The sequence below is a fragment of the Balaenoptera physalus genome (genome assembly GCF_965194825.1).
Source record: "Balaenoptera physalus genome assembly, chromosome: 15".
NCBI classification, from domain to species: domain Eukaryota; kingdom Metazoa; phylum Chordata; class Mammalia; order Artiodactyla; family Balaenopteridae; genus Balaenoptera; species Balaenoptera physalus.
Window position 1 is genome coordinate 12,531,740 of NC_138894.1, and position 68,711 is coordinate 12,600,450.

The following is a 68,711-nucleotide window of genomic DNA, read 5'->3' on the forward strand; positions in this document are numbered from 1 at the left end:
AACAAACGGCTTTATAAAAATGGGGAAAGATTTTATCAGACACTTTATCAGAGAAAATATACAGAAGGTAGGCACATGAAATAATGTTCAACATCATCGGTTATTAAGAACATGCAAATTAACACTATGATGAGATACCACTACACACCTATTAGAAGAGCTCAAACATTTTTCAAATAACAATACCAAGTATGTTGGCAAGGATTCTGAGAAACTAGAACTCTCATACATCTCTAGTTGCAGGTGCAAAATGGTGTCATCACTCTGAAAACAGTTGATCAATCTCTTATGAAGTTAAGCACACACTGACTAGTTGATTCAGCAATTCCATTCCTAGGTATTTGTCCTAGAGAAATGAAACTTCATGTTTACCTTCAAATTTGTACATGAATTTTTTTAGCAGCTTTATTCATAATAGCCAAAAATTGGAGAAGACCTACATGTCCTTTCATGGGTGAATGAATGAATAAACTATGTTATATCTATACAGTGCAACAGCACTCAGCACTAAAAAGGGATTATTCTTGATGAACATGGCAACAGGGAAGAATCTCTAAAGCATTTTGCTACATGAAAGAAACTAGACTTCAAACTATATGATTCTATTTATATGACATTCTGGAAAAGGCAAAACTATAGGTTAGACAACAGATCAGTGGTAGTCAAGGGTTAGGGCAGGGGAGGGATTTGACTACAAAGGGGTAGCACAAAGGAATTTTTTAGGGTGATGGAACTGTTCTGTATCCCAATTGTGGTGGTGGTTACACAAATATATGTGTGTTAAAATTTATAGAATTGTACATTTTTAAAAAGTTAACCTTACATATTAATTTAAAAGATAATAAAAGGTAAACCCAACTGATTTGGAACTATGTCCACATAAAACTTGCACATGAATGTTTATAGCCTCTTTCTTCATAATGGCCAAGAGTTGGGAGCAACCAAGGTGTTCTTCAATAGGTAAAGGGGTAAACAAACAGTGTTACATCCATACAATGGAATATTATTTACAAATAAGAAATGAGCCATCAAGCCATGAAAAGACATGGATTAATCTTAAATGCATATTGCTAAATGAAAGAAGCTAGTCTGAAAGGCTACTTACTGCATGATTCCAATTACATAGCATTCTGGAAAAGGCAAGACTATAGACATAGTAAAATATCAGTGGTTACCATGGGTTTGGGGGAGGGAGAAGGGTTGTACCGTGTAAAAATGCACCGTGGAGTTTTTAGGGTGATGAAACTACTCTGTATGATATGGTAATGGTGGATACATGACATTATGTATTTGCCAAAAACCCATATAACTTTACCACACAAAGATTAAACTGTAATGGATGCAATCTGGGGAGAAGTTCTTTATTGTAGTAAAAATACATAATGTTATATTTACCATTTTAACCATTTTTAAGTGCAGCTATCACAACTATCCATTTCCAGAACTTTTTCATCATCCCAAACAGAAACTCTGTCCCCACTAAATAGTAACTTACCCTACCTCCTTCTCTCCAGCCTCCTAGTAATCTCTATTCTACTTTCTGTCTCTATGAATTTACTTTTTTTAGGTACCTCATATAAGTGAAATCATACAATATTTGTCCTTTTGTGTCTGCCTTATTTCATTTAACATAACGTTTTCAAGGTTCATCCTTGTTGTAGCGTGTATCAGAATTTTATTTCTTTTTATGACTGAATAATATTCCATTTATATGAAAAGACCACATTTTGTTTGCTCATTCATCTGTTGATGGACACAAGTTGTTTCCACCTTTTGGATATTGTGAATAATATTGCTATGAACATTGTTACCCAAGTATCTGCTTTCCATTCTTTTGGGTATATACCTAGAAGTGGATTTGCTGGATCATATGATAATTCTATGTTTAACTTTTTATGGAACCTGCATTGTGTTTTCCATAGAGGTTGCCCCATTTTACATTCCCATTAGCAATGCACCAGGGTTCTAATTTCTTCCCATTCTTACCTTTTAAAAAAAATAACAGCGATCCTAATGGTTGAGGTGGTATTTCTTTGTGGTTTTGATTTGCATTTCCCTAATGGTTAGTGATGTTGAGGTTCTTTTCATGTGCTATCTGTATATCTTCTTTGGAGAAATGCCTGTTTAAGTTCTTTGCCCGTTTTTGTTTTAGATTGTTTTTGTTGTTGTTGTTGATTTTAGTAGCTTTTTATTTATTTTGTATATTAATCCCTTTTTAGATGTATGCTTTGCAAATATGTTCTCCCATTCTGTGGGTTGTCTTTTTACTATCTTGATAATGTCCTTTGAAGCACAGAAGTTTTACATTTTGATCAAGTCCAATTAATGACTTTTTCTTGTTGCCTGTGCTTTTGGTGTCATACCCAAGAAATCATTGCAAATCCTATGTCATGAAGATGTTCTCCTGTGTTTTCCTCTAAGAATTTTATAGTTTTAGCTCTTAAATTTAGGTCTTTGATTTATTTTGAGTTAATTTTTGTATATAGTATAAGGTAAGGGTCCAACCTCATTCTTTTGCATGTGCATATCCAATTGTCCCAACATCATCTGTTGAAGAGACTGTCCTTTCCCCATTGAATGGTCTTGGCATCCTGGCTGAAAATCAGTTGACCATGTATGTGAGGGTTTATTTCTAGACTCTATTCTATTCCATTGGTCTATGTGTCTGTCCTTATGCCAGTACCACACTGTTTGATTACTGTAGCTTTGTAGTAAGTTTAGTAATCAGGAAGTGTGAGTCCTCCAACTTTGTTTTTTCAATTTTTTTTTTATCATGAACATTCTCCTGGATGTGAAGTGGTATGTCATTATGATTTTGACTTGCATTTTCCTAATGACAAGTGATGTTCAGTATCTTTTCATGTGATTATTGGCCATTTGTGTATCTTCTTTAGAGAAATGTCTTTCCCCCACTTTAAAAAACTGGGTTGTTTTGTGCCCTTGTTGTTATTTAAATTCTGTATATATATTTTAACACCACAGACCATTATTATTATTGTTTTACAACCAATATTCATTAGGATTCACCCACATATTTAACCTTTTCATTGCTCTTCATACCTCCTTGTATCTCTGTGCTTCCATTAGAATTATTTTCCTTCTGCCTAAAAACTCCAGTTAGTATATTCTGTGGTGCAAATCAGCTGCTAAAGAAATCTCTCAACTGTGATTTGCTTAATTATCTTTATTTCACTTTTATTTTGAAAGGATAATTTTCAGGGCATAGAATTCTAGGATGGCAGTTATTTTCCTTTAGTGTTTTGAAGATATCATTACCTTTTCTTCAGGCTTCTATTGCTTCTGTTGAGAAGCCAGCCATCAGTTCTATTTTTGTGTCTTTCATGGTAACAAAGTTTTACCTTTCTTCTGGCTAATTTTAGGATTTTCTCCTTTACTTTAATTTTTAGTAATTTTATATGCTATTCTTAAGTGAGTTTTTATCTGTATTGATCCATCTTGGGCTCATAGAGTTTCTTGGATCTGTGACTTGATATGTTTTTATCAGTTTTGGAAAATTCTTGGCTACTACATTTTAAAATATTGCTTTTGCCCATTATTTTTTTCTTCTACTTTTGAGATCACTATGTGTTAAACATTTTCACTCTGTTTTATATGTACTTTATGCTAATTTCAGACTTTTCTACCTTTTTGTTTCTTTGTGTTTTAGTCTCAATATTTTATTCTGATCTATCTTCTTTCACTGATTCCCTCTGTAGCTGTGTCCACTCTGTTGTAAAATCCATCCATTGACTTTTTTTCTTTATAATTTATTTATTTTGGTGGGTTTCTCATTGCGGTGGCTTCTCTTGTCGTGGAGCATGGGCTCTAGAGCGCAGGCTCAGTAGTTGTGGTGCACGGGCTTAGTTGCTCTGCGGCATGTAGGATCTTCCTGGACCAGGGCTTGAACCTGTGTCCCCTGAATTGACAGGCAGATTCTTAACCACTGTGCCACCAAGGAAGTCCCCATCCACTGACCTTTTAAACTCAGTTCTTTTATTTTAAATTTCTAGAATTTCTGTGTGATTCTTTTCTATGATTTTTGGTTCTCCGTCAGGAGTCTCCATCTTGTCATTTAATTTATTATGCATATTAATCATAATTATCTTAAGGTTTCTGTTTAATAACTCCAAATGTCTGTATTTCCTATGGGTCTCTTTTTATTATCTATTTCAGTCTTTGTCTTTCTAAGAAAAATTCTTTTTTGGCTATGCGGCTTGCAGGATCTTAGCTCCCCAACCAGGGACTGAACCCAGGCCCTCGGCAGTGAAAGCATGGAGTCCTAACCACTGGACCGCCAGGGAATTCCCCCAAAAAATTCTTCATAATTTGAATCTGTGGACAATATCTTAATCCAGAGAGGATTTATCTTGCTTCTGAGGTGGAACTTATTATTCTCTTTTCCCTCTCTATTAGTTTATTAATTATACATTCTTTTACTTTTGATATTTTCCCTAGAGGTTACAACATTCATCTTTGACTTATTAAAGACTAACATAAATGTGTCCTGTTAGGGACTGAGTGAAAAAGGTAGGCTTCAGTCCTTGTAAAGGTGGATCTATTTCTACTTCATCCTTCCTTATAGACTATAGCCCTTTAGGGTCTCTCCTGAAAGTCTGAGGTATTTAACAGGGCTCTATCTCTGGCAGGTCCTGAACGCGAGTGTTTGTCCTCCCAGCACTGACACATCACCAGCTCTACGTCCAGCATCTCAGCATCTCACCTGCTGCGCTTGGCTCAGCCTCTCAGTCCCCACCTGCCTATTGGCAAATGCCTTGAAGAGAGAAGCCGAGTCAAGTGTGAGGTCACTCTCTGGGTTCCCTCTTTCCAGGATGTTGGCTCCCTGCAGCTCCTTGCTGCCTTAGATTTTTTTAAAAAAATGTTTTGTCAGGATTTTCTAGTTATTCTCACTGGGAAGTTTGCCTGAAACAAGCCACTGCCAGAAGCAAAGTGACATTAAAATTTGACATATTAAAATCAAATTGTCTTCCTCAGGGAAAATGGACTAACGATATCTCCTCATTACAGAAACACATTTAGGATAATTCATGTTATATATTGGATCTTCCACTTTATTTTCTGTTATTATTATTATTATTATTAAGTATGCATTAAAACAAAGAGTATGATTGCCTCCAAATCTGTACATTTTAATAAAAACCTAGCCTTCCTGAGTAATCAATGCCACTTTTTGGAAATCTAACAGTTAGAATTCATTCATTAATATTATTGTTCCCTATAGAGGTTCCTTTTCAAAAGACTTAATCTCAACTAATCTGGATTTAATCTGGGTAATTATTAGTTTGAATAATGACATATGAAACAACTGTTATTTATAAATAAAATTTAAGAAATATAAAAAAAATCAAATTGTCATACCAGTCTTTAAGAGGGATTCATTGGAATTCAAATACTACCCTCTATCATCCATTTAAAAGCTACATGAACAAGCCCTTTGTTAAGAGTGTCTTTCCAAATTTTATCCTATTTCAATATGTATTTTTATGCTTGTGAGTAATTTGTTCCTATGTACCCCATATGTAGGGGGAAAGAATGTATATGTATACATATGTATGTTTATATTTAAAACTTTTTCTTGTGACAAATTGTCTTCTGGATTAATTTATTATTGTAAGTATCAGTAGAATACAATTAATCTAAACATAAATATTACAACTTCGATAAATATTAAACATAAAAAATAAACTATTATTGGAAGTGCATGACCCATTGACGTGGACCAGGCTGATTTTTTTTTCCTATTCATGTATCCATGAATGAATATTACTTATTGCTAGCATTCAGCAATAATTTTATTCCTTTTTATAAAATAAGGTAGTCCTGAAGCTTTTTTGCATACATAAATATATAAAAATGAAAGAAGTTTTGTTAAAGAAATGTCATTAAGTTCTTTGAACTCCTTCTGATTTATTTTCCTAAATAATTCCATGGTATTCTGTTATCAAAAATTATTTCTAGTGAGTCATCATCTGACATCTCTTTTGGTTTTCTTTTAATTTTGTGGAATTCAAAGAATTGGAAACCATTTGACTTGCAAAACAGTTTTTTACCCGATCGCTGAAGTTTCATTTCACTTTCTCAATACTTATACCAATATTCCAAACTATTCTTTTGTTTAGAACAAGGAGAGATTGCACATTATGGTAGGATTAGAAGAGGTACATTTCTTATACTATTTTTTTTTTTTTTTTGGGTAAAGTCATTGTATATGAGAACAATTTCAGAGAAAGTTTATTTGAATTAGTGCAAATTAGTTCTCTTCAAATGATTCCCCTATGAAAGTCCTAATGTAGATACATTACTGTACAGATGTACAGATACTGGCAGCCCAGGCTGAAGACTTTAGAGAGAGAAGAGCCCTCCCACAGCAGCAGGTGGCAATAAAAATAGAAGCTAATGAGATGCTCTGTCTCTCTCTCCGCTTGGCTTGTGGAAGCCATCTGAATCCCTTTGGACCACACAGGCACTGCTACTCTTGGAAGAATTATGGAAACAAAAAGTCTTCGAGAGGAAGCTGATTGATTTCCTGCTAATAAGACAGTGGGATCAGAGACTGAATAAAAATTGAAAGAAAAGTGACCACATGTGTGTCACCTGGGCACGTGGAAAGTGTACATCAGTTACACACACCCACGTGGGTGCAGTGCATACACAGACACACACCCCTTCATTTTATCCTGCTCAACCCCACTCTGCAAGCTACTGTCCAGTGTCTTTCCATCATTACCAAAAATGTTCAAAGAGTATTTTACATTGGTTTTCTGCGTGTTCTTGCTTCTTATTCCCTTCTCAACCCACTGTTGTCCCCTTCACTCCACTGCAACGACTCTTGCTAAGGTCACGGCTGACTTTCTTGTTAAGAACTTGAGTGACCAATTTCGATCTTCTTTCTGCTCAAACTCATGATGGTACTTGATCCTCCATCTTGGAAACTGTCCTCTGTAGCAAAGGAAATATTCTCACATTAAGAAATGAATCAGCCACAGGTATTTATTATAGTGGAGCCTGAAGGGAGAAAGCCAGACAATGAATCTTAATGTTTTCTGTTTAAGAAGTGAATTTCAGATGCTTATATTCCTGTGGCATCACAGAACACAGAGGGTGAATTAATGGATTGAGAGACAGATGCCCTAGTATCAATAGGTACATTACTTCCTTCTGACTCAAAGACTGGGCAAGGACCAGTAGCACCAGCTTGCTGGAAATACAGAATCTTGCTCCCTCTCCCCACTATCCCAGACCTACTGTCTTATCATGTGCATTTTAACAAGACCCCAGTGATTCATGGGTACATTAGCATTTAGGAAGTACTCTGCTACATGATGGGTGAATACATTTAATTTCCTATAAGAAACATATTCTAACAAATATAATTTCCAAAACAAATATAGAATGAGTAAATAAAACTCCCCGTAACAAACAAGGTTAAAGATTATTTTCCAAAGGCAAGCTCAGTAAGCTAAAGTCAAGATGTCTCGAGGAACTTCTAGCTAACAAACAAGATAAGACTAAAAATAAGTATTTATTTGTCAGGAAGGAAACTTAACCTCAATCTGGGTTAAAGCTCATATTTTTAGTACGCTCAAGGTAAATGTTTTTTAGCGTAGCTACCAAAATAATGGTATTTTATTTAATAGTGCCGAGGATCAGTCATCATTAAGTACATAGTGCTTTAGAAAAATTTTAATTGCACTGGATTATTAATGAAAAGCTATGAGAAAAAAATAGACTTAAAATTTGCAGAGCTGAATTTCACCATGATACTAGAGAAACAGAATTATAAGAGAAACACATTTCTTCGTTTATTATTTTTTAACCGAACTGTGTTACAACTAGGAAACAACTAGGGCTGTAGTAATAAATTACTATGAAGTTGGTGACCTAAAACAACAGAAATTTATTCTCTCCCAGTTCTGGAGGCTAGAAGTCTGAAGTCAAGGTCTTACAGGCTCACGCTCTCTCAGAAGGCCCTAGGGAAGAACCCTCCCTGCCTCTTCCAAGGTGCCGGTGGCTCCAGATGCTCCTGGGCTTGTGGTCACATCACTCTAGTTGCTGCCTTTTCTTCACATGGGCTTCTCCTCTGTGTGTGTGTGTTTTCTCCTCTTCTGTCTCTGATAAGACACTTGTCATTGGATTTAGGGACTGCCCAGATAATCCAGGATGACCTAATCACAAGATCCTTAATTTAATTACATCTACGGAGACCCTTTTCCCAAATAAGGTCACGTTCAGAGTTTTGACGTGGCTATTTTTGGGGGGGGACCATTTTTTGCCTACCACACAAACTAAAAAAGTTTCTCCTTTTACAGCACCTTTTACCATCGAAGATGAATGTTTTACCATCATTTTCTAGCTTTTACTTTCGTCTACATGGCCAGCTCACGGTCTTGGTTTTTCAAAGTTCCTGTGTCAAGAATCTCCTATTTTGTCTCCTAATTTTTTTTTTGCAAACTGCTAGACTTTTCATTTCTGCATGCAGTTTGATTTTTTTGTCAGGGCTGAATTAAAGAACAGAAGGCCCAAACTTTTCAGTTTCCATATTTGGTTTCCCAGACATATCTTTACCCAATCTTCTACCTCTCACCAACTCCTATTTTGCCCATCCCTATGTTTTGGTGTTTTTCCAGGTGCCTATTTCTTCTTACTTTACGTATTCCATCTAGAATATTCTATTCTATTTATCCAAATCTATATTTCCCCAACTTCTCTTTTAAGTACTATGTCCAAATTTCCAGCCAACTACTAGACATTTGTTTGTGAATATCCCACAGGCACTTCAAGTTCAATATGTCCAAAACTTACCCCTAATGTTCTCCAACCTCTATCCATTCCATTTCTGCCTCAGGAGGCTGACGTACTTGACCATATCAGTGGGCTCCCTTGCCCTCTGGCTTCTGGTTGGTTTTTTTTTTTTTTTTAATTTTTATTTGATTTACTTATTTATTTTTGGCTGTGTTGGATCTTTGTTGCTGCGCGTGGGCTTTCTTTGATTGCGGTGAGCGGGGCTACTCTTTGTTGCAGTACACGGGCTTCTCCTTGCTGTGGCTTCTCTTGTTGTGGAGCATGGGCTCTAGGTGCGTGGGCTTCAGTAGTTGTGGCTCACGGGCTCTAGAGCACAGGCTCAGTAGTTGTGGCGCACAGGCTTAGTTGCTCTGCAGCATGTGGGATCTTCCCGGACCGGGGCTCGAACCTATGTCCCTTACACTGGCAGACGGATTCTCAACCACTGCGCCACCAGGGAAGCCTCTTCTGGTTGGTTTTATATGAGGGGAGCTCCTGAAGGCTATTAGGAGAAAGAAGAGTGAATTTAAAATATCCCTCCCCGCCCACAGTGTAGGTCATTCCCTTCAGGGGTGCTTGCTCTTGGCTATGCCCTTTGACTGACAGTTGCTACTCTTTTAAGGCAACCTTCTCTACATGACTCTCTCCTTCTGGGTTCTAGTAATTGCTCCCCCGTCCCCACCATTCCTTTGGGCCTGGGAGTGTAACAGTTCCACTGTTTCTAGGATGCTCAGTGGATTTGTATTTCCTGATCTCAAAGGGAATAATTGGACCCTGGCATGATAGAGGCCAAGGGGTTATGCTTAGCTGAAATCACAATAACAAACGGGAGGTTATCAGAGTGTTTTGATTAGCAAGCATCTGTGGCAATGGTTCAATCAATCATGAAGTCCCTAGAAGTGAACTAGTTGTGAAATCTTCTAAGTTGCTTAACATATAGGCAGAAAAATTCTAGTCTGTTAAGCAGAAATCTAACTCCATTTGCCACAGTGGAGATTCACGGCCTGTGATCCAGCCCCAGACTAAGCCAGGTTTTAGATCCAGAGGCTCTTTTTAAATTTTTTTTTTTTTTTCTTTCTGCTCTGCATCTTGCAGGATCTTAGTTCCCTGACCAGGGATCGAACCCATGCCCCTGCATTGGAAGCACAGAGTCTTAACCACTGGACCACCAGGGAGGTCCCAATCCAGAGGCTCTTAATTGGGGTACAGGCTGGATCCCTTTGAGTAAAGGTCTGGCTATGGAGCCACAGAGGTACACTGAATCTTCCTCCACGCCTTTCCCAGGGAGGCCTGCAGCCATCTGCCAAGATGACTGTGCACTGGAGAATGGGAAATACCCAGACCTCCCAAAGGTTGTAGGAGACTAGCTCTGAACTTAGGGAGTCCTTTGCAGCCACAAGTGCCACAATGGTCCACTAGTCAGAGTACAAGCTTCTGGAGGTCAGGTTATGGTTGAAGGTTATGGTCTGAATCCAAGAATCAAAGACCCTTCTCATGGGGTTTTTACCCCATTCCCAGAATAGACACTGGAAATAGATTTAGTTGGAAACTAGCAGAATCTGCACATTGGCTCCATGACAATTAATGTTGACTATTATGGTAACAAAGGCCAAGTGGAAGCCCCTGGAACTTCCCCTCCATTCCTCACTGCTAAGTTAGTAAACTAAAAGCAGTGCTATCTCTCTCTCAGGAATTCAAAGATTAGTATTGTCATCAATCACTCACAAGATGTAGGATGTGGGTCCTGGAACATCCTGATTTAATTTGCCTGTTTAAGTGGGAGGGGAGGGGAGACCTACCTGAGGAAGAAAAGAAAAAGTTTATATTTCAGTACCTTTAATGTCATTTTTCTCCGCCTTTTGAGCAAAGGTGCTCACATTTTCATTTTGCACTGGCCGCCTCTGAAGGCAGCCCTGTCTCTGTACTCTCTCCTCTGCCCTCCAGAAAGAGTCCCTTCCCCTCATCTCTTTGGCCTGGGTGGGCGCTGGTTGCCAGCTCTGCCTTACTAAGCCTAGGGACTGCACATCCCTTACATCCCACCCACACCTTTGTAAGTAGTCCTTTTATTAAACCCTCCTCAAATTTTCCAAATCTGAGTGCCTCATCTCTTTCCCGCTGGGACTCAGAGTGATACATCTCCCACCTCCGCCCCCAAAGGCCTGCTCTTTCTCCTGTATTTCATACCAAATCAGCTGTACAATTTAGAGCTATGTGTCTGTTCATCTGACATGCTTTTCCTGAGCACCTGGGACATACCCAAGAGACTGACTTGAAAATAAATCGTTGGCAAAGAGTAAGACTGTGAGGTGTGGCTTGTGCTGGGTGCTGCGTATGAAGTGTGTAAGAGATAAAACAACAGTAAACCCTACAGGGCAACAAAGTAATCAGGATGGATGTTCCCCAACTCCCATGCACTGACTGGGGTGGGAAACAAAACACACTGTGGTGAAAAAGACTCCTGGGTAAGCAGAGGAATTTATGTAAATTCTCACTGTTGCATAAAAGTCCAAAATGGGATGTCCTTGTCTTTGGCCATCACATTGAAATGACCACAGCTCTTTCAGAAGTGGCCTGCTTGGGACAAGTCCACCCACCTAGTTACCATAGGAACAAATCTGGGTCTGTAAAACACCATCCATTCTCATTTGTGGATTCCATGTTTACAAATTCACCTATTCCTTAAAATCTATTTGTAATATACAAGTCAACACTTGTGACGGTTTGCAGTCTTTCATGGACATGCGCAAAGCAGTGACAGTTTTGAGTTGTCTGATGTGCACATTCCCAGCTGAGGTCGAAAAAGGTTCTGCCTTTTTTTCCAGCTCTTGTACTGTAAACGTGTCCTTTCCCATTTGTTTAGTGCCATATGTTTTTGGCATTTTTCTGTTTTCTGTTGGTGATTTTGCAGTTCAATATATAGCTCCCAAATATACTGTCAATGTGCTGTGTAGTATCCTGAGCTCAAGAAATCTGTGCTGTGCCTTATGGAGAAAAGAAGTGTGTTAGATACAATTTGATCAGGCACGAGCCCCAGTGTATTGGCAATGGGTTCAATGTTAATGAATCAACAGTATGTATCAAATAAGGTGTCATTTAGACAGAAACACACATAAACAAGGTTATGTTGACTGGTTAAGGAAACATTGTGATCACAGGCTCCCGGGAACCTAACCTTGTATTTCCCCTAGAAGCAATGGTTCAGTTTTCACTAATTCAGTGTTCATGGTGACTTTATGATGAGAACAATGAGAATCAACTTTTTGAGTTTCAGCACTTCTAAAAATCTAAATTCCATGCCAAGAGGCTTTTTTTTCCCTCTTCCTTCCTCCCTTCCTTCTTCCCTCCCTCTTTGTTTTCTTCATTCCTTTCTTCCTATCTTTCTCTCTAATACCAGGAGTTTGAAAACTCCAACTATTAGTTCCCAGAAACACTGGTGAATTGTTCGTAATTGGCAGTGTAGCTCAGTGGTTCCCCAACCCCATCAGGCATCGAAATCACCTGTGGACTTGTTACAAAATACAGTGCAGAGGGCCCAACGCCAGACCTACTAAGGCAGCATTGCTAGGGACAGCCCTTGGGCATCTATATATATATATATATTTTTAATTAATTAATTTTATTTTGGCTGTGTTGGGTCTTCGTTTCTGTGCGAGGGCTTTCTCTAGTTGCAGCAAGCGGGGTCCACTCTTCATCGCGGTGCGCGGGCCTCTCACTATCGTGGCCTCTCTTGTTGCGGAGCACAGGCTCCAGACGCGCAGGCTCAGTAGTTGTGGCGCACAGGCTTAGTTGCTCCGCAGCATGTGGGATCTTCCCGGACCAGGGCTTGAACCCGTGTCCCCTGCATTGGCAGGCAGATTCTCAACCACTGAGCCACCAGGGAAGCCCGGGCATCTATATTTTTAACAAGTGCCGCAAATGATTCTGTTGAGCAGCAGGATTTGGGAAGCACTGATGTAGCTGGATGTGGAAAACATATTATGTATCCACATGTTGTGGATTTCTTTTGCTCTTCTTTTCTGTGTTGGCCTGGCAGCTCTATTGTGTAACTGGCTCACTGTATGTTTCCTATTATTTTACCCTGTCTCCAATTCCTAGATTATTTCTCCACAAGCCCTGATGACTCAGGGTGAACCAAGGAGGTCGCGACTATATACAGATTTGCCTCCAAATAGGTGGGTGATTAGTGATGCAGGTTAGACTTTCTTCACCATATTTTAGGAACAGGAGCATGTCTGTCTTGGATACCTGGTGTGCACCAACGGAAATTCCAAGTGACAGAAAGAGGACATTTTAAGGAGATATCATAAAGTAACTCTCAACATTAAGGCTCCTAAGTTTGAGCAGTCAAATCAGAAAGAGTTGTAATTTCAAATGTATACAAAAGTAAAAAGGATAATATAATGAACTCCCCTGTCCACATTACGTGGGGACTTCCACATTTATCAACCCGTGGACAGCGTTGTTCTAGCTGTAGGCCTACTCACCTCTCCTCATTAGTTTAACACAAATCTCAGACCTCTTGTTATTTTACCCATCAACATTTTTGATATTTATCTTTAAAAGATAAGGACTCAAAAACATAATCACAACACCATTATTACATCTAAAAATTTAATAATGCCTTAATATTATTAAATATCCAGTCAGTTCAAATTTCTCTGATTGTCTCATCATTTTCTTTTTCAATTTGTTGGTTGAAGAAATCAGGTGATTTGTCTTATAGAAATTTCCACAATCAGAATTTTATTAATTGCATCCCTTTGGTATCATTTAACACATTCATTGGTTCGTTGTACAGACATACCTTGTTTTATTGCACTTCACTTTATTGTGCTTTGCAGAAATTGCATTTTTTTTACAAGTTGAAGGTTTGTGGCAACCCTGCATTGTCAGATGATGGTTAGCATTTTTTAGCAATATCATATTTTAAAATTAAGGTATGTACGTTTTTTTGAAGAAGTAATGCTATTGCACACTTAATAGATTACAGTATAAACATAACTTTTATATGCACTGAGAAACCAAAAAATTCATGTGACTACTTTATTGTGATACTCACTTTATTGAGGGGTCTGGAACCAAACCTGCAATGTCTCTGAGCTATGCCTGTATTCCTCAAAACTGATAGTTTGATTTAGAGATGATCATATTCAGGTTCTAGTTTGGGGCAAGACTATGCTGTAGGCAGTGGTATGTTCTCCTGTAAGGAGGCAAAAGACATTCTCTCTCTCTCTGTTAGCAGTCATGGATAATCATTGCCCATATCCATGAACTCATCAGGGATTGCAAGTGGTCATATTTTAATTCTACAGTTCTTCAATTCTCAGCTAGAATACTTCAGTAAGAGAAACTTCCCATCATCCACTCTTAGTTACCTTGAGTATCATTTGACTAAGAAAGGTGGGACAGGCGCTTGAACCTTCCCCTCTGTTTACCAGTTTTCTAAATAACGATTTGGTTTCCTAGCATCCTCTAGCTGTATTTTTAAAGTATCATTAGAAACTCACAGTTTTTTGTTTTTTGTTTTTTTAACACACATAGTATGTTTCCATTTATTCCCATTGTATTCCTTATTGGTGTTGAAATCATTCCATCGTTGGCCAGTGGAAACTCTGCAGGTTGCTTCCAAAGTCCTTTTGACTTTGTCTTAGTAGACCCAGATAGCCTCCTTCTTTCTGGTGTGACAAGATGTTCCAGGATCATTTGTATATTTCCTTCCCTGGTCCTGGAATCAGCCACTTCCCCAAGGAGCTCTGATTCCTTTGAGTGGAATAGGCTATCTAGAGACCACACTCTGAGTGTTGAGGTGTCCCTATTCCCTCATTCCCCCAAAGATAGTCTTTAAAAAGGGTTCTAGTATACCCTTCCTTTGGTTTTTAATATGAGCAAACACGTTTATATATTCATAACCCCCTCTTAGATAAATGGCAGTATTTCCTACCCACTTTTCTCCACCTTACTTTTTTCACTTAGCATATCCCGGCCATCACTTCGTGTTATGTAGAGAGATCCTCTTTCCTTTTAACCATGCAACAGTACTCCATGGTGTGAAGGTACCACAGTTTATTCCAGCAGTCCCCTCTTAGTGGACATTTGGGTCATTTGCATTCTTTTCTGTGCAAATAATAAAAGCAGTGAATTTTCAAGAAGAAAAGAAATGTATGTACAAGTATGTAATGAAGAGTTTATCTTATCCAAAGAGAGGTCTAGGCTTTGCCCTCAGCTCCTGGGAGGTGATTTCTAGGTCCCTGGAATGTCCTGCCTGATAGGAGTGTCTTTGTTTGCCTGGGGACGCTGAGCACATTGTTAGTTCTGACTCCTGGAGGGATTGAAGACCAAAAGTATTAGCTAAACATCTAGGAGAGGCTAGAGATGAAAGGCCAGCTACGTGGGCAGTAGGTAACTGAGCCCCAATAAAAACTCTGGACGCCAAAGCTTCCTTGGTTGGCGGTCATCTGTGCTCGTTGCCACACATCATGGCCAGGAGGAGGTACCACTGTCCAGGACTCCACCCGATCAGATGACTGGAAGCTCTGAGTTTGGACCCCTCTTGCACTCTGTGGACCTTGTCTTATGCACTTCTGCCCTTGGCTGATTTTCACCTGTATCCTTCTTTGTAATAAACTATAACCATGAGCATAACAGCTTTCAATGAGTTCTATGAGTCTTTATAGCAAATTATTGAACCTGACGGTGGTCTTGGGAACTTCCCAAATTTGTGAGCAGTGTTGGAAGTGAGGGAAGTCTTGTGGGGACTGTTTACTCAGACTTTGCAATTTGGCTAATTTCTCATAACAAAAAACTAAGGTATTTTGAGAGAACTGCTTTTTTCAAAAGCGCAGACTTCACAAAAGAAAGAAATGACTCAAACAAAATAGAACTATAAACAGCTTGTTATGTGGAATAATCCACGATCATTTTTTATTTTATCTATTGTTTTAATAATGGGGCTCAATTTTGTTTATAAAATTCTCAACTTGTAACAGATCAGCATTTTAGGCTGAAAACTTTGTTTTTGGTATCTTACATGGCTTCAAAGGATATGTAACTAGGTCAAACTGGAATTCTGGCAATAGCCCTTCTGCCTGCAGGGGTGGGGTGGGGTGGGGTGGGGACAAGTGATCATCTCCCCATGAGGGCACAGGGGAGGGGACCAGGGAGCCCTGAGAAAACTGTGTCCTCTGGGAACCGAAAGCACAGAACAGCCTCCTACATCCTCTTTTCTGTGGTTAATTACAAGGTATTGATGGAAACCATTCCACACCACTTCCAGAAATTTCCATTCAACAAATATTTATTGAAACCTTTTATTTTCCAGACACTGTATCAGATGCTTGGGAAATATCTGTGGACAAGATAAAGATGTCTACCCTTGTGGAGATTACCTTCTATACAGCATAGATAGAAAATAAATAATAAACATGAGAGATTAAAAATTACGTAGTATGGTGGAAGGTGATAAGGGCAATGCAAGAAAGTAAAAGATCAGAAAGAGGGGTCAGAAGGACAGGAGTGGATAGAAGAATTAAGTGGGATGGTCAGGGTCTGTCTCCCTGAGAAGGTGGGATCTGAGCAAACACTTGAAGGGGTGGGGAGCCGGGCAGGTGGGTGCTGGGGAATGAGCCAACTGGGCTGAGGGAATGGTTGGAGCAAAGACCCTGAGGAATGTTTGAGAAAAAGTGTGGAAGCCAGTGAGGCTGGAGCAGAGCATGCGAGGCGAAGGAGAAGGAGATGGGGCAAAGACTGAGCAGGGATGGCAGTTGGGCTGCCAGAGAAATACATTTGAGAAGGTTTGCCCCCTACTGTCAACCATGACTGTTGTCTTTACCCACACATCCTGATTTGCTGCCTTGCAATGTTCAAAACACTCCCACAAAAGCTCATGGGATTCTAGGGGATAACTGGCTGATTCTTTGGTTAGGCAGAATTAGGCAGATTTCTTTGGTGAAATATGAACTTTCTTCATGTTATCAATTGAAACTCCCCAGTAGCTATTTCTGGACAGAGCATAGTGGAGTGGATATTCCATTGTGCCAATAGGTCTGGATTTGTGATCCCACTGCCACACTTTCAAGCTGTGTGACCTAGGACAGGTTGATTCTCCTCTCTGAGCTTCTGTTTCCTTAACTCTAAAGTGGGGATGGTAACCGATACCTGTTATGGGCCTAATCGTGTCCCCCCCCAATCCCAAATTCATGTGCTGAAGTCCTAACACCCCAGCACCTCAAAATGTGGCCCTATGTGGAGTTACGGTTTTTACAAAGGTAATTAAGTTAAAATGAGGTCATTAGGGTGGATATTTGCCAAGCATCTGATACAGTGTCTGGAAAATAAAAGGTTTTCAATAAGTATTTGTTGAATGGAAATTTCTGGAAGTGGTGTGGAAAGGTTTCCATCAATATCTTGCAAGTAAGCACTGGTGTCCTTATAAGAAAGGGAAGCTTGGACATGGACATGCACAGAGAGAAACGTATGTGAAGACACACGGAGGAGAAGACATCCATCTACAAGCCAAAGGGAGAGGCCTCCGAAGAAACCAACACGCCAACACCTTGATCTTGAACTTCTAGCCTCCAGGACTGTGAGAAAACAGATTTCTGTTGTTTAAGTCCCTCAGTCTGTGGCACTTTGTTACGGCCACCCTAGCAAACCAATACAGTACCTCAAAGGGTTGTAATAGGTGTGCTTTGTGTTAACTGGCCTCTAAAGGTTGTGCTTTTTCTAAATTGGATTCCTTCTCACCCTGCGGAGGTGTGCTGTCCCCACCAGCAGAGGTGCTGCCAGGAACAGGCGTTTTCAGACATAAGGACCAGAGTTGTAATTTTTTCCATTACAGAAAATATTTTTTTCATGAAACAGACAAAATTGCTGATTAGATTCCATCCCACCTCCCTGTTGTTCTTACCATGTGTGAACACATAAAAGTAATACAGAAATACAGTGAAAAATGAAACCTTATAGAAAAGTATAAAATAAGAGGAAAAAGTCCCTCTCCCTTCATGTTTCTGCCCCTTGTTGTTTCAGCTGTGTGCTCGAAGGTAAACACTGATTAGTTTCCTGATGTATCCTTCCAGGAAAATATTTTATTCATTTATCAGAAAATATAGGTATGTGCATCCTTTAAAAAATGTATACAAAAGATATCAAACTCCATGCAGGGTACTACCACCATGTACTATGTTGCAGATTTTTTCCTGTCAGCCATACAGATCTACCACATTCTGTCTCCTGAGTCCTATGATATAGCCCACATAATTCTCAGTGCAAAGGTTAGACAGTTCTAAGGATGGAAGTACCAAAAAGCAGCCTCTTGCCAAGGCCCTCAGAGACCTGGATGCTTGCATCTCTCTGCTCTGACGTCCACAGAATCATCCTTACCCAAGGCTGGCTGCAAGATCGTTGCCAGTGGCCATTAGGAATCCGTGTTTTTTGGGTTTTAAAAAATTTACATTTATAGGAGAAGGGGAGGGGAGAGAGAAAAAGAAACCTTTCTTCTTAAGCCCATCGCTTCTTTTTAGTCAGGTTGAGCTACCTTAAGTCGCATACTCTCCTTGGTAACTGTTGCCAGGAAAACACCCCGTTTGGATTCGCCTAAACCAGGCAGAATTATCCTCTAGTGAGAGATGGGTGGAGGCCTGGCCTGATTCTGGGTTCCTGGGTAGGAAGGATGTAGATAGAAGGTCAAGGTCAGCAGCGTCTGCAGGGTGGGATGCAATCTCATTTTCACAGAGCTGCATACATGCGTGTTAAAGTGTGTGCAGGTAGAGAGATGTGGAGAAGGATGCTCGCCTAAACTCACTGACCGCGGTTATCTTTGATTAGTTGTTTCTACTCTTTACAATGCACACATTTACACTGTATCAAAGAAAAGCCATTTTAAAAGACCCCACTGTAAAACAACCATTCCATAAGTCACGACTTTGGATAGAAATAGAATCATTGTCTTTTCTCAAGAGCATGCAGAGAGCTTTAGAGTAATCCACACAATAAACAGTTATAAGAAGTAATTATTTCAGACACCCTGTAGACGTGGGTCATCGGCTACAAGCTGGTATGAATTCTGCTTTTGTATTTCACTTACCTACCACGTGCCTGCTCCGGGCTAGGAGCTGGGGATACAAAGATGAAGGTTTCCTGCCCCATCTCTGCCAGGTGCTTGTGGCCTAGTGGGGCAGGACAACATATATAAATAGAGGAACTGAGGTACCATGTGGTTGTTTTCATGAAGAGCATGGGAACACAGAGAGGAAGTGATCTACTGGCTGGGAGAAGTTGAGGAAGGGCCTCCCAGAGGGTGTGATGTTGGAATTGAGAGGGAACAACCAGAGGAGGTGGATGGTGGCAAATGCAATGCCTGGCATGCCTACTGAGGAACTGGGGCCACCTGACCTTCTCATTGTAGGCCAGCCTCACTGCAAGAACTTGAATCTGGCATTGAAAGGCCAGTGTCCTGTATTCATTTTCTCTTGCCGTGTAACCAAGTGCCACAGACTTAGGGGCTTAAACGAACATCCATTTAGCTCCCAGTCTGTGGTCAAAAGTCCAGCAAGGCATGGCTGGATTCTATGCTCTGAGTCTCAAACCACTGAAATAAAGGCACTGTGCTCTCTTCTGGAGGCTCTGGGAAGAATTCCCTTCCAGGCTCATTCAAATTGATGGCAGATTCAGTTTCTTGTAGTTCCCCTCATCTTCAAGGCAGTAGCATTCTGAGTCCTTCCTGGAGTTTCATCTCTCACCACCCCTTCTGCCTTCCTCTTCTGCTTTTAAGGGCTCATGTGATTTCACTGGGTCAATTTAGATCATCCAGGATAATCACTCTTTTAAGGTCAACTGATTAGTAACCCGAATTACAACTGTAAAGTCTCTGTAGAGGAATAAAGTAGCAGATTCACAATCGTGGGGATTAGGATGTGGAATTTGGGCGGGGGGCAGGGGAGATAATTCTGTCTGCCACAGTACTGGACCTGGACCTTGGCATCCAATAGTACAAAGCACAGGGTTCTAATGAACCCAGAGGGACACCATGCCTCCTGTTCGGTGACCAGGGCCAGTCCCCTACCTGCCTGGCCTCTTCGTCCTCTGGGAGGTGTCAGTGAAGTTCGTTGGTACAGGAGCTGAGGACCACCTGCCCTACAGGCCAAAGCCCATCTAATATTTGGCTTGCAAGTATTTATTATCATTATTTAAAATTCATGACTAACATTAATAAAAATCAGGAACATCCTCATGAAAATCCAGATTTCTGCTTTCTTTCAAAAATTCAGTAGCTCTGTAACCCCAAGTTCCTGCTGGGACTGGAGGAAGGGAGGAGGGTTCGCAACCCCCTCCCCGGAGGCATCTGCCCTGGGGGTCTTCTCTCTGGGTCCACACCCAGCTCTCCAGGGGGTTCTACTAGGACGGGGAGGAAACCATCATTTACTGGGCACCTGCCAGTGGCAGCCACTAAATATATTAACTCCTTTAATTCTCGAAGACAACCCTGGGAGGAAGGTCTTGTTCCTATTTTATTGATACAGAAACCCGGGCTCAGTGACACGCCCGGGGCACACGGCTGGGACCCTTTGCCAGCTTGGCCTCTAATCCCCTGCGCCTCGGGCCCCCCGGATCCGCGTCCCGCCCCCGCCCCCGGCTGGACCACGTCCCCGCCCCCGGCTCCAGCAAGAGCCCGGAGGCCGGACGGGAAGGGGCCAGAGCCGGGGACCCGCCGCGCCCGCCCCCAGTCCTCCGCCCGCGGGGCCCCGCCGCGGTCACGTGAAGGGCCGAGCGGAGCGCGCCGAGCCCGGGCCTGCTGCCGCCCGAGGGCAGAGTCCGCTGCCCGCGGCCCCGACGCTCCCCCATCCCCGCCCCGCGCGCCGCCGCCGCGATGCCCGGGGCCCACCGAGCCGCTGGGCTGCATCGCCCACGCCCGTCGTCCCCCGAGGAGCCGCCCGCCCTGGAGGTAAGGGCGCCCCGAGGGCTGGTGGCCGCGCGCCGACGGCAGAGTCTCCCGGCTCCGCGCGCCCGCCGTCCCCGGGACTCCCGGGTGGAGAGCGACCCCGGGCCCAGCCAGCGCCGTCTGGGGGGAACGAGGGCCCCGGGGCGGGGATGCGGGTGCGGAGCCCCTCCGCCCCCGGGCTTCCTCAGTCCTCTGGGTCCTCCGCGTCCTCTGGGCGCTCCGTGTGCGGGAAGCGCACCGCCGCTGGAGCGCAGAGGCGCCCTGCCTCAGGCCGCAACCCCGCACGTTAGGGTCTTTACGGGAGCTGTCAAGCCTGCACCCAGAGGCCCGCCCGGAGCCGCCTCCCCCGGATGGGGGCCAAGCTGGAATCGGGGCCCGGGCTGCGTGTTGGGGGTCCTGTCCCCGTGTGGCGCGCCCCCGGGTCTGGGTGGCCCGCGCCCGCCGCACGGCGCTCCATGGCGGCGGGAAAACAAGCGAGGGTCCCGCTGCAGGGAAACGCCCGGGAAGAAGGCTGCAGGATGTGGCGCTGGGAGTGCTGATGCAGCCCTGGCTCTTCCGATCCCTGCGGGCCAAGCAGACGCGCTGCACAAGTCGCCCAGCTCTGCTTTCCCTCCGACAGCCTGAGCTTTGGAAGACTTGGGGCTTTCAAGAGTCCTTCTTGGGTTGTTCCCTTTCGCTGGATAAGAACTCAGAGAGTGGAGAGAGAGGCAAGGCTCCAATGGAAAGAGCCTCGGCTCTGATTCAGGAAATTTTAGCTGTGAATTGCAAGACGCTGAAAGCCTCTGGTTTCCCCCTCTGTAAAGTGGCGATGATAAATCACTCCCATCTCGGAGGAGTCTCGAAGACCGTGTCCCTCAGGCCCAGGACACGGTGCCTGGCACACGTAGGCTTTTCATGTGTGCTGCATTTCCTTTGGTTGTGCCAGTGTGTGGGAGCTGGAGGGTGTTGTAGCTCTGTCTTCCTCTCCTTGAGTGGCCCCTTCAGGTCTGGGCTGCTGTGCCAGTATGGCCCCTGCGGCCTGCTCAAGACGGTCCACAGGGCAGGCTTATGTGTGGGGTGAAAAAGCCGTGCCCCGGTCATTGCTCCCTGGCCTGCGGGCCTCCCGAAGGGGCTTGGCCACTTCCAACAGGTGGATTCTACCATGTCCCTGTCCCTTAAGGGAACAAGCAGGGCAGAGCAGTTCAAGGAGAGGAGGGAAAGGATTCTCGGTCCCCAGCTCTGACCCAATCCAGGTCTTGCTCCCCTCATTCTGCAAAAATGATGGAACTGACAGTGATCACCCACCTTCTATGGCAAGAAAATCTTTTTAGCTTGAGACTGTCCATGTCTCTCTCTGTGTGTACTTAATGCTTCTTTGTCAAGATAAGAGAAGACTGTAAAAAACTAATAATTTGAGACCTCAAGAAATGCGAGGTCTGAAAACAGCCCAGGGTCCTGGCTGAGTCCTGTGTGAAGCGTTGGCTTAATGCATGCCTGCAAGGGCCAGCTATTTATGTCTTAGTATCTTTCAAAGACCTCCCCCAGGGGAGCAGGCATAACAGGTGAGGAGCCTGGTACCAACAGGTAGTTCTCAGCAGAACAGTGACAATTGAGTCATTAAACTGAAGCTCTGACCTCGGACACTGGGTAGCCAGTATGACCTGGTTAACCTTTTTAAAAGTTAGTTTGGGGTCACTTCATAAGAAACTGCCTAGTCACCTGAAATGCATTTCCACCCTCTCCTTTCAAGGAGTTTTTTAAAACCCTTTTCTGCCTGGAGTTTCTTTTGGCTGCTACTAAGATGGCCACCCATTCTGGTACTTTGACCAACACTTTCAGCTTTGAAAAAGAAATAATCCAATGCTAGTGATTCTCAGCCTTACTGTTGGTCAGAATTACCTGCTTTTAGAAATGTAGCTACCCTGAGATTCTGATTTAATTGCTGTTGTGTGGTCTGGACCAGGCAACAGCAATTTTAAAGCTACCAAGGATTGAAAGTGCAGCCAAGGCTGAGAGCCAGTGTCCTGTGCTGTTCCTTTGTGACTGTATGTGATCACCTCTTGATACTTCCTGTGCTTCTTTTTGAACGTTCTTATTCTCAAACCTGTTCATCCAACTCTTAGATCACTTGATACTTCCTGTGCTTCTTTTTGAATGTTCCTGTGCTTCTTTTTGAATGTTCTTTTTCTTAAACCTGTTCATCCAACTCTTAGATCACCGTGTTTTGGGGCTCTTGGGACTGTGTGATGCACATGGCCAAGATGTGTGAGTGCAGCTGTTCCAGACCATCTAGCCCCAGATGACCATAGAGACCAGCTAAGTTGGCCCGGACCAGAACGACTTCCCGGCCGACCCACAGAATTGGGGAAAATAATAAGCGTTTGCTCAGGAGACTGAATATCAGGGTGCGTTACAAAAACTTACTGCAATACAACCCAACGTGGCCAGATGTTATGATCTTTTGAAGAGAAACCAGAAGTTCACATTTTTGTGTCTGCTCCAGTTTTTAAAAAAATTGACTCAGTAGCCAGCATCCAGAAAGCGCTCTCTGGGCCAAAGAAAACACATGTTCAGGCTGCCCTTGGCCGGGAGGTTGTCGCTTTCTGCACAGAGGGACATGAGGTGTTTATACCCACACCGAGCGGCGCCCTATTTTCTCACCCTTCCTGCCTCGGCTGCCATGCCCAGCTTACCCCCAGCAGCCATTTCTTTGTATGGAATGCTCACCGTATACTTCACAAGCTTCCCTTGGCCGTCTTCCCATATGGAAATGGAAGCTGCTGGTATGGGCAGCCCTTGTGGAGAGAGTGAAATTTGAGATGGGTCCCCGTGAAGGGAAATGGAAAGGATGTTCCTGGTTTTAGGCGAGCAAGGGATCAGGCGTGGGAGTGGGACAGTCAGTCCACGAATTTGGGCCAGAGAAGGGGGTTCCTGCAGGGAAAGTGAGGGATCCAAGACAGAGGGGAGATTGTGAGGCCCCTAAGCGCTAAGCCAGGGGGTTGACATCTGATTCCGTGGGCACTCCAGGCAAAGAGAAGTCGCCTGAAGCTTTTGAATGGGGGTGCATGGGAAAGCAATGACCTACTGTATTCTGGACATCAGAGTGCCCATAACCTATGGGAGGAAAGAAGGGAGGCAGAGACAGACAGACAGACAGAAGGTATAGTGCTTGTAATGACACAGGGAAAAACTGAGACAGGGAAGAATTTTTTTACTTGAAATTTATGGTAACTTCTCTTTACCTTAAGTTATGTTAATTTTCTTCTATATCTAAGCAAGTCATATTGGCTTTTTTCAAAGCACTTCTATCAACAACTTCAGTTTTGTCAAGGTTCCTGTTGCCTGATTTAAAGGTATCTGGAGCTTACAGCTGTTTATTCCCACACTTCCTTGCTGTCCGCCAGAGCTTCTGGAATCCATTTTTCCCTCCCTCTTGTACGATCTCCTCCCTCTCACCCGGAGGGATTTAAGTTATTCACCTTCTTCAGACTGAAGGCATGCAAAGTGGGGAGCGTGGGAGGAGAAAACACAAACATCTTAAATACGTTTTTAAGTCTTGGGGAGCGGAAAGGAAATGTCACGGCTCTGAGAAAAGGAGAAAAAGAAAATCAGGAGAAGTCAGTTATTGTCAGGGTGCCAAGAAAATACAAAACCTATGAGAAGCAGTAGTAAAATGGCCATATTTAGACCAGTGATGTTTCAATCTTGACTGCACGTTGGAATCACCCAGGAACTTTAAAAATTCAATCCTGGGTCCCACCTCCCAGAGATTCTGATGCAACTGGTCTGGGCAACAGAATCTTTACAAGCAAAACCTCTGAAGGTGATTGTATTGTGCCTCGGAGGTGAGATCTACTGTCCAGGGGGTCAGCAGGGCCTCCCCTAGGGTGGGGCTGCTGTTTTGATGTACAAAGCCACTTATCAGCTGCATCTGGGGAAACGCCTGATAATCGGTCTTTGCCATTTTCATGGTAGACATGGGCAGTGATTCTCGTGTAAACTTGAAAAGTATGTGCAGTTTTGGAACGGCATGTCTAACATAAGCCACATTCTTGGGGTGGATGAAAAAAAATTCATTTTATGGGAAGATACAAATGGCCTTAATACAAGTGAGAATGCTCATTTACCATAAGTTTGCCTGTTGAGAGTACTTCTTCCCAAGCAAAATTGGGTAGGAGACTTGGAAGGTGTACACAAACGGGATGGAGGGAGGGAAGACAAGAAGAACCAGAAGATAGAGCAGATGAGATCTTAAAAGGAGACAGACTGTCAGAAACGTAATAGCTGTTAAGAATGGGAACACTTTGAAACGTTACTGTAAAGGTAAATTAGCTATTATGAAAGTGTCAGCGTATTTAAACGTGACAGGCATAAGTTCAGCTGGCAAGGGGGCAATTGGATGGGGTGCCGTGGTGCTTGTAGATTCAATGCCGGGAGTCTGGGTGGGGTCTGAGGGAGGTAACCCCCAGGGCCCGGCTGGCTGAGGAATTGCTTGTGAGCATGTTTTTCCTGTTCGTGTTTGTGGACAAACTGTTTTGCTGGGTCTGTTACACCCATCTTTTGGGGTAGATATTAGTACCATCATATTTTTTTGCTTGTTTTTTGTCTTTTTTGTTTTTTGGCTGCACCGTGCGGCTTATGGGATCTTAGTTCCCCGACCAGTGATCGAACCCCTGTGCCCTTGGCAGTGAAAGCAGGAGTCCTAACCACTGGACCGCCAGGGAATTCCCTCGTCATCTTTTAAAGTTGGGAACAGTAGTGCCTTTGAGACATTTTGCTTTAAATATTCTTTTTAAAAAACCTTGATATTAGAATTCTTTGCTGTCCCAGTATGATCTTTTTGAGGCTTAATGAAACTTTCTTAAAATTAACATGTGTTCATTTAAAAAAAAAAATCAACTCTTGCTGATGCTAGGCATTTTATACCTAAAATAGATTTCTGAGCATATCCTGGGGAACTCTGGTGTTCCTCAATGTTCAAGATGTTCCAGGGAAAAATAATTGATATTAGATTTTCTACTATACTTCTAAAATATTTTTTTAAGTATGTAAAAGTAAATGTGTGATAAGTGTTTAACACATTTACATGATGCTTCTTCGGTTTTAATAAACTGCCCTTAAGAATTGCCATACCAGCCCTGAGAATGCACATGAATCAGTAGGTGATGGGTTCTTACAGCAGTTAATTCACCTGTGGGATTATTGTTCCACATCAGTTTTGAATCCAAACCGTTATCTTTTTTGGAGGGCAATTTTTAAAGCTTTATTAAGCTATTATTGATATGCACTAAGCCACACATTTAAAGTCTATAGTTTGATGAGCCTTGGTATATGAATACACTTGTGATATTAACACAACATTCAAGGTGATGAATGTATCCATCACCCCCAAAAGTTTCTTCATGCCTCATCTCTCTATCCCCTTCCTCCTCCTCCCAAGTGCCCCGTCCCCAGGCAACTGATCTGGTTTCTGGAACTATGGATTGGTTTGCATTTTCTAGAATTTTATATAGATAGACTCATATAGTAGGTACTCTTTTTGAGGGGGGAGGGGTTGGCCTCTTTCACTCAGCACAATTATTTTGAGATTCATCCATTTTGTTATGTTTATCAGTGATTCATTCCTTTTAATTCCTGAGTAGTATTCCCTGGTACAGATATATCACATTTTGTTTATCCATTCACTTGTTTGTAGAGCCTTATGGTTGTTTCCAGCATTTGGCTATTAAGCTGCTGTGAACATTTATATACCAGTGCAACTTTGGAATGACATGTCTAACATAAGCCACATTCTTGGGCTGGATGTACAAGTCTTTGTGTGGACGTATGCTTTCTTTCTCTTTGGTAACTACTTAGGAGTGGAATGGCCAAGAAAGCACCAAACTGTTTTCCACAGTAAATGCACTGTTTTCCATCCCTACCAACAAGAGTTTTAGTTGCTCCACATCCTTGTCAACACTTGGTGTGGTCAGTCTTTATTTTTAGCCATTCCAGTGAACATGTAGTAGTATCTCATTGTGGCTTAAATTTGCTTTTTCCTAATGACTAAAGATGTTGAGCATCTTTTCATGTGCTTATTTACTATCCTTATATCTTCTTTGGTGAAATGTCTATTACAAGACATAATAACTAATGTTTGTGTTTTTAATGCAATAGAACTTATTTTTTAAAGTGTTGCAATATGAAATAAATTTAGGAAACACAGTTCTACTATGTGTACAAATATCTACTATGGGTGTTTGATATGAAAATTAAATATAAAATTTAGAATCTTTTGACCTCTCCGAATACTTCATGCATTTTCAAAATTAACGTTCTTGACCAGTAAGAGATTTCCATACCAGTCCAGGCAGGAAGATGTCCTCTATTTTGAGGAGGTAACTCCGGTAATCAGTTGGATAATCAGGTTGTGTTTCCTTCTGAAGTACATAAGGAGGTCTAAATAGCCAGTCTGTTTGTATGTATTCTTTATCTAATTTATACAGAATCAGAAGTGTGAGCCATCACCAATGGGGCTCAGCTGTACAGGTCATGGACAAATTAAACTAAATCTCAAGATGCCCCTTTGGTTGATTGGATGTTATCAACCATTTAAAATCATATTAATGTTGGTGAGAAGCAGGAAAACATGTATATTCATGTACTATTTTGAGGCATATAAAATGCGTAACTTTGGGGTAGACAATTTGGTCGTACCTATCAAAATAGAAAATGACATACCTTCCATCCACAAGTTATACTCTATCCTACAGAGACACTCCTATGGTACAAAAGTACGTGTGTGTAATAAATATATATTAAAATATTCAATATAATTGTGTTCAAAATATATTGCAAAAGGGAAACTACCTAAAGGAAGAGGCATTTGTTAAAAAGAATGGGTTAGATCTATAAGTATTGTCATGAAAAAAAAGTCCAGAATATATTGAGTGAAAAAATAAGCTTTGTGTCGTATGAAAACAATTTTATTCTTTTAAAATTATGTGTATGTATAGAATGAGGTCATACCTTGAGAAGGAGTTAAGTTCAAAAATTGTCAAGAAAGGCAATAATTGACTTGTCAAAATTAAATTTGAAAATCCCTCTAACCAACTATCAAGTAGCCTAAATATAATTTTATGTTTATATATATGTGTGTGTGTATATATATGTTTGTGTACATAATCCTATATATGTATGTATAAATACACCATTTAAGTACATCTGTATATACTGTTCAGTGCTTTCTTGTTTTCGTTTCCTCCTCTGAGAACCTACATTTAAATTCAGAAAAGTTAAGCATGCCTGTGCCTCAGCCCCACTGCAGGATTCTCATTGCTCAGGAAAACATCTGGAGGTGAACATACAGTACCATTAATGCTGGTTCTGTCTGGCGAGAGTGGGGCCCAGGGGAGAGGTGAAGAGGAGTTTCCTTTTATACTCAATAAGTACTTATAAACGAAAAAGTAAAGTATCCTTTCCGACTCTGACTGTTGTTCTCCCCTTACTTTCTCCCAATGAGGATCAGGACCTTCTCCTGGCAGCTGCCTATGTTTCTGACGCTCAGTACAACAGAAACGTTCCATTTGAAACATCCCCTCAGGCTGTCAGGTAATTAAAGTGTTAAACTATCACCTAGAATCACCTCTCCTTTAGCACTTCATATTCTTGAAGTTGAACCCAAACTGAAGGCACTGTTTCCACAAATATTTTGAGAAGTATATATGGTATGGCACACAGAGTTGGGTAAATCCTATCCCTTTTTTTTTTTTTAGTTCTAATGGCATGGTACCTCACAGGTAGGGACGCATTCAACAGATATACTAAGAACAGATAAATGAGTAAATAACACCCAGGACAGGAGATAAAGCATCCAAATTAAAAACATGTCATCATCTTTCCCTCCTAGATATAGTTGTCCTCTTAGAGGCGCCTAAATGAAAAGAAAACTTGTCCTTTTCCTTTCTGTTGCCTTTTGATGCGACTTACACGTTTGTTCTTTTCATGGGAATTCAGCTTTTTCTCCCTAACCCCCTAGGGGTTGAACTAAAACCAAAGATATGGCTCAGGATAAGAAAAAAAAAAATTCTTTCATCAGCACTGAGTGTCAGTGCCTGAAAGGCAGCAGTGAATACCTCATGCCTGGATGCTGGGGGACTGTCCCCCTGATGGGAAGAGACCCGTGTGACCACGAGATCTCTCTGAGTCCACCATGCCCTGATGGGCTGATGCACATTAGAAATCGGTTAGGCTCCTGTGCCACGTAGTAACAGGTCACTCTAATGAGGGTTTGTTCTGCATCAGTCCTCTAAAAGTACATCCTAGGGTCACCACCACCCCATGGGGAGGGTGCTAATCCTAGCTTGAGACTGTTAAGAGAATGTGCTTTGAGATATGATAATATCCCTGATTTTTTCTGTTAGCGTTTTATAGTGTGCGCTCAATGAAATGCTACCCCTCACTCTCTAGAATTGAAAGGAAAGGTGGCCAGAGAGGGGACTTTGTATTTTACATTCCACTACTCTTCTTCTGATGGGATTTGGGGGTGCTGTTTAACTCCTGCTCATTGTTTATAAACTTCTTTATTCTTCTCTGCTCCAGACTTTACCATTTCTATAACCACTGGACAATGCGGGCAGCCACTTACTTCTTCATTTGGGTGGACCTCGCTCTTGCCCTCTTTGAGGAACCGGCCTTGTTCCCGCTCCCTTTCTTGGTAAGCATTCAACACAGAATGGCTAACCAGACTTTGTCAGAGATGAGTTGGGTCCCATGCCTCTTCCTTTTTTTTCCCCTCAGATTTCAATAAGTATGGATTTGGTTTTATTTTTCTTGCTGGAGGGGTTGGAGGAATTCTGCCTACTCGCTGAGCTGATGCTTTCATCAGTAGGCATTGGAAAGGGAGTGGCAGTTTTTGGTCTCCTGTGCCTACAGGGACGAACTGGACAGACAAATGATGTTTTAAAAGCGTATTTATTTAATGCCGAGTAGACAATGTCATAATATAGTGTAATATATGACTTGTACTTGCCACATTTCCAGCTTTTTTCATAGTCATAAATCATTATTGATAGGTGCTTTTAAGTAATACATCAAATTACCCAGCTACTCCAGATGAGTCTAAGTAATAAATTGATGACCTGCTCACATTAATTCTTGACTCGACACGGCTCTTGCCTCTCAGAGTAGGCAAGAGACTGTATAACTTGCAGAGCCTAAAATATTACTGTCTGGTCCTTTGACAGAGAGAGTTCCTTGACCCTTTGCGTTAAAGAACAGCCTTTTATTATCTCCCATGATTCTGCAGGTGGCTGGGCTCAGGCGGGCAGATTTTCATGTTGGCTAGGGTGCTAGATCTCTGGCTGGCAGCTGGGAGCTCACCTGGCTGGAGCTGTGGACCAGAGTGCCCCTGCTCCCCTCCACACGGCCACTCCACATGCTCTGGGCTTCTCCCAATGGGTGGGTGGGGTCCAAGAAGGAACATCCCAGGGAGCAAGCACCACCCACCTCCTCACACACCACACTTGCTGATGTCCCAAAGCCAAAGCCCATCACATGCCCGAGCCCTGAGTCAACAGGGGAGGACACTGCACAAGGGGGTGAAAACCAGAAGCGTGGTTCTTTGGGGGCTCAAAGTTGGCGGTCTTCCACACATCCGTTTGATGAGGATGTCCCGATTAATGAAGCCTCTGGGTAGAAAACTTTTAGCCCAGTGACTTTCGAAACAAACACCAAGTTGATGAAGCAGCGCTGTGCATTCACAAGCCTGGACAGGGTCGGTCCCCCTACCGCCCCCCCTGCCCTCCCCACGGCACTGGCCGAGGCGAGAGGCCCACAGGGTCTCTTCTCAGCCCATGGCCTCCCTGTGGGTCCTCGCCTTTCTGTTTGTTATCGGTCACATGCAGCGTGGGCTTGGCTGCCTGAGTTCCAGAGTGTCCCTTCAGCCAGTGTTTGTACTTCAAGCCTCTAAAATCCAATGCATTATGGGGGGGAGCTTTGGCCAGATTCAGCATTACCAAGAACATCTTATCTTGAGCAAGGGTGTCCTGGGATTGCTCCAGGCCCTTTTGCAAGCCTGGCCTTGACAGTGAGTCTTTATAGCCCCTGAAAGGTGAACAGGCTGAGAGCTAGAAAGTTTGAAGGGGCTGCAGCCCATATCGGAGCCCAGGCCTCATGAGGGCCGGGGTGGGGATGGGGGAATTGTGCCACCTGCTGCTTTCAGGGCCCAGACCCAGCCCCGTCTTCCTGTCCCTTAGGAAGTTCATTCCCTCCACCCTCACCCCAGACCTTTCCATCTTCCTAGCCTGAGCCAAACCGTCCCTTTCCCCATCTTGTCCTACTTTGCCATCCTCCTCTCCCCATGAATGGAGGAAAGTGCCCTTGTTCAGGAGGATTTACTGTCTCCTGGCAATGGCAGGCAAAGCATGGGCCGCACGCACAGCCTGCAAATCTAGCTGCCTGCGGGGGGTTTGGAATTGATGTCCTGGAGCCCACGGAGGAGATGGTCAGGACTTTGCAGTGGGCCCAGGGGTCTCCGTTCTCTCCTCTAACCAACCAAATACAGGCAGTGGCACAGCAGTGGCGGCGATGTCTAAGGAACGACCTGGCATTTCGAAACACATCTTCGGAGCGTTATTATTAGAGAAACTGAACTTCTAGGTGTCTATTCTGAGTATGAATGTGGGGAATTTGAGAGCATAGTGGTTGCCCCTGCTTCTGCCATCCCTGACCCCCCCCCCCATTTTCTGAGGAAATGCCTGCCGGGGGTCCTCTGCTTGCTGATTCAGCCCCCGCCCCAAGGAAGCCCTGCCAGCTGGGTCATGGGATTTGTGGTTCAGGGGCAGGTTTCCCCTTAAGAAAAAGAAACCATTCCAACCAGCAAGGAATTTTGCTGCAACTTTCAGTAAAATTAAGGGACATTGCTAATGCTCACAGGGTGGTGTCAGGGGGGGGTCGGAGGTCAGGGTGGTAAGAGAGAATTAAGCCATGCCTCTGAGCGGCAGGGCGCTGGCTCCCTCTCTCTCTTCTATCACAGGCTACCTCGATAGCAGAAGTACTCTGTCTGACTGCATTCTTTGGGAGACTTGTACACTTTGCGAAAGTCACTCCTCAGATGGTTTTCTGGAAGGATACGAAAAACATCTGCATCATGGTAACCATAGTGGTGAGTGTTCATGACGGTGCCTTTGAGAGTTTGTGGTCAAAGGTAGAAACTATGAAGAGAAAACTATGAAGAGAAACTCAGTAGGTTTGGGTTGGTTCAAGAAATAATGACAGGGCTTCCCTGGAGGCCCAGTGGTTAAGAATCCGCCTGCCAATGCAGGGGACACGGGTTCGAGCCCTTGCTTGGGAAGATCCCACACGCCACGGAGCAACTAAGCCCGTGCACCACAACTACTGAAGCCCGGGCGCCTAGAGCCCATGCTCTGCAACAAGAGAAGCCACCGCAGTGAGAAGCCCATGCACCACAATTAAGAGTAGCCCCCACTCACCGCAACTAGAGAAAGCCCGCGCACAGCAGCAAAGACTCAATGCAGCCAAAAATAAATAAATAAATTAAAAAAGAAAAAGAAATAATGACAATGTTTGTACAGCAAACACCATCAGCACAACTGCCAGCAGATCACAATGACTGAAGCACAAATTGGGCAAAATATGACAGTGTGACTATTTAACATATCAAGAGCACTTCCAAATTAAAGAAAAAAGAGACAGAAGCTGCAATAAAAAATGTGCTCAAAATCGGTGAAGGCATCTCATAAATGAAGAAGTAAATAATAGCAGATATGAAAAAATGTTTAACTTTAAGAACTACATATGAAAGCAGCAATAAAATACCGTGTGTTTGCCTATAAAACAATGTTAGCAAGATTGAAAACAGAACCCGTCACACTCTACTTGAGGGAGGAATAAGCTGTCTTTCTGGAAGGCTGGTTGGCAGTTCTTTTCGTAAAGCCTTAGGTATGCATGTGCTTGCTCCCAGATTTCCAATCCTGGGACTTGATCTTTAGGAAAAAAGGATGTGTTCAAAGATTTAGCCACAAGATTGGTCATGGCTGAGTTGTTCATAGTACTGAAAAATTGGAAACAACTGGATTTCCTGACAATAGGAAATAAATAAAACATGGTACACCCACATCCGTTAAAATGGCCTTAAATGCACTTACGTGTCTATTCTCAAGGAGAGATTCTTATGGTCCATTAAGCCAAAAGAGCAGGTTACAATACAGTTGGAGCACATTGTTGTTAAAAGAAAAGAGGAAGGAGTGTTAGAGATCCATAGAAAAATCTGGAAGGACATATGCTAAGAGGTTATGCCAAGTGAGGCAGGGTAATGTGCTCTGAAATGCTGTGATGAGAGAGGGGTCCGGGCAGTGATGAGCTGAGGGTACTTTATAATTAGCATCTCAGCACAGCAGGCAGCCTGCCCGAACCACAGTTCTTCCCAGTTAACCCCCCTCAGAGTCCTCGTCTCTGCTCTTTCTACTTGATGTTCTTTCCCTGGAGGGCCATCCATTCTCAGAGCTTCCACGAACAGCTGGTGGGTAGGGGCCCCCCAGGCTGTAGCTGATACTGGTTTCCCCTCTGAGTTTCTTCACTCTGTGGCCACCTACTTGTTGTTTCTCCATCAGTGTTTCAACTCAAACTCAAAGGGACCAAACCCACCCTTTTCATCCCACGACTCCCATAGCTGTTTTTCATTGGTCTGTGGTGCTTTATCTCCCATCACTCACTCCAAGTCCTCCTTGTCAGGATTCCCTCCGTTCTCTCTCCTCCTCGTCCTCCCCAAACCCCCTCAGGATGCCTCTTGCACCGTTTCCCCCTCTCCCCACTGGGACCACTGCCGTGGTCTGATGTGGCCACGCGTTATCTCTCTGCTGCACGCCATTCTGTTCCCACGGTGTGGTCCAGAGCCCTGTCTCCCCTTTCAGGAACTGCCATACTCACCTCAACCTCAGATCCTTGATACATGCATTTGAGATGCCACTGCTGGGTTAATTCTCCGAAGCACACCTCAGATCACGACCCTCCCTTGCTCAGAACAACTCTGTGAGCCCCACAGACTGTTGAGCCCTCCAACCCACCCATCCTGCAAACGTGCCTCACGTGGTCCCCCCACTCCAGCCGCCCGAGCTGCCTACTGCCCCGCATGCTCTTCCTCCGCGTGCAGTGTCTCTTGGGCCTAGAATGTCCACTGTCTTTTCTCGCCCTTTCTCTATTTTTTTCGACTTCCCTTCACACGTCTGCTGAACGCTCAGAATACACAGAGTATCTGTCTGGTCTTATTTTTTAGAAGTATCTTCACTTTCTATTATTAAAAAACGAATGCAAGAACACTCAATCTGGGATAAGACCTGTGACCACAGCTTGGGTTCAGTCCAGAAAACAGTGTTACCGTCAGGAAGGTGGAGAATGAGATGGGTGGGAAAACTGTAAAAAAAAAAAAAAAGTGTGGGGAGAGGTTATTTTTGGAAGAAAGAGAAATCCAAACAATAGAGTATATAAAATAGAAAAAGGCACCCCTGCTCTTCTTCCGGGAGAGCAGGCACCTCTTTTGTGGCCCTTTTTGCTACGTGGCCCCCTCCTAGGACAGGGTCGGAGGTCCCTCCTCATCTCCTAAGACGCCCAGCGTGCAGCCTAGAATATGATGGGCTCACACGCGCTTTTCAAGCCCAAGTCCTAAGTCCGGTCAGCGTGCTCCCTGCTTCAGATCGTTCAGCGGCTTCCCATATCCCATCAGAAAAAAGCCAAAGTCCTCGTCGTGGCTGAAGCTCTGTGTCCCTCCCCACGCCCATGTCTCCCTCCTCGCAGTGCTGTTTGGTTGCCCCTCCCTGCACGCCCTCAGCCCCTCGCCTCACCTAGGTTTTCTCCGGAGCAGGTCCCGCCACCTGCCAAAGAGCATACTTGACATCAGTGCTGCTATTTCCTGCCGGAGGATGCACCCCTGAGGGCAGGCACTCTCTAGCTAGCTCTCTGCTCTCTCTCTGGAGCTAGAACAATACCCTGCACGTAAGAGGCGCTCCGTAAAGGTGTATGGAGTGAACTGGATGAGGAGACACGGTTGCCCCGTCCAGATCTGTCCTGCATCTGTTACCGGGGGGCGGGGGGTGTCTCACTCCTTTGCCTCCATCACCCTTATTTGAAAGACTTTCTGGATTCCCCAGGCCCTGGGAATAAGACTTAGCTTTTTTAGCCTGGCCCTCAAAGCCACCTGCCCTCGGTCTGGGGTCTGGTCACTTCCTGCTCTCCTCTGCCCCCACCCCCAGGACCCTCTGCTTCCCGAGAGTCCCTTTACTGTGTCTGCCTGCCATGGCTCTTGACCTCTCTGAGTTTTAGCCTTTTAAAGTTTTTTTTTTTTTTAATTAATTTATTTATTTATTTATTTTTGGCTGTGTTGGGTCTTCGTTTCTGTGCGAGGGCTTTCTCCAGTTGCGGCGAGCGGGGACCACTCTTCATCGCGGTGCGCGGGCCTCTCACTATCGCGGCCTCTCTTATTGCGGAGCAGAGGCTCCAGACGCTCAGGCTCAGTAGTTGTGGCTCACGGGCCCAGTTGCTCCGTGGCATGTGGGATCTTCCCAGACCAGGGCTCGAACCCGTGTCCCCTGCATTGGCAGGCAGATTCTCAACCACTGCACCACCAGGGAAGCCCCCTTTTAAAGTTTTGTCTTTGCTTTAAGATTACGTCAGGGACTGCCTTCTCCGGGAAGCCTCCTCAGATACCATAAGCCTTGGTGATCTGTCCATCCATGCTGCCCGGGGACAGTCACCCTGGTTCCCTCCAGTGGGCACCCAGTGCAGCAGCGTCTTTCTGTGTCTCTCCATCCTCTCTCTCCCCCGCGTTGGCTCTCTCTCGATCCTCTATGCCTTGCCACCAAAGGGACTGAGCTAACACTTTTGATGACGGTAGATTATTCTTTTCTAACTTGTATTTTTCTAAACTGCACTGGGTCCTCCTTCTTTTGCCTGTCCTCAGGATCACAAACTGACCTTAATAAGGAATGATAAAAATTTTCTGTAGTCTAGATATTTCTACCCCGTTGCTGGGCTAGAAAACCTATCTCATATGCAGAATTGAAGAAAAGTTAAAGTCAAGTACGATGTAGTGTGGGTGTGTGTAGCAGTGTGGGTATCCGCTGGGGCTCTGACGCCAGACTACCTGCGTTCCAGTCCCAGGTCTGCCCCCCGTATTGGCTGTGCGACCGGGGCCACGTGATCTCCCTCACTGTGCCTCAAGCATTTCCATCCAGGAATGGTGCCCACTTTAGGGGTGTGGTGAGATAAACGGAATAATCTATGGAAAGCTTATTAGAGGACATGGCACATAGTAAAGTCTCAAACGACAGCTGCTATTAATGTTCTATTATGAAACCAGATTATGCTGTTTATGAAACGTGCCTTTTTCCATGACGTATTGTGACCCTCCTTCTGGGTCAGTGAACATGCATCCACATGGTCACTTCCTCTGTCCTCTGGCCATACCAACACCGCTGTCCCGTGTCTCTCACAGCTGACCTTGATTGATCTGATCACCTATGGGTCCCTGGAGGCTATTAACATCCACGGAGTTCGATGGTCAAGGGCCTTGAGGCCAGTCTTCCTAATTAATTTCCCTGAAAGTCGTCAGGTAAGGATATGATTTAGGATACAAAAGGGCGTGTTTTTTTAAACTTATTTTTTACTGAAGTATAGTTGAATTACAATGTTGTGTTAATTACTGCTGTACAGCAAAGCGACTCAGTTATACACATATATATATATATATACATTCTTTTTCATATTCTTTTCCATTATGGTTTATCCCAGGATATTGAATATAGTTCCCTGTGCTCTACAGTAGGACCCTGTGGTTTATCCATTCTCGATATACCAGTTTGCATCTGCTAAGGGGGGTGTGGTTTTGTTTTTGCAGAAAATTAGCTGATTGCCCGTAAATGAAATGAAATGTTGTCTTCACAGATCCGAAGGGCTTTTCGAAGCATCCGGAACACTCTGCCCGATATCCTCTACGTCTTCCTCTTGTTCATCTTCAGCGTGTTGATATTCTCCCTCATGGCCTTGAAGCTTTTCGGGGATAGGTGAGCAGGCTGCCCTGGAAGTTTCTGCCTGAGAATTCTCCCACGTTTGAGTTCAGCCCGTTCGTGGCAGAATCGGTCACTAGATGCTATCTTCCTGGTTCAGGCACTCCAGGAGGGTTCTCGAAAGGGGAAAAGTGTGTCCAGAACCGCAGCTTCATTTATGTCCATGGGTTTTTTTCACTCTGTGTTGCTGGTTCCTTTTTAGGGGTCTCAAAACAGTGCAAGGATCGCCCTACTTCACCAACATCCTGGACATAGCATTTGAGCTCTACGTGCTGGTCACCACCGCAAACAGCCCCGATGTCATGTACGTGAGTCCCCAATTCGTGTTCACGGACATCTGTTACCGTAACAGAATTCACTTTCTTAAAAGCAGCTGTAAGAAAAAAAAAAGTGATTTTCTGTTTATTCATATTCATTGTAAAATGTTTGTATACTATTTTTTTTTCTTTTTTTTTGGCCACACGGTGTGGCATGCATTATCTTAGTTCCCTGACCAGGGATCGAACCCATGCCCCCTGCAGTGGAAGCATGGAGTCTTAACCACTGGACCACCAGGGAAGTCCCTTGTAAAATTTTTGAAGAGTGCAAAGTGTTGGCACTAACGACAGCCTACCCGCTCTACTGAAAACTAAATTTAGATGAATGTTTTAAAAAATGAAAGCAACAGGAGACATCTCTGGAGATACAACTTAAATATTTGAGCCCACTTTCTATTCTGGAATCTTCTTTGAGTCTTGAGTTGAAACGCCTAAGCCATTTTTGTAAAGGAATCATGGCTTGTTCTCCTGAGCATTGAGGTGGTTTTCTGGCTAAATGAAACAGGAAAGAAATGTAAAGATTAGTGGTTGTCACCTCTCCCCGCTCTCCCAATGCCAATTCTCCACACATGTGGACATTATTTAGGAGAAAAACATTACGGTTTTTTTCCCCCTAGTGTCCTGTATATTATGGATTTGCCTTGTTCATGGAGGTAAGATTATTTACCAGTGCTACCCTGAGTAGATAGCTCTTGGGGTTCTAGAGTGTAGATAGAATTCTAACTGCAAACGTCAACCCCATCTCCTCCCATACTGCACTGCGGGAGAGGGGCGGGCTTTCTGTTGTCTAGTTGTGTGTAGGATCATCATGTCAACTTGTTCTGGGTTCCTGCTCACTCTTGGGCCTGGCTCTGGCAAAAAGTGAGCAAGGTGAAGTTCCTGGCCCTCCTTGTGTTTTCTTGGCTCTTTCTCTCAAACCTTAGGCTGCCCCCCTCAACATCCCCTCCTGCACAAAATCCAGTTTCCATTGAAGGTGGCGTGAACATGCATCCCGATTTATGCCTTTTGTCCCGGCACCATTATTAATGGTACACCTTTCATTCTCATTGTCCCAATGTAGACAGAAAATTATCTGCTCCCCAGCAAGGCAGTCTGGTGTCCCTGAAGAGCCTTGAGTATAACTCCAAGCCATAGTTCAGATTCTTTTTGTAATTCTGGGCAAGTGGCTCTCCTTTCCGGGCTTTGATTTTCTCATTGTGAAGGAAGGGATGGGGGAATCTCCAAGGTCCTGCCTGCTTTGAAAGTTGGCACCTCTCTAAGGCTCTAAGAATTTCAGAAGGCAGTCTGGAGCGAGCTCTTTAGCACTGACGATGGTTATGGCTTTGAGGCCCCATAGCACAGTTTGGGGGGAGAGTTAGAGTGAGAGAATGTTTTCCTGTGCCTCGAGCACATGGATTGTCTATATGGGATGTCACCTACGGTCAGCCTTCTATGCACTGTGGACCCAGGGCACGGGAAACCATGAAAGATAATTATTTCCTTCTAGGATGCCTGCCTATGAGTTCAATTGGTGGTATTCTCTGTACTTTATAACCTACATCATCATCAACACCTACATCTTCATGTCCGTCTTTCTGGCCGTTGTCTACAACAATTATAGGAAGCACTTAAAGGTAACATGCATGATCTGGGGGTCAGGGTGCCGGGCTGGGTGCAGTAGCAGCGAGGCTGGCAAATGCATTTGCTAAATATTTGAATGTGTCCCTTTACCTTTTGCTTTGGTGAATCTGAAGGCTCGTTTGGTGCCTTGCTGTCCTCTGCTGGGCCAGGCGGTTCTTTGCCAGTCTACAATGGGTCTGACGGTGTGTCCCAGCCTCATGTGCAGGAAGAGGTCCTGGCTTTGCTCCTCACTTTTTTTTTTTTTAAATTTTTACTGGAGTATAGTTGATTTACAACTTTGTGTTACTTTCTGCTGTACAGCAAAGTGAATCAGTTATACATATACATATATCCACTCTTTTTAAGATTCTTTTCCCGTATAGGTCATTATAGAGTATTGAGTAGAGCTCCTTGTGCTATACAGTAGGTTCTTATTAGTTATCTATTTATATATAGTAGTGTGTATATGTCAATCCCAATCTCCCCATTTATCCCTTTCCCCTTTCCCCCCAGTAACCATAAGATTATTTTCTACATCTGTAACTCTATTTCTGTTTTATAAATAAGTTCATTTGTACCATTTTTTAACATTCCACATATAAGTGATATCATACAATATTTGTCCTGCTCTTTCTGACTTACTCCACTCAGTAGGACAATCTCTAGGTCCATCCATGTTGCTGCAAATGGCATTATTTCGTTCTTTTTTCTGGCTGAGTAACATTCCCTTGTATATATGGACCACATCTTCTTCATCCATTCTTCCTCACTCTTAATGCATCTAATAGTTCATGGCTCCTGGAAATGTTTTGTGTATCATTGGGGTTGGGGATATTCTCCAAGCTCCTTTCCCCACCTCTAACAGAAGCAAAAATACCTTAAAGCCAATAGTTTCTGCCCTGGTGCCTTCTTGTTTGATTGATGTCTGGAGAATTCCTGGAGGTGTTGCATGGGCAGAGGCTTCTGAGCGCTTGGGGTGCAGCGTGTTTTATTTCTGGAATCTGCCTGGATACCTGGGTCATCTCACCTGCGGGGCCCACTGTCACCCACCTGAGCACGCCTCTCATTGGCTGTTTTCTAGGATTGTAAAACTAATTGCACAGAGAAACATTTCATCCAAGGGTCATTTTCTTTAAGGGAAGACATAGCCTTTTGAGTTAGATCCTTTTGGTTCTGTTATGAATTTTTCTTTGCTTAGGGATGTTCCCACCACGGGGCAAGTAGAAAGTCGGGGAGAACTTAAATGTTCGCAGCTAAGGAGAAGTGGGTGGTGGGCTGAGCCTGAGATTCGGCCAACCTCACTTTGAAGGTGTCTGGCCTGTCCAGGCTCTGAGAAGTCTGCGCATTGTGAGCACCTCAGCTGCTCCCGACCCCAAGGCCAGGTCTCCCAGTGACCCTCCTCCTCTGACTTCCTCCTTCTGGGCAGAAAGAGGCATTCCCAGAGGGTCTGGTGCGCTGGACAGAACTGTTGCTGCCCCTCCCCCAAGAAGTGTTTCTTTTAGTTAACACTTCTCGAAAATTAATCTTCTGCCACATGGATCAGTCAGCAAGCGTATCTTAAATGTGTTTTTTGTGCCCAACACCAAAGTTCTGAGGAGCCAAAGGCGATGAAGACACAGCTGTACCCATTAAGAATGTAAGGTCTATAAATAATAAATGCTGGAGAGGGTGTGGAGAAAAGGGAACCCTCCTACACTGCTGGTGGGAATGTAAATTGGTGCAGCCACTATGGAGAACAGTATGGAGGTTCCTTAAAAAACTAAAAATAGAGTTACCGTATGACCCAGCAATCCCTCTCCTGGGCATATACCCAGAGAAAACTCTAATTCAAAAGGACACATGTATCCCATGATTATAGCAGCACTATTCACAATAGCCAAGACATGGAAGCAACCTAAATGTCCATCAGCAGATGAATGGGTAAAGACGATGTGGTACATATGTACAATGGAATACCACTCAGCCATAAAAGAGAATGAAATAATGCCATTTCAGCAACATGGATGGACCTAGAGACGATCATACTAAGTGAAGTAAGCCAGACAGAGAAAGATAAATATCATATGAAATCACTTACATGTGGAATCTAAAATGTGATACAAATGAACTTATTTACAAAACAGAAACAGACTCTCAGACATAGAAAACCAACTTATGATTACCGAAGGGGAAAGGGGGACAGGGATAAATTAGGAGTTTGGTATTAGCAGATACAAACTACTATATATAAAATAGATAAATGACAAGGCCCTACTGTATAGCACAGAGGACTTTATTAAATATCTTGTAATAAACTATAATGGAAAAGAATATATATATATATATGTAAAACTGAATCACTTTGCTGTACACCTGAAACTAGCACAACATTGTAAGTCAACTCTACTTCAATTTATAGAAAAGAATTTAAGGTCTAGCCATGTAATCAGCTTACAGGGAGCAGTAGGGGTGGGCATCGAGGTGGCCGATTGTAACATGAGGGGGGGGTTCTCCTTGTCTGGAAGATTCCCTGTGCACAGTCAAGCCAGATGGCAGCTCCTGGCAAACCCTCTCTGACCCTCCTGCCCTGGACCTCTTCTTTCTGACCACTTCTAGCCTAGTTTCACTTCCCTGCCTTTCTTCCCCCTCCGCTTCTCTTTCTTGATTGACTTAATGGTAGATCTGTCTTCTCCTTCTCCTGTGTCTCCCTCTCTCTCAGCAGCAAACCTGATTTCCTTCCTTTCTGGAATCTCCCTTCCTCCTGGGCGGAGCGGAGTTTGGACCTGTCTGCCTCCTGCTGCTCTGTTTCTCACCACACAGGTTATCCTTCCTGGGTTCCCTCATTTGCACTTGGTAAGCTGAGTTCTGTTTCTGCAGCTGGGGGTTAGCTACCCATCCCTGGAGCCGGGGAGGGATTTGGTACCTTGCAAATTAGCAGAACCATCGGTGACTTCTCTTTGCAGTTCCTCCTGTAGCGTGAATTCCTGAGTTGCTCTTACAAGATAGGCTGTTGTAAACCCAGGAGCAGGGGCTTTTAGAAGTTTTTGTCAGGCATGGTGAGGCCTTTACAATTGGGTATCTCCTGCTCATCTAGAAAAGATGCACATGGTCCCCAGGACACACTCAGATGAACTCTTCCATTGCCTTGAAATTTTTAAGGTGGAAAATCAAGACTTTCTTGAATCTTCCTCTTAAAAAAACATACTTCTGTTTTTTCAAGAATGAGATTCGCACACTGGCATACCTGAAGCGTCACAAAATGATAGAGGCTTTCAACATTCTGAAAGTCAAGGTGGGCACAGAGTTTGTGGTGAAGGAGGCCCAGTGGAGGCAGCTGGCCAAGGTCGTGGAGCCAGACATCAGCAGTTCCCACCTGGAGCTCCTTTTGAGGATCTCCGACGAGGGACAGAAGGGGTATGTGGGTAAGAAGCCTTGGCCGCTCAAGTTCCTCTTCCCCGTGCATCAAAAAGTGGGGTGGGGGGCTCCTGAAAGTGATGGGATGTTTGTTCATTTTCTTAAGTTTGCAACTGAGAACGTATATTGGCATTCCCCGCTGGCAGTGTCACAGTGGAATTAGGTTCCTAACGCTGTGTTCTGACAGGGGTGTCGTGGTGTGTGTTGTCAGCGTGTGATGAGCCTTCCAGAAGCCCTTCACCTTGTAACATGGTCATTCCCTTCCCAGGATTCTGCTTTAGGGAGCTCATCTAAAATATGGAAAAGGGCTGTATAAATAAACGTCTAAATTGCGTTTAGCGTTTGAAAGGTTGAAGGTCACCTAAATATTCATGTATTAGTGGTTGATAGTTACTATCAATCATGTTTAATATTGGTAGCATGCTTGCCACGCATGAGACACTGTCATGATTGTTGTGTGTTTGTGATCTTCCCCAGACTTACCGAGGTGGAGGTCTTGTTGTCCTCATTTGTCAATATGGAAACTGAGACTCAAAGAGATTTGGTCGGTTGCCCAGAGCCACACAGCTGCAGCGTGGTACAGGCCATCTGACTCCAAGGCCCCTCCCTGCTTTTTATCATTACTCTAAGCTGCCCCAAATTCTGAGGGTCACTTAACGGGAAATTTTGGTGACATTAAAAATGACTGTGAATATGAGGTAACAGTGGGGAAAGATGTGAGATGACTAAAATACACCCCAAACTGTAGGACACACACATTTCTCTAGTTTCAAGAAAAGTCTAGATGGAAACACACCCAAATGGAGTGGGAGGTCTGATAGAATGTAAATTTACGTGAGACAAGGACTCTCAAACTAGTCTAGCAGAGCCATGGGCTTTTTAGGATTCGGTGCATGTGTGAGAAGAAGGAAATGACAGTGATTCTCTGGAACTTACATGAGTGTCCAGGGAAAAGAGAACTGTGTGGCAAGACACTGTTAAATGGGTGGTGCCAGCATCTTCCAATGAGGGTGTTGGATCCAGGATGGAAGGTCAGCAGGGTTTGACAGGCGCCTTCCATTGAGCCCTGGGCACGTCCCTTCAGCCACCCAGCTCAATGGCTCAGGAGCCAGGCTTCTCAGACCCTGAAGAGATGGCTTTGGTGCCCCCGTTAGGGATTGGCGGTGATGCTCTGTGATATCCCATGTCAGGGTTAGGGTTCTGCTAACGGTGGGGGAAGGGTGGCTGGACAACCCTTGAGCACCGTGCTTCCCAAGCTCTTTGGGAAGTGCAATGAAGCTTTTAAATTTCTAGCCTGTCATGCATGCATGCAGTAAAATACAACAAAAATGAATAACTAGAAAAATGAAATTAAAAAAACATGTAAAACCCAAGTCCCAATTTTTCATTATTAGAGCCAACAGACATGAAATGATCCTGTCAATTGTTCTATAAGTTTCTAAATTTTCAGAGCTGATCTCATGGGGGTGAGCGGGGGAACACGAGGACAGGGCCAGCCGTGGCCCAGGGACCACGCACCTCCTCCAGGGAGGAGCGCTGCTCTAGGACTTGGAGGAGAGATCGGGACCTGGGCCCCCTTGGATCTCCCACTCCAAGAACTGGGGTGGGATGGTGGCCCATGTCAGTCCAGGATTCCTAGACCTCAGCCCCTCTGTTTCTGAGAATTCTCTTTTGATGATTTAATACCTCTGTTGCTTCTAGAGAATTGAGACTCTGAAGATGTTGATGAAGCTTTAGGGCTTTATAAACTGTCTCTGCGATTCCTCCTGTAGCGTGAATTGCTGGATTGCTCTTACAAGATGAGCTATTGCAAACCCAGGAGCAGGGGCTTTTAGGAGTCTTTGTCGGGCTTGGTGAGGCCTTCACACTTGGGTATCTCCTGCTCATCCAGAAAAGATACACATGGTCCCCAGGACACACTCAGATGAACAGTGTTTCTTTGTTTATAAGGTCAGTCTAACTATTGACACTTGGGTGTCATGAAGAACAACATATTAACACATGGGAACATAGCATCTTAATTTCTTTGGTAACTTCTTTGGTAATTTCCTTATGTCTTTAGGTAAATGCAAGTTATTGACTATTTATCTCAATATGCATTAGGCCAATGCCCTGAACTCAATTAGTAATTTTAGAAAATATGTTTAAGAAATCATGGGTAGTTGATTCCCTGTTGACACCAAGGATTTGTCAGAGAAGCGTGAAACGCTGGACACTGTACCCATATAGTTTAAGCGAGTTACCCTGTAGGGCCTTGTGGTTTACAATATCATGTGATTTACACAAGCCAGTTGATAAAGATTCGAGTTTTTAAATCACAACACAGTTTGAATCATGCCACTTGGTTCTGGCCTATGTTTAGGTTTAAAGACACCTAAATGTTAGCTGAGATCATGATACCAATTGACCCATAAGATAAGAGGGAGGAATGTTAGAAGTTCCCACCATTTTAGCCTCTTTAGAAAACTAAGTTTGCACGAACTAACAAGTTTTGCAAACTTGTTTGCAAAACAAGTTTGCAAAAACTCCATATTTGCACTTTGCATTTACATTGGATAAAATCAGGAAAAAGATGCGAAGCCACATTTTAAACCCTAAATCACAAAACAACTTAATTTATTAGTTTTCCTTTCCTAGGAGCATTAAATACATTTGAATTCAAATTTTAAATTATTTTAATTTGATTTATAAAGTAATTTTAGAGCAGTTTAATTTTTGATCAGAAGTCCTTAGATTTTAAGTGTGTAACCAGATCTTTAAAATGTGTCCTTTTTACCAAAAAAAAAATGAAGACTTGTTTTTTCCCCCTAATAGCCGTTTTACAACTACTAACTGCTGGTCTATTGTAAATTTGCATATCTTAAAAAAAATTTTTTTAACTAGGTAGAGACACTAAGAACATTAAATGAAGTTAGAATTCCCTGGTTCCCATCTGATTTTCTTAAGAAAATAGAATATAGAAATACTGTTTAAATGAATATTTTGTTGTTTTACATATTTTATACTTGTGGGGGCCAGACTTTATAAACTGATTTGTTAGTTCAAGTTTTTATCTGGAAGGCACCTGTGTCAAGGAGAAAATCATTTCAAGACCTAGTTTCCTTAGCATTTTAATACGTTTGTGCAAGCGGAGAGTTTGTCATAGACTTTGTTAAAAGAAAAAAGGTGATCGTTAAGCTTGAAATTCCTTTTTTTCCTCCACCCTAGTGAGTCTTTTTGTTTGTTATGTTTGTTTGGTTTATTTATTTATTTTTTTTAGGGGATAGCACATTTAAAGCATAAAGAATTTTTCCTTGATTTCTTAATTCTGGGAGGACATTTAAGTCTCCATTCAGAATTTAAGGAATGCATAGTGTTCACTTTAAAACAATTCATTTAACAATTCATTGAGAAATTGTTGCTTGTATCAGTTTGCTTGGGCTGCCATAACAAAGTCTCACACACTGGGGGGCTTAGACAACAGTAATCTATTTTCTCACAATTCTGGAGGCAGGAAGTGCAGGATCAAGGTGTTGTCTGGCAGGCCTGTGTCCTTGGCTCCTAAATGATTGTCTTCTGTGTCTTCACACCATCTTCCTTCCTTGCGTGTCTGTGTGCACATCTCCTCTTCTTATGAGGGCACCAGTCATACGGGATTAGGGCCCACCTAATGACCTCCTTTTAGTCTAATTACCTCTTCAGAGGCTCCATCTCCAAAATACAGGCACACTTAGAGGTGCTGGGAGTTAAGCCTTCAACATATGAAATTTCCGGGAACACAGGTCAGCCCGTAACTCCTGTTTTGGGGGTTCTTTCCTTAGACTGTTGCCTTCTCTAGAGCTTTCTTCTTTGGTTTACTGTCCCCCACGCCCCAGTACTACTCATCTTCGAAAGTCATATTCATATCATTAGTTTATCAAAATCTCAAACTTGAACATTTACGCCGAACGCACAGAACCGCCATGGTTCTGGTTCAGCTGCTGCCCTTTCCCCTTCACACGATGCGACTCCACCCGGTCTGAGGCTGCAAAGCCACAGCAGGACGACAGTGACAAACCTCACCTGTGCAGTACTCTTACTTTCTAATGCCCTGGGGACGTTCAACCAAAGTAGCTCTTGACCTTCTGAGCAGGTGAGAGGGGGCGAAGGAGGTCAGCAGATGCCCTTGTGACACACCCATGACCTTGGCTGCCACTGGCTGGCTCGTGACCGGAGTCCACAGGTCTGGGTCCCCCGCCCTGAGCCCTGCTCAGTTTTGCCGCCTGGGTCATGATTCTATTTGTAAATTAAATGAGCCCAGGACTCATCTAGTTTGAAAAAAGGAATCCATCCGAGTCACAGATTTTATTAGAGCTTCATGGATGTGGCAAGAAGGCGCCCGTGAACTCATGGCTTAGCAGACTTCCCCAGTATTTTATCTTTTACAAAACAGCGATGTCAATTTAAATACCGTTACCAGGGCAAACACATCTTTAGGGAAGACAGCCAATCAGATTTGTTGGCTTTTAGGGATCGCAGGTTATCTTTTATAGGAGATAGCGGTCATTTCTGATGTCTGGGTGTCCAAAGACTCCTTTGTTTAACCAACACTTTCAAAGACAGTTTTAATAACAGAAAGCCAAACAGAATTTCATGCTTCACGACGGTCTCCCCTCAGTACAGGCAGGGAGATCGCTAGTTCTGTGGACATGCTCGCTTTCCCCCTTGATCGGCAGTTATGGGCAGGTGTGGTGTCCAGGGCTAAGCACTGGGATTCTATTAGTGCCCAAAGTGTTAGACTTCAATCTAGTGTTAAACTGAGAAACATGAAACTTACAGACGTGGGAAGAAAAGGGCTGCATAGAATTATTAACAAAGAATATGGAGAATAATATGTCTACAACAAGGGTTGGTACACAATGATCCACAGGCTAAATATGGCCACTGCCTGTTTTTCTAAAGTTTTACTGGAACACAGCCATGCTTATTCATTTGTGTATTGTTTATGGCTGCTTTCATGCTATAATGGCAGAACTGAATAGTTGAAATGGAGACCATATTGTCCACAAAACCTAACTCTCTTGTCCTTTACAGAAAAAGTTTGCTGACCCCTGATCTCCAACATAAAGTACCAGATGGGTACAAATTCCTTCTTGACACAAAATTACCATGCTTTTGATTCTCTGTGTCCTTTCTTGTTCTATAGAATCTTCTGGATTAAAAGATGTGAGCCCTGTGATAGTGATGGATTCTCTGTTGGTTGAGGTTACTTGATGGCTGATGTTTTGGCTGGATTCTTGTCAGTAGGTCTCCCCAAACTCTATTTGTGGTTGTCACGTCAGTGTCTCCCTACCTTCTGATGGTGGAGCTCACGTAGCCCAGGTCCTGGATCCAAGTTATCACATCATCTAATTCTCTAAGGCTGCACTTCCCCCTCAGCGGGTGCTACACATCTTGGCTATTAAGACATGTCTATGCATTTTGCTTCTAACTCTAAAGACCCAGGAACTAAGATATCCTAAGACATATAAGAGTGTTTTTCATCCAGCTTGATGGACTCATGTTCTTTCATGTTCTTAGGACCATCTGACTCTTCAGGAAAATAGCGACGTGAATGTTTAATATCACTCAGGGTTTTGTCTGATTCAGGCTCCTCACTCAGATGAGGACACACTTCTGACGAGGCCTAGGCTTTCTCTTTGCCTGGGTGTCTGTTGATGGCAGTTTCCCATCATCTTTCTTGCATAAACCACTATGGTGGCACCTGTAGAACCACGATTCATTGTTTACTTCTGAAAACTCGAAATGGAGACCTACTCATTTCCAGACCTCTAAATGAGAAGCATTCTAGGATTAAAAAACTCCACCCCGGGACTTCCCTGGTGGTGCAGTGGTTAAGAATCTGCCTGCCAATGCAAGGGACATGGGTTCGATCCCTGGTCTGGGAAGATCCCACATGCCATGGAGCAATTAAGCCTGTGCACCGCAACTACTGAGCCTGCGTGCCACAACTACTGAAGCCTGCGTGCCTAGAGCCCATGCTCCGTGACAAGAGAAGCCACCACAATGAGAAGCCTGTGCACCGCAACGAAGCGTAGCCCCCGCTCTCTGCAACTAGAGAAAGCCCGCGCAGCAACGAAGACCCAAGGCAGCCAAAAATAAATAAATTAATTAATTAATTAAAAAAAAACAACAACTCTGCCTTCAAAAAAAAAAAATGCCCCAAAAAACTCCACCCCAGTCTTTAACAGCTGTCTCAGCTATACCTGATCTGTACCTGCAATTTATTACAGCAACTTTCTTTAAAGTTTGCAAAGCATTCAACTTGGTTTTCAAAGGAGCAGCAACACCCTATGTACAATCTGATTTCATCCGTTGATGTGACTGATATTTCTTTAAGTTGTATGTAACAGGAGGTTCACGCCTAAACAGATTTGAGAACCAGCCCAGTGGACTCGTGGTCAGCATCCTGGTGAGGGAGAGGCGCATGGGGTGATGGAGAATAGCCTGCTGGCTCCGGGCATTCAGCAGGTCAAGGGCATCACCTCCGCAGTTGGGTGGGTCCCGGCCGGTCAAGAAAGTGCCCACTGTACTTTGGCCCGGGGTGATGGGCCAACTTGTTATAGAGGCTGTTGCTTTGAGTGAGTCCCTGAGAAGGGGCAGAGAGGGAGGGTAGGCAGAGAAGAACATAGGGGTTCAAGGGGAAGGGTATGGATTATACCTACCTTGGAGGCTTCGTGAGAAGGAAGGGGAGGTTGGGTTGAGCCTGGAAAGGTAGGTCAGGCAGACATTGAAAGCAGTGATGGCTGAGTGAGGAGGGAAGTGAGGTGGAAGGCAGGGAGTGAGGCGGTGGCGTCTGTGAACTAGCAAAGTCACATGCGTGGGTTGGCTGCCTTGGGCTGGCTTGGGGCTGAGTGAAGACAAGCAGGAGGCTGTGCCACCCACTGGCCCCTTGGCCTTGGGCCTTCGTCCTTTGAGGCTTCACATCTTCACCTGTGAAACGCAGATCCAAGAGTCCGTGCTGGCTTTGTTTCACCCGTTGAACCTTAGTGTCACAGCAGCCATGTATTTGGGGGCCCTTTTTTCATTGCAGACAAAACGAACTTTCTACGCTTGGCTGACCTCCTCAACATCCAGGTGGTCACCATCAACATCAAGAGACACCCGCTGGAATCCTGGATGCCTCGGGTATACCAGTCGTTCCCAAGCCTCTTGGTTCAGAAGATGGTTCGGCACAGGCAAGTGAGACGGGGCCGGTTTTCACCCAAGTTGCTTTGAAAATCGAGGAATCTGTTGATGCTGTCTGGACTGAATGCGTTTCATCCCTGAAGCTATAAATCATTCCCTTGCTCACTGCTTCTGGTTTCTTGGGAAGGCATGGAAATGGTTCTGGACATGCGATGTTTAACCTTAGCCAGAGGACAGGTTTCTAGATTATGCTTCCTTCTTTGGGGTTGTTTTTTTTTTTTTTTTTTAATGCTCAAGGGCCACAGACTGGCTGTGCTTTCTGAGCCAGGGAAGCTGACCTCTCTCTGATTTCAGGAAGTTCCTGCCCCATCAGAGTCATTAGGAAGTTGATGTCAAATATGGCATTTTGACTCTGTAAAGTATCTGGTAAGAAGACATGAGTTAGAGTTACTGGAATGACTGTTAAGAATGCCAATTAATTGTTTTATTCCCAAGTAGATGGACTCCAGAAGAGTCCTTTATCCCGGTTGGAGAGTTTATTTTTACTATGTGTGGCCTGGAACACCCCTATCAGCAGAGGCTCCCCTCTTGCCTTCTTTGAATTTAATGTTTCATGAAAGTGAATGGTTCACTTGGGAGATTGGGATTGACATGTATACACTGATGTGTATAAAATGGATGACTAATAAGAACCTGCTGCATAAAAAAATAAATAAAAATAAAATTCAAAAATTCAAAAAAAAAAAAAAGTGAATGGTTCAGAAGTCCTTGAAAGTAGCCCAGCCTATGGTGTAGGTAAATATCCCTTTTAGCTCCCATATTTTATATTTACGAAGGCCCTTTATGTAGAGGCTCCTTTCCATTCATCTCAATATTGAACTACTGATGTGTTTCACACAGTGGATGTTTGTGAATCCACATGCGGCATCCAGGGCTGGGACCTAGAGTCTGCAGCTTCCCCAGGACAATAGGGTGGGAGCCCTCGCTCCCCCCCTTCCTGTGGCCACGCCCAGGGTTCACCCAGGATTCTCTGGAGCTCAGGGCACAGATGCCTGTGAGGGGCAGCCTGCTTTGCAATTGAAAAGTTGAGTCAGAGCCCAGCTGTCATATTTTTTTCACCCCTTTTCACCCCAGACTTGGTGAGAAAGTGGGGCACGTCAGTCCCCTGGAAGACTTGTGTGCAATAGGAGTAAAGAGTTTTTCAGAAGCTTTCTGAGTTAAGGATGTTAATTTTCCAGGGTCAAGTAGTAAAGGTGTAATGGTCCTGGGCTAAGCCCTAAACCTTCTCCTTGCCCCCTGATTCTACCCAGCCTTTCATCTGATCCAGGTACTGTGCCCAAAAGGCGAACCTGGGAAAACTAGGCCTCTGTTCTTCCCCCTCACTCTGTCTTCATTTTCTCCTTGGTGGGAAAGGCTGTACCAGTGTACCAGTGTCAGTGAGAGGCAGGTGAATTTCAGAGCCCTGACCATGGTGGAACCTTTCCTTCCATGATGAGTGAGTGTGTGTGTGTGTGTGTGTGTGTTGGCGGGATGGGGGGTGGTGAGTATCTCACATTCATCACACTGACAGGAAACACAGTAGTTCCTGTAGAGCTCTGAACCTGCTTTTTTTTTTTTTTTTTACTGAAATGTATGATAACAGAATCTTTTTTCCCTCCTGGCAGGATTTTTGTCTGGGTTTATGATGTCATCATTCTAATAAATGCCATATTCATTGCTTTGGATGAGAAAAACCCCTTAATTTCCTATGCAGAATGGCTTTTCCTTTCTCTCTATATTATTGAAATTCTCCTGAAATTGTACACATACGAACCCAGAGCCTATTTTGGAAGGAAGCAGTTCTGGAACTGGTGAGTCTGTGTATTTTGGGGAGGGGGCCGTGGGTGAAGAGAGGGGCTTTCTGTCACACTTTGGGGAATAAAGTTGTGGAGTGTTTCAAGCTCCATCTGCCTAGTTTTGAGGCTTCTTTTTTTTAAAAAATTTATTTATTTATTTATTTATTTTTGTCTGTGTTGGATCCTTGTTGCTGCGCGCGGGTTTTCTCTAGCTGCGGCGAGCGGGGGCTACTCTTTGTTGTGGTGCGTGGGCATCTCATTGCAGTGACTTCCCTTGTTGCAGAGCACGGGCTCTAGGCACGCAGGCTTCAGTAGTTGTGGCAAGTGGGCTCATAGTTGTGGCTCGCGGGCTGTAGAGCGCAGGCTCAGTAGTTGTGGCGCACGGGCTCAGTTGCTCCACGGCATGTGGGATCTTCCCGAACCACGGCTCGAACCCGTGTCCCCTGCATTGGCTAGGCGGATTCTTCACCACTGTGCCACCAGGGAAGCCCAAGCCTTCTTATAATGAAGTCTTGAGGGCAGGGGAACATCTGGTTGTCAAAGCTGTTATTTAGGAGGACAGTTTGAGTGACTGGCTAAAATTAGAATCACAGATCGCGGCATCTTGGATTCGGAAAGGATCTTAGAGTGTCTCACCCAATGAGACAGTTCCTTCCATGGTTGCCCGGCCCACTCCGTACTCTTGTTATCGGAAAACTTGGCCCGCGTGGCTGGACAATTAGGACCCTTAGCAAGCTCTTTCCCGGGCTGGATGTTTCTCCTGTGACCTTCTCTGCTCCAGGCTCTGTACCTCCCGGTCTTAAACCATCACCCACATGCTGCAGACCATCTCGAGTACCACTGAATGTCAGCCATCACGGGATACCCAACTTCAGTAGTGCACAGCTCAGCAGGGTTGGATCTCTGTGGTCACTGCTCCCAGTGCCAAGAAACTCACTAAGGTGTGCGTGTAGCCAGGTGGCCAGTGTTGTCCAAGGCAGTGGCACCGTTGTGAGAAAGAAAAGTCACGGCATGATGAATTTCCCCTTTAATTGAAAAGTTGCAGGGAATTCCCTGGCGGTTCAGCAGTTAGGACTCTGTGCTTTCACTGTCAAGTGTGTGGGTTCAATCCCCGGTAGGGGAACTAAGATCCCCCAAGCCGCACGGCATGGCCAAATAAATTAAAATAATAATAAATAAATAAATAAATAAATAAATAAATAAATAAATAAAGTTGCAATGCATTTAGTAAGATGAATACCAAGAAAGATTACACTGTGTATTCTGAAAATGTGTCAAAGTTTTCTTGCAAGTATATAGTTATGTTGGAAGACAGAGTGATACGAATTAGCTGATTCCTACAAATTTCCTTGGGTGGTTCATTGCAGCAGCCAGTAAATGATCAAACACAGTGTTTCTTGCTTTGTACCTGCTGTCCTAAAAATGATGGAAGTCAATTTGATGGCTGGATCATTGCTTTGCGTAAGAGACTGGATTCCGAGTTTTCTCAGGATTCATTGTATCCTGAACTTGACAGGCCTTTCCCTTGATGCCTCACTGACGTTGCTTCTCCTTAGGTTTGATACGCTGATCATCATCGCAGCCCTGGTGGCCACTGTGGCCAACACCACCATTCAGTCAGGTCAGTGTCACCGGCTCTCAGCTTCCCCGCCTCCCGGGAGCGTGTGTTCAATCAGTAAACTTTGTAGAACATCCGTGGTGTACCATTAAGGTGTTTGGAGCGAGGCAGTGGGGACACAGGAGAATTAGTAAAACTATTCCACTTTCTGGAGAGGGATGGTAGCTTTGTTTGTGTCTGGCTGTATGGTAGAGATTTCATTTGTAGGTATCACCACACCAAACACTCACCTGGTCATCTCTCCAAACTGCCCTTGGTCTCAGGGCTCATCCTTGACCCTCTGCCCATGTTGGCCCCCAACCCAGGGTCCAGCTGTAGCAGGAACTCTGCATCAGCCTCTGCCCACCACCCTCTCCTTTCTACCCTCCTCCTACATGTGCCACCACTGCCCTGCACACTCCTTCCTGTAGACGGCGGAGGGGATTATTTAGAGATAGAGCAGCTTCTTAACACCACTATGAAATGAATGCTGGGGGGAGAGGAAGGGCTTGCTGAAATGTGTTCTGTAGAACGGGATCCACAGTCAGTTCTTGATGATGGTCTGAAGTCTGTTCCTACACTCGTGCTTCTTAGTTCTAGGGCTGGAGGGGATGCTCAGCTTGGTGCTGATTTGCTGGGGGAGTTACTGATTGAAGGCAGTCCTCACTTCCTCGTTGCTCAGAGCCATCACCCTGTTCTTGAAGTGAAGTGCATAGTTCCCCAGGACCCACAGAGTCTCAGACCTCACTGCATAAAAGGGACAAGCCAGAGGTGCTCCGAAACCGGAATGTTAGATGGTTGTGTTCTTTTTCCAGCGAGAAAATACAACAGTCAGCAGATACTGGATATTGTCTTGATTTTGAGAATACTCCGGCTCTTACGGGTCATTGTCAGCATTCAGAGGTAAAGATGAAGCCATGGGAAACAGCTGCACCCGGGCAGTTCCCCATATTGGGGCTTGACAGAAACCACCCTGCCTGGGAACTATAAACACGCCCAGCTGTGAACCCCAGGATATAACTTGTGTAGAGGACCTGGGTTCTCTGGGGGCGGTGGGGAGGGGCAGGGAGCCCGAGAAGGTGGTGAAGAGCCCCCAAGTGCAGCTCTCTGAGGGCAGGGATTCTGTCCGTCACTTTCAACCCTGTGACGTGGTCCCTCAACTGTGCCTGCAGCCTGGTGACTGGACAGTGGTCATGACGGCAGCTGATGCTAACGGAGTGCGCTAACCATCGTCTTGTTAAATCCCTCCAGCAACCCTTGATGTAGGGGCTTTAATGATCTTTAGTTCCTGGGTGATGACAATGAAGCTCAGAGAGGTTAAGTAGTTCCCCCAGAGGTGCACAGCTAGAAAGAGGCAGAACTGGGACGCAAACCTAGGAGTCTGATCCCTAAACCTGGAAAAACCCACCCTGTTTTGGATAGGCCAGGTTCCTTTCAAGGAGTGTGTGGAATGCCTCCATCTGAGGACTGGCCTGCTCCCCTGCAAAATAAGTAGGGGAGCAGGCCGGGTCAGCTAAGTCTCCAGGTCAGCTTTAATACAGGCTGAATTTTTGATGACGAAAAAGGTTGGGGGAAGAAAGCAGATGAGGGTGGATGGTGTCTCAGCCTCAGTACCCACCTGTGTCATACTAGTGAAACTCTCTGTGATTACCTTTCTTATGTTTTTAAAAACGGTCTTGCTTTGTTTTGCTTCAGGGGAAACTCAAGTTAACTCCCCCCTCAGTTCAGTAGATGGACTGATGCTGACAAAATTGTAAAGGCAGATTCCTGACAGCATTTACAGCACAGATCCAGGACTGGTGGGAGGGGCATTAAACCAAACATGCTAGCGTGGTGTCAGTTTTACTTACGTCTTCCCTCTGCCTTGTGTCGGAAACTTTGTTTTATCCCAGATTCCGGGTGATCGTGACCACCTTAATTAACATCGGCCCCACGATGCTGACGTTTGGCGGCCTGGTCTTGGTGAGTGTTCTGTTCCTATTCTACGTGAAGCAAGCGATAAGATGTTCATTCTTAGCAGGTCTCTGTGAGCCTTATTTTAAGTGAGGGAAAGAAAGGGAGATGAAGTCAATGAGATTCAAGGGGTTTCTAGGAGCTATTTTTAGAAATATCAAGTGTGTAGAAACATGGGGCATATAGCCGACCCTGGTGGTCTGGTGGTTAAGACTCCACGCTTCCACTGCGGGGGGCATGGGTTTGATCCCTGGTCGGGGAACTAAGATCCTATATGCCACGTGGTGCAGCCAAAAAAATCCAGAAAAACAAAAAACAACAAAACAAATGAGGTAAAGATCCAAATTTATTATTTTTTTCCCTAGAGGCCTAACTATTGATATTATTTATTGAGTATTTAACCCACTAACTTGCTAACAGCATCATTTTGTCTTTGCAAATGGAGACCACAGCAGAGGTCAAGGTGTGGTCCAGCTGGCCGTGCCCCCTGTCCCTGAACAGCCCAGTGGCCGGTGGGCTGACCCATCCCACCCTGTTCCTGCTGCTGCTGGAACTTGTGGCCGTGGGGAAAGCCATCCCCAGAATGAGGGTAGCAGCCCTTTCTGCTGGCCATTGTCACAGGCTGACCCATGTCCACGTCCTTCCGCCTCCCCTCATCCCGCCTGCCCACTCGTGACTGGTGCCGCCCACCCTAGGTGGTCTACTACGTGTTTGCCATCATCGGGATGGAAGTGTTCCACGGCAAAGTCCACTTCTTTGACCCCGGTTCCACCAGTCCTGATGCCCTGGTGTGTGGGAACCCAGCCTTAAAAGACTCCGCGTTTGCCCGAGGCAGGTACTGCAGGAACAACTTCAATGACTTGCCCGCCTCTCTCATCCTGCTGACAGAGCTCACGGTGGTTAACCAGTGGCACAATATCCTTTCCGAGGAGGCGGGCGCGGCAGGGGACGCTGAGAGCACCTTCCGGGAGGGTTAGGTCTCGGCTCCTTGAAGGCTTGGTTCCTTAGCTTCGCACTCCTCGCGGACGGCTTTGCCCTCGTGACTCACCAGGCGGCAAAGCTGTATTTCATCGGCTTCCACGTCGTGGTCGTCATCCTCATTGTTAAGTGAGTTTGCTCCTGCCGGGTGGGCCGTTCCAGATCCCTCCTCTCAGATCTACAGCTGCTCGCACCTCCCTCCTCCCTGGCTCCACCCTTGAGTACCTTGTGGGTGGGTCCCATCTCCCCTGCTAGATGCTAAGGCACCAGAAGGGAGGCATCTTACTTTTGTTCACATCTGTGTTCTTCAGTGTCAGCCAGCCGTGCACGTCAGTATCTAATATACATCTCATAGCCTCCCCAGTTGTTTGGGTCAGAAGGGCTCTGGGGTCCTGGCCGGTCTCCCTACCCTTCCCCGGTGGGATAAATCACCTTTAGAACATCCTTGTGAATTGTGCCCACCCTTTGATGAAATCTGCGCAACTCCTGGGACTCATTAGAACCTATACGAGTCAATTTCCTTGTCGTCCAGCTCTGGTCCTCACCTGCCCTTGCACAGGTAGAATGGAAATGTGCTTACTGGTTAATTTTCTTCATTGGTTCCAATTCTGTCCTGACTTCTCTTCCGGGGAGAACTCAGTCATCGTTTGAAAGCTGCTATGACATCTCACCACTCCAGAGGGCTTTCCTTCCTGCTTATCAATCTCTGATTCTAGCTCCCCTGTTCCTTGTGGGACCTGAATTTGAGTCCCCTTGATCCCTGTTTTTTATTTCCCCCCAGAGATGTTTTCTGGTTGTCATATCCCTCTTAGAGCCTGGGGCCCACAATTCTTGGGGTGACAGCCCAGCCCCGGGCCTTCCTTGTCACATCAGGGCTGCTTTGGCCACCATCCTGCTGATTTTGGCTCAAGAACGTCCCAGCAGAGGGAGGGGAAGGGAAGAACTGCTCAGGGCTGCTTGTCCTGCACCGTCTGAATGGAATATGTAGAGGAATGAGAGAGGAATGCTTCTGAGTGATTCTTAGAGAGGTTTCCAGAATGCTGGGATAGGCCGAGCCAATGTGAAAAGCTGTAGGGGTTTTTCAGCTATTCCCCCAAAAGCTTGCGAGTGTGGTGACAGCCCTGGGCTCCATCAGCATCATGTTAAGTCAGAAGTGGTGAAGGGATTGGGATTCCCTACTCACAAGTTGCAGATCAGTGTGTGTGTACGTCACGTGTATATACTGACAAAGTGTGATACCTTGGGTCCGAGACAAAGACAGTTTATTCCTCATGGCAGAAGCTGCAGCCAGAGCAATACTTGGGGCAACTCCCTGAGCCCTAATCCCCACTGCACAATGAGGTGAGGGCCAGTTGGATGGGCTGCATTGCAGGAGGGGAACTCCAAAATGAGAAAACCCCGATCTGTGTAGCTGGGGAGACCTGCCCATCCTCCCCTCTGAAAAGAGAGAAAAAGAGAAAGACCTTATTTTTACTCTCGAATGTAAGCAAGTCTCCGGGGAGGGCAAAATGAAGTCTTTGCCACCCTAGTGGTCGCTGGGGAGGAGACAGTAAGTAACAGTAAGCTTTACTATTGTGGAGCATATCCGGAAACACCCATATTATGTGGACCAAAAAGTTCGTTTGGGTTTTTCCATGCCACAGACCACCCGAATGAACTTTTTGGCCAGCCCAACATACCCCTAAATTGGCTCTCAGTGCCTTTGCTCAGAGGACCCAGCCCGTGCAATAACACGAGATATTCATGGAGAATTGTCTACCAACAATTATGTGGCCTAAGCTTCCCCTTAAAATAAACTCGAGCTCACTCAAGTGTATTTTAGAGCTCACTTTGGCAGCACATACACTAAAACCATACAGAGAAGATTAGCGTGGCCCCTGTACAAGGATGACATGCAAATTGGTGAGGCATTCCATATTCTTGCAATATAGGGGGAGGGGATTAAGAGGTACAAACTGTTAGGTATAAAATAAGCTGCAAGGAAATATTGTACAGCACCGGGAATATAACCAATATTTTACAATAACTATAAATGGAGTAAACCTTTAAAAATTGTGAATCAAAAAAACCCCCCTCTATCTTCTTCTTAATAGTCACCGTGTAAATACGATGTAGAGGAAGAATGATTTTCCGAATGAAAGAAAGTTGTGCCTGGTGCTTGAGAGACATTTTGTCGTTTCTTCCCCATGTTGTGTTTTCTTTGCCAAGATGGGCGGCCTTTTTATTTGGGTTTGAACACTCTTTGGAGCCATGATTTCCCATCACCTAGACCATGGCTGACTCGATGTAAAACCCTCTGCCTTTTACTTTTTCTCAGTATTTTCATAGCGTTCATCTTGGAAGCATTTTTTGTGGCATATTCGTTAGAAAAAAGTGAAGTGGAAACTGCCATTGAGAAGAAGATTCAAGAGCTTGGAGTTGGGGTCCAAGAGTGAGTAGCATTTCCCGACGTGGCTCATGGACTTTGGAAGCAGGATGTTCATGGAGGGGTGGGTCCTGATCCCATTTAACCCCCGACACCCCATGGCAGCCACCCTGGTCCTGGGTGCCAGTTCTCAGGGACCCTCGCTGGCTACATGGGTGACATGGGGCCATGGCTGGGAGGACAGAGGGGAACTCAGCTGAGGGACCCGGCTGTGCTCACACCATCTCTTCCTCCCCGAAGGGAAGAAGTGCAGGATGGGAAGCTCATTGACAACGTGGACGCCAAGGACAGTGGCTTCAGTGGGGACGATGGAGACAACAAAAGGAAGGCCTTGAAAGGACTGTATTTTAGAATTGCATCAAAAAGTAAGTTTTAACCCAACTCGAAACTTCCTCCAATCCATCCTCCTGACAGCAGTCAGTGAGATGTTTCCAGAATGCAAAACCGACCTTCAGGGGCTTCCCGTGTCTCAAGGGCGCCTGCCGTGGCCTCTAGGGGCCACGTGCATGGTTCCCTCAATATCTCAGCCCATCTTCCTTCCCCCAGGACCCCCCATGCCTCTGCCCTTTAGCCCTGCTGTCCCTTTACTTCTTTGGCTCCCCTGCTCCATCCTGCCACGGGGCCTTTGCACATGCTGCTTTCTCCCCTTTCTCTCACCTCACCTTGCAAAATCAAGGCTCTTCCTCCTGCAGGTCTCTGCTCAGGCAGCACTTCCTCAGGGAAGCCCTCTGAGCTCCCCGAGAAGTCAGGTGCTCCTGTGACCCCACCCCCCGCCCCCACAGCTCTCCTTCCCTGCCTTTCAGCACCTGTCAGCTGTACATTGATCACTGAGTGACTGTCTGGTCACCATCTGTCTTCCCTGCAGACTCGAAGCTCCACATGTGCAGGGCCATGTCTTTTTTGTTCTCCAGTGTATCCCCAGGGCCTCACCATGTGCCCAGGACATGCGGGCCTTAATAACTGTTTAAGTACTTTATTAATTCTCAATGAATTAACGATTGACTGAGTAAACCCAAACCTGTCTGAATCTCAGCTGGGCCTTTGGTGGGGACACCATATGGTACACTTAGACACAGCACAGCATAGATGGCAGGTGTGTGTGTGGGGGGGATGCCACCCCAGAGGCGGCCATCCTCCCCCATCCTTCAAGGAGGACCTTCGCCTTGGTCTCCAGAGCCTGGGGGGTCTGGGGAGCTCAGTGGGGTGAGCTCAGAGACCCTCCTTCAGGAAAGCTGAGCTCTGCGGGGCTGAGTGCTCCCCTCCGACCCACACGGGCAGGTCCCATGTGCCCCTCTCCTTCCTCCCAGAGTACAAGACCGTGGATGCTTTGCTGCAGCAGATGTTTGAGTCTGAAATAGCTCCAGAGGATGAAGGCCCTTCCTTGGAGGAGATTCTGAACTTCTCACCCAGTGACGTACATCCCAAGAATCCCAATTTTGAAAACAGTGCCTGACCCTGGGCCTGTAAGGGCCACAGGTATCCACAACTGGAAACCAAGATAAGCTGTCGTCACTGTTTGCAGATGCTACCTAGAGGTTACTTTCCCAGCCCAGGTTCTCTTCTGTGTTCTGATAAGACTGTGAATCGGCCTCCCTTGTCCTGAGTGGTCGGCTCTGTGTGCTCTCCTGAGGTCACGCTTAGGGCTGATCATAGAAGTGAGGAAAGGAAAATCTACAAGGAGACTGTGGAGAGCACTTATCATACAAGTGTTCATACATGTGTAAATCCTCTCAGTGGGTATATAAAAGCTTTCATTTATTTTTATATGATATTTTGCTACCTTATTAAATGAATACTGTGCTACAGTGTTACATAAATGAATTTAAAATATCTTAATATGCTAAAAGAACACGTTCTAGTACAGTAGCTTTTGATGCAGTGTTTATTCGAAATGAAGAAAAATATGAATGTGAAGATCAAATGCTGTCACAATTGCTTCTTTTTTGGGGGAGGCTCTCAAAGGTTCTTCTGTTTTATGTTTTGGTTTTTTGGCCGTGAGGCATGTGGGATCTTAGCTCCCCGACCAGGGATCGAACCCACACCCCCTGCATTGGAAGGCAAAGTCTTAACCACTGGACCACCTGGGAAGTCCCTCAATGTTACTTTAATTAAATTACAATTATAGCAAGATTCTGAGTAAGTTGTTCCCTGAGGTCACTTTCCCCAGCTGGAAATCTCTCAGTACAGCGACCTACTCTTGGGAAATTAAAGGGATTTATTTCATTTTATTTTATTTTATTCTATTTTATTTAAAACGTTTAATTGTGGTAAAATATACAACATAAAATTTACCATCGTAACTATTTCTAAGTGTACATTTCAGTAGTTTTATGTATAGTCACATTTTAGGTACACTCGACAGACCTCCAGGACTTTTCATCACCCCAAATGAAGCTCTGTACCATTAAACAGTATCTCCCTAACCCCTCCCCCTTCCAGCTCCTGGCAGGCACCATTCTACTTTCTGTCTCTATGAATTTGGCTACCCCCGATCACAACTGCACTGTGAGCAAGTGAATCCCTTCCAGAGTTGTCAGGGTAGGTAGGACTCCACCTTCTTCTGCACCTCGTCGCAGGCCCTACCCTGAGCAGGGGAATCGGGGGTGGGAATCGAGGCTTCCTGACCTGCGGTCTCTGAGTGCAGTGAGGCTGAGTCACGTGTCATGTCATGTGTCACACGTCAGGGTGGCAACCGAACCTGGCCTGGGAGGGAGCTTTCCTTGGTCTGAGGGTGACCTCTGGTGTCGGAGCAAAGCGAAAGTTTCAGGGCTGGGACTCTGGGGCCAGGCTGGTTTCATGCCTGGCTGCCCACTGACCATGCCACCTAACCTCTCTGGGCCCTGCGTCCTCACCTGCAAACTCGGGGCGGATGGCACCTCCCTCCCTAGATCGTGCGGACAAGGGAGGAGGAGGGTGGGTGAGGTGCTGACAGTGCCGTTCCAGAGGGCGCTTCCTGGTTTGGATCCTGGAAGGCTGGCGTTTGGCGTCAGGGTTTGGGATTCCATTACCACCACGATTCCCAGGAGGTGGGAGCCTTGCTGACCCATCTGATGGGATTTGTGGAGTCCTGCCATCCATCCAGACCTCTCATTTCTTTGTATAGTTAACATTTATCATTATATAAAGGGTTAGGCTAAATATGCTGAGTGACAACTTAATGTTTTTAATTTGAAAATATGCTGGGCATTTATCTTTTAATTAGAAACCATGCGGTCACTGTAAAACATTCAATACAGAAATATAGTAAAAAGTCAAAAGTTGCTTTTTATTCTTCCTTCTCCTCACCCCTTCCTCTCATTCTTCCACTCACAATCTGACATCCCCTTTCCGGTGGGAACTGCTGAGTTTGTTGTTTTTCCTTCTGGAACTAAATGGATATCATGCATATTAATATATAATCATTTTTTTAATCATAAGTGGGATGTCATGACATTTACCATATATAGCTCAAGAACTTGCTTCTTTCACTTACTAGTAATTGTTTCATGTTGAGATATATAGAGATAGACACACACACACACACACACACACACTGCTGTCAAGTGTTCCATACCATTGATGTTTCTTGATATGGAAGAATTCACATATTCATGGACCTGTACGTTGTTCCACGTGTTCAGTGTTAAACGATAGTGGAGGAAACTTTGTTGTGTAATTTTTTCTCAAGTGTGAGCCCTTCAGTAGGAAAGTCTCGGGGTCAGACTCTTGGGATCCGGTTACCACGGTCCTGCAGCAGCCCCCATGGCCACCAGGGGGCGCCACCACCTCAGCCGCTTCACACAGTCCAAGGGAGGGGACAAGGGGCAGGAGTTGTGGCAGCATTGCCGCTTTTCTCCAGGTCTTTCTTCTGCCTTTTAGGGGACTAGTCACCCCGACATTTTGGCCCATGGGCTCCCAGCTGGACACTGCTTTCCTCAGTCTCCCTGGCAGGGGGATGGGACAACATGATTGTGCTGCCCCGTGGGCTGTGAGCCCAACTGGGGTCCACACCTCGCAGGTCTTGCCCGTGGGAACGATGTCCACCTCTGCTGGGATATGACAGCCATCAGAACATCCTGGAAGCCTTCTGTTGAGGACGGCAGGGTTGGGGCCAGTAAAGGATCGCCCATCCCAGACTGTAACGCGAGATCGAAATCACTCGTGTCTTCTCTAAGCTGCCCTGTGTGGGTTCTGTTACCGGAGCTTAGCCTGCCTGCAGCCTGACCCATCCAGAAATGGGTTCATCTGAATCATTCGGAATGGAACCAACGGGACAGATGGACTCAGTGGAGGGATGAGGTAAGAGGAGGACCAAGGACACTGACTCCTGGGACCAGTGGCAGAGAAGCAGCTTTGCAGGTGTATTTGCATATTGTGCCGATGCCCACGCATCTCGGAGCATTATTTCTGATAGGCCCGGACCACACTTTTGGTGTCTCAGGTGCGTCTTATGAAAAAATACATTTTAGAACCATTGCCTTAGACACAGATATAATCCAGGGTGAAGAGGCACTGGTAACAGGAGTCTCTGAGTCTCCGGAGTAACCAGCCTTGTTCTTAGCTGGGACTTAGAACGTGGAGCGGGGCTGCCGAGAATGAATGGGAAAGGCCTTGGCCCGAGTAGGTGTTAAATCAGAACCTAGGCTGAATCTAGCTGGTATTTGGGCACTTAGGATGAGCTGGGCCCTTGCTCAGCTCTGTCCCCAGGGAAACTCCAGTCTCCTTAGTGGGTGAGCTGGAGGTTTCTTTGCCTTCCAACTCTGATGTCTCTGGCATCCGTCTCAGTGGCCCTTTAGATGCAGAGCTTATTTCCTTGTGCAGATGAACTCTGTGTGTGTGTTTGTGTGTATAATTTATAATGAAATGAAGATGATCACTGTAGTTTGTACCAGGAAATGAACCAAAAAACCCACCTACTTTCCTGAAGTGCTTAAAGCAACTTCTTTCATTTGGATTGAGCCTTCCTCCCTGGGGACAAGGCTGTTGCTTAGGAAATCTGACTGTGAAGTTTATGTAAGCGGAGCCCTTGGCAAAGACTGGACACCAGATGGGCAGCAGCAGTGCTGAGATGGCGCTGGTCAGGTTGAGGTTGGTGTGAATGGCATGGAGGGTATCTTGGGTGTGATAGGAGCTGAAGATCCAGTAACAGCAAACGGGCTGGCGGGGACGCAGGATATGTTGACAGGGGCTGGAAGCCGAGGCCAAGTGTCCTCTCTGCCCAAGACTGAAGGCACCCACAGCTGCCTTTCATGGATGGACACATTTAGTTCTTAGTTTAGTAAAATAGCACCCTTATCTACTTTAGTCTTGTTTCCTTTGAAAACAAACATTTTCAAGAGGAAAAATTTAAAAATCCCACAAATCTGGCTTTATCAATGCTCACTTTTAACACTAGTAAGTTTAATGTTGGTTTGTCTGATGAGGTCTTGTCCCTGGATCAACTTCCTTCCAATTTCAGTGTATGTGTGTAATCAATCGCGTAGGTTATGTTCTTTATTTTCAAAATAAAACATATTTGGAATCCCATTCTATTAATTTATCCTGCAGACACATTAGCACCTGCACTCACTTTTTTGTAGCAATAAAACTGTGAAACTAATTGTCTCTAAATAGAGAATTGGTTAACTAAAATATGGTACATTCATATAGGGGAACGGCATATAGCTGGTCCAATACAGATGAAAAGAGGGGCAAGAAAACTGTGAAATAATGTTATGATTCACATTTGTAAAAAGAAATGGATGGATACTTCTTCAACGTGATTAAGAAAGGCTACCTCAGGCCAGCCTCATGAGCTTACTGGATAAACATGGGAGGAGCTCCTTCTAAAGCAAGAGACAGAGATGTCCAGCACCATCCCTGTTTAGCCCTCTTCTCATGGTCCTGGGCAATGGCGAAGGCAAGAGAAAAATCACCAGCAAAAAACTGGCAGAGATGTAAAATAAGCAGCATTTTCATAGTGATGGTTATTTACTTGGAAACTTCAAAACAATCAACTGAAAAGCTTTTTATAGAAATCAATAGGCTCATATAGTCAAAGTACCAGCTAGACAAAATAAGAAAAAGTGACATCTGATTTAAAACAACCAAAAGTTTAGTCTTAAGTATTTAAATTAGTACTAATATAAAAACATTAGAAGACTCTCTTCTTATTCTCTCAATCGAAGACGGCATTTTAAGATGCAAAAGCCAAAAAAGACTTCAAAAAACTTTATAAATCAGAGTACGAAACAAAATTAAAAAAAAATCTTCATGTCAACAGAAATCTTAAGTCAAGAGACAGATGACAAATTGGGAGAAATACAAAGGGGTCGTACAACTTAAACTGAAAAAGAGCAATCCCAAGTGAAAAACTGACAAAGGATAGAGTTCACAGAAAAAGAAAAAAACACATAGGTCTTGAATATATGAATATATTTGGCCTAATTCAGAAGAGAATGCAAATGAAGACCACAAGGAAATACCATTTTGTCACCTGTCAGAGTGGCAAGGGTCAAAGAGCCTGACGTGTCCTGTTAGTGGAGGTGTGGGGAACAGACTTTGATCCCTGCTGGCACAGCCCTACAGGGGGATTATTTGCAATATTGAGACAAAATTTTAAATGCCCTCACCTTTGACCCAACAATTTCGCTTCTACGATTTTACACTACAAATTATGGCTATATATCATACAACCAAATATTACACAGCCATCACAAGAATGAGACCATTCTATATGTACTTACATTCTCCACCATACATTAGGTGAAAAAAAGCAGAATTATGTTAGCTTTGTCAAGAAACATTATATATATATATATGCATGGAATAATTTTTGGAAAGGTCAGAAAACGTGGGCTGAGGTTGTCTCTGGAATGGGGAACCTGGTGGCTGGGAGTGAGGGAGGAGGCGGAAGCCAGTCACTGTGTCTTCTTGAACTGGGTGTCCCCTCACATTTGCCTTCATCATGTGCTAAGGGAAGAGGGAGGGATGAAGGAGGGAAGGTCAATTCAGGTTATAGGACCCTTCCAGCTATAAGTCAATAAATGCTAAGTTGGCTGCTATAATTTCAGAGCTAATTAATGATGCATGGAGCTTACATGACTATTTTCAAGATCTGAGATATTCTTTTGAATCATACTTTTAAAATACAAAGCTTAAGATTTATACCTGCAATATTTCCCATGGATAGCAATGAAGAACAAGTACAATAAAGGACAGGCACATTCAATTCATAAAAACATTCAGTCTGCTAGATATATTTGGGGAATTTTTATTTTACACAAATATAAACCCCCAAATTTAGAAACAAACAAACAAACCTGACTTGGCTCTTTTTTGGCTTAAAGTGAACAGGTCAGTGCTTGAAAAGTGCTTTTAGAGAATGTTCACTTGCCGATTATTCTCGTGAATGCTCGCATCCCAAGAGCTGCCCGGTCAGCCTGCTTCGCAGGGACGTTACCGTGTTGTGTATTTTGTTGAAATATTTGTAACAACTATGTCCCAGGGATATATTTTGTGGGCTTTATTTTTAAGCAACATTTACATAAACAATAAATGTGGAAACATCAAGGTTCAAAGTGAGCAGGCCAGCATTTACAAAGCGATTTTTAGGGAGTGTCCATATTTTATTTTCGAGAACGCTTATATTCTAAGAGCAGTACAATTAGCCTATTACGAAGGGTCTTAATCTTGTTTGTATAGTGTTCTTGAAATACTTTCTTCAGCTTCTGCCTTAACAAATCCAAAGATGGAAGATGATGACAATCTGGTATATTCAACATTATGTGAAAAAATTCATTCCACATATCCAGATGAGGAAGCCTGGAGAGACAAGGCATAAACGAAGGATAAAATGTAGCCTTCAGGGCTTCCCTGGTGGCTCAGTGGTTAAGAATCCACCTGCCAATGCAGGGGACACGGGTTCGAGCCCTGGTCCGGAAAGATCCCACATGCCACAGAGCAACTGAGCCCATGTGCCACAACTACTGAGCCTGCGCTCTAGAGCCTGTGAGCCACAGCTACTGAGCCCGCATGCCACAACTACTGAAGCCCGTGGGCCTAGAGCCCATGCTCTGCAAAAAGAGAAGCCACCTCAATAAGAAGCCCGCGTACCGCAACGAAGAGTAGCCCCTGCTTGCTGAAACTAGAGAAAGCCCGCGTGCAGCAACAAAGACCCAATGCAGCCAATAAATAAATAAATTTATTAAAAAAAAAAAGTAGCCTTCAGCGTGCAGGGCAATCCCACTCTTGCATCTGACTTAACTCTAACCTCAACCCAACCTAATGCATCAAGAATGGATATGTTGGTGGGAATGTAAATTGATACAACCACTATGGAAAACAGTATGGAGGTTCCTTAAAAAACTAAAAATAGAACTACCATATGACCCAGCAATCCCACTACTGGGCATATACCCTGAGAAAACCATAATTCAAAAAGAGTCATGTACCACAGTGTTCATTGCAGCACTATTTACAATAGCCAGGACATGGAACCAACCTAAATGTCCATCGACAGACGAAAGGATAAAGAAGATGTGGCACATATATACAATGGAATATTACTCAGCCATAAAAAGAAACGAAATTGAGTTATTTGTAGTGAGGTGGATGGACCTAGAGTCTGTCGTACAGAGTGAAGTAAATCAGAAAGAGCAAAACAAATACCATATGCTAACGCATATATATATGGAATCTAAAAAAAAAAAAAAAAAGGCACTGATGAACCTAGTTGCAGGGCAGGAATAAAGATACAGACATAGAGAATGGACTTGAGGACATGGGGTGGGAGGGGGAAGCTGGGGTGAAGTGAGAGTAGCATCAACATATATACACTACCGAATGTAAAATAGTTGGCTAGTGGGAAGCAGCAGCATAGCACAGGGAGATCAGCTGGGTGCTTTGCGATGACCTAGAGGGGTAGGATAGGGAGTGTGGGAGGGAGGCTCAAGAGGGAGGGGACATGGGGACATATGTGTGCATATGGCTGATTCACTTTGTTGTACAACAGAAGCTAACACAGTATTGTGAAGCAATTATACTCCACTGAAGATCTATTAAAAAAAATAATAAAATAAAAAAAAATTCAAAAATTCAAAAAAAAAAATAGAATGGATATGTTGAATCTATTATACATAGGAGAAACTGAAGATCCAAAGAAATGTCTACACACAACTTGTTCCACAAAAGTTACAAATGGAGAAACAGAAGGACTTAAATAACTTGCTCACTGCACCCAGGGCCCAGGGTTATGCTATTTCACCCTACTTCCCAAGGCATGGGTCTTCTGTGGCAAAGATCCATTTTCCACCAGATGGAACCCAACATTCTACTGTATTTATTCTTTTCACTGTAGCACCAATGCTAATACCCACCTTCTAAAAAGACCTTCAGGCTTCCAGACTCCCCCTTCATTTTTCACTTTCATGTAAGTGCCAAAAAGCATGCAGTACACTGTTGCAGCAACTCCAAAGTAATCAATCTATAAAGAAAATATGGGTATATATGACTAATACACTAATTTACACTTGAGTATATTCCCATGTCTAAGTTATGCAGCAAATATGATAAATCACAGGAAGTAAATAGTCACAGGATTTCACTTTTAAAGAATTCTGGAAGTGTGCATTAACCCCACACTGACACGTCCTATGAACGCCTGTCTAGGCTTTGCTGGAGGCTTCCACGGATGGCAGATCACCCGCCACCTCCTGAGGCAGCGTCTTGGGAAGCTCTGCTCTTCCTGAGCTACCGCGTCCTTTGTTTTGTCACACAGAGGCAAACACAACACCAAGCCGCTTGCAAGTCCTCCCAGCTCCTCCCCCCAGGACTGGCTGTGGTCTTTGAACTGTGCTCCAAACCTCACGAGGTGTGACGAGTCCACAACGGAGAACAACCCTGGAGCGTCGTCTGAATCCAGGGCTAGAAGAACACTAGATCAGCTCAAACTATCTAGATGCTCAAATTCATTTTGAAATTATAGTGAGTGTTATACAGGGAAATGTTTTCAAATCTCTCACTCTAGTTCTCTACCTGGTAGTTCCAGGGCTTGTTACTGAGCATCTCAATACACTGGAAACCAGATGTTTCACACTTTGCCGTAAATGCAGTTCCTTTTGGAAAAAGTTTCATGTCTATACTCTGACCCAGGTCGATCAGTGCCAAGCCAGCAGATAAATCATCATCTTCACCGTCCTGTTCCAAAAATCTATATTAAACACAAACAAGGGCCAGGCTGCGTGAGCACAGATAATAAAAGTCTGCTGGGGAAACGGTAAGAGAAGGACCTGTTAAAAGGGCAACTTGCCTGTTTCCGAGTATGAAATTGTCTGGCTTGATGTCTCCATGGATGATTTCGCAGTCATGGACTTGTTCAATCATGCACAGCACTCTGATAGCAAAAGCGAGGACTAGAGCTTGAGGCATCACTTTTTCAGGGGTATTTTTGTAGAGGTTAATGGCATTCTAGAAACAATGGAAAGTGGAGTCCTGAGTTGGTTGCACAGGATTAATGAAATTTCAAGTCAAGAGCTTTGCCCCCACCCATCACTCCAATAAAAGCTCCAAGTGCAAAAGGTATGTGCAAGGCACAAGCCAAAAATGTACTTCAGTTCCTGTTTGTCATAAAAGCAATACACTTACTAGTAATGTCCCATAGCTGTAGAGATCTCCTACTAACACACTGCCATTCTGGAACAGGTGGGCAGAATAGAATTTGATAAACATGTGTCGCATGC

The 68,711-nt window shown here is 44.5% G+C and overlaps 2 protein-coding genes across 2 annotated transcripts in view; one reads left to right on the forward strand and one right to left on the reverse strand.

The window, feature by feature from the left end:
* The first annotated feature begins 20,506 nt into the window (after positions 1 to 20,506).
* LOC309643771 (two pore channel protein 2-like) lies at positions 20,507 to 60,319 on the forward strand. Its single transcript, XM_082426787.1, has 19 exons — positions 20,507 to 20,737; positions 28,215 to 28,303; positions 29,294 to 29,408; positions 31,728 to 31,856; positions 36,201 to 36,317; positions 36,650 to 36,768; positions 36,974 to 37,075; positions 38,575 to 38,701; positions 41,887 to 42,088; positions 49,132 to 49,276; positions 50,891 to 51,076; positions 52,618 to 52,682; positions 53,474 to 53,561; positions 54,551 to 54,620; positions 55,307 to 55,526; positions 55,628 to 55,718; positions 57,907 to 58,020; positions 58,255 to 58,379; positions 59,322 to 60,319. Exons 1-19 carry the CDS (start codon positions 20,663 to 20,665, stop codon positions 59,465 to 59,467), a joined length of 2,325 nt encoding a protein of 774 aa, XP_082282913.1. The 5' UTR covers positions 20,507 to 20,662; the 3' UTR covers positions 59,468 to 60,319.
* Positions 60,320 to 64,390: 4,071 nt separating this feature from the next.
* Positions 64,391 to 68,711, reverse strand: part of BUB1 (BUB1 mitotic checkpoint serine/threonine kinase) — a 37,475-nt gene continuing 33,154 nt past the window's right edge. The window contains 5 exon segments of the mRNA XM_082426200.1: positions 64,391 to 65,796; positions 67,350 to 67,456; positions 68,008 to 68,182; positions 68,282 to 68,439; positions 68,617 to 68,711. Of these exon segments, the coding sequence (XP_082282326.1) occupies positions 65,601 to 65,796; positions 67,350 to 67,456; positions 68,008 to 68,182; positions 68,282 to 68,439; positions 68,617 to 68,711 (731 nt within the window). The 3' untranslated portion in view covers positions 64,391 to 65,600.

What these genes read in the sequence shown, in the direction of transcription:
- LOC309643771 (XM_082426787.1), top strand. Translation starts at nt 20,663, where the DNA reads ATGCCCGGGGCCCACCGAGCCGCTGGGCTGCATCGCCCACGCCCGTCG. An exon ending in GGTGGTTAACCAGTGGCACA is followed by an intron (nt 55,527 to 55,627) that starts ATATCCTTTCCG and finishes TTAGCTTCGCAC; the next exon opens with TCCTCGCGGACGGCTTTGCC. An exon ending in GTCGTCATCCTCATTGTTAA is followed by an intron (nt 55,719 to 57,906) that starts GTGAGTTTGCTC and finishes ACTTTTTCTCAG; the next exon opens with TATTTTCATAGCGTTCATCT.